The sequence below is a fragment of the Zingiber officinale genome, chromosome 3B (genome assembly GCF_018446385.1).
Source record: "Zingiber officinale cultivar Zhangliang chromosome 3B, Zo_v1.1, whole genome shotgun sequence".
Lineage (NCBI taxonomy): Eukaryota > Viridiplantae > Streptophyta > Magnoliopsida > Zingiberales > Zingiberaceae > Zingiber > Zingiber officinale.
The window spans coordinates 98,385,640-98,457,728 of NC_055991.1; the positions used below are offsets into that span (position 1 = coordinate 98,385,640).

General features: G+C 40.0%; 3 protein-coding genes, 1 long non-coding RNA gene and 1 pseudogene across 5 annotated transcripts in view; 2 read left to right on the forward strand and 3 right to left on the reverse strand.

Moving 5' to 3' along the window:
• Nucleotides 1-11,638: 11,638 nt before the first annotated feature.
• Nucleotides 11,639-12,336, reverse strand: LOC121968462. The gene is made up of 2 exons (XR_006108157.1): nt 12,217-12,336; nt 11,639-12,125 (listed from the first exon to the last, which is right to left on the reverse strand). It is a non-coding gene; the product is annotated as an uncharacterized LOC121968462 (long non-coding RNA).
• Nucleotides 12,337-31,774: 19,438 nt separating this feature from the next.
• On the forward strand, nt 31,775-38,312 carry LOC121967162 (DNA repair protein RAD5B-like). Its single transcript, XM_042517213.1, has 19 exons — nt 31,775-32,054; nt 32,130-32,816; nt 32,952-33,085; nt 33,189-33,324; nt 33,413-33,466; nt 33,619-33,762; nt 33,855-34,006; nt 34,107-34,191; nt 34,382-34,552; nt 34,675-34,824; nt 34,924-35,079; nt 35,363-35,430; nt 36,209-36,331; nt 36,421-36,520; nt 36,750-36,862; nt 36,954-37,509; nt 37,589-37,660; nt 37,736-37,834; nt 37,916-38,312. The coding sequence occupies exons 1-19, from the start codon at nt 31,857-31,859 to the stop codon at nt 38,036-38,038; spliced, it is 3,321 nt and encodes a 1,106-aa protein (XP_042373147.1). The 5' UTR covers nt 31,775-31,856; the 3' UTR covers nt 38,039-38,312.
• Nucleotides 38,313-60,565: 22,253 nt separating this feature from the next.
• LOC122055054 lies at nt 60,566-60,896 on the reverse strand (annotated as a pseudogene).
• A 1,610-nt stretch (nt 60,897-62,506) lies between these two features.
• On the forward strand, nt 62,507-63,310 carry LOC122055055 (zinc finger protein ZAT5-like). The gene has a single exon (XM_042616454.1). It carries the CDS (start codon nt 62,507-62,509, stop codon nt 63,308-63,310), a length of 804 nt encoding a protein of 267 aa, XP_042472388.1.
• A 5,391-nt stretch (nt 63,311-68,701) lies between these two features.
• The window catches only part of LOC121967163, a 10,893-nt gene continuing 7,505 nt past the window's right edge, over nt 68,702-72,089 (reverse strand). For both annotated transcript variants that reach the window (XM_042517215.1, XM_042517214.1), the window contains exons 6-7: nt 69,314-69,383; nt 68,702-68,937 (exon numbers count right to left, since the gene is read on the reverse strand). In XM_042517215.1, coding sequence (XP_042373149.1) covers nt 68,861-68,937; nt 69,314-69,383 — 147 coding nt within the window. In that variant the 3' untranslated portion in view covers nt 68,702-68,860. The remainder of the gene's footprint in view (nt 68,938-69,313; nt 69,384-72,089) is intronic.

Genomic DNA, 72,089 nt, shown 5'->3' on the forward strand with positions numbered 1-72,089 from the left:
GACTTGGGAAGATTGTCGGTGCAACCTTAGGTCAAGGTTGACCTAGTTGTGTTGCATGTTGATGTTTGACACTCGTGAGAGAGTTCTATTCTTGATATGGGACAAGAATAGATGTTTGGGAGATTATTGGTGCAACCGTAGGTCAAGGTTGACCTGGTTGACCTGATTCGGGAAAAAGTCCAAGTATGGAGACTTGGCAACGGAAAAGTCCAAGCAGGGGGCTTTGCACTGTAAAAGTCCAAGGATGGAGACGTGGCGCTGGAAAAGTCCAAGCAGGGAGCTTGGCACGCGAAAAGTCCAAGTATGGAGACTTGGCACTGGAAAAGTCCAAGCAGGGAGCTTGGCACGGGAAAAGTCCAAGTATGGAGACTTGGCACGGGAAAAGTCCAAGTATGAAGACTTGGCACGGAGAAGTCCTGGTGAGTGAGGCGGATGGAAAGTCCTAACTGGATGTTAGGCGGTTGGAAAGTCACGTGAGTGAAGCCAAGGGAAAGTCCTAACGGGATGTTAGGCGGTTGGGAAGTCCTGGTGAGTGAAGCTGGCAAGGGAAAGTCCTGGTGAGTGAAGCCAGCAGAAGGAGAAAGTCCCGTGAGTGAAGCCAGAAATCTGGTGAGTGAAGCGGTGAAAATCCTAGTGAGTGAAGCTAGGTGAATGAGAAAGTCCTAATCGGGATGTTAGGCGGTGTGAAATCCTGGTGAAGCGGTGGAAAGTCCGTGAGTGAAGCCAAGCGAGGAAAATCCAGATGGATCAAGGGTGATCGGACATCCGTGTTGAGAAGTCCAAGTGAGTGAAGCTTGGCATATGGAGTCGAGAGGGCTCGGTAGCTCGTTCTCCGAACTAGGTTAGAGAGGCACTCTAAAGGAGTTGGATCGGTCCGTGACCGATCCGGATATCTGCGTTTGCCACGATCGGTCCGGTGACCGATCGTAATCGATGGCTCATGGTTATCTAATCGGTCCGGAGACCGATCAGGAACCTCGCGAGAAGAAAACCGTGGATCGGTTCGCCGACCGATCCAGAGACCTCTACCGCGTCAGGATCAAGCTGGATCGATCACGTGATCGATCCGACAGACCGATCGATCTGTGGATCGATCGAGAGCCTGATTTCAACCACTGGGGACCGATCAGGTGACAAACAGAAGCCTCATGCGCTTAGGCTGATCGGTCTGTAGACCGATCAGGGTTCTAGCCGTTGCGACACAACGGTTAGTTTCTTCGCTGTTTCTTCTTCGCAGGTATAAAGGATCGAGGCATCTTCTGTGCGAATAGATCTCCTTCTTCCTTCTTGCTGTTCTAAGTGCTGCTGTGCTTGAGCTTTGTTGAGCTCCTCCAAAGCTTCGCGTGAGCTTCCGGCTGGGTTCCTGCTGTTGTAGGCGTCGCGTGAAGTTGCTGCTTCACCTCCAGTCGACAAGAAAGCAAGCAATTGGTAGAGTGCGATTGTATTCATATTGTATTGCTTTTCTTACTGCTCTTGTACTCTTTGTTTGCTGTTGCAAACGTTGTGGCGAGGTTTCTCCACCCACAAGGAGTATATTGTATTAGCCGGTTCTCCGGGGACTCATCCACCGACGGATTGACCGGACTCGTCCACCTTACGGACACGCCGAGGAGTAGGAGCCCTAATCTCCGAACCTCGTTACATCCTCGTGTTAAGGTTTGGTTTTCTTCTCTTTCGTTTCTTTGTATTTTCCGCTGCGACTAACCTAATTGTAGGAAGAAACGAGAGCGATTTGGGGCGGCTATTCACACCCCCCTCTCTAGCCGTACGAAAGATCCTAACAATAGGGTTAATGTAGGAGATAACCCTAGGAGACCTATTCATGCTAAATCTAGTAAGAGTAGAACTAATAAGACCCAAACCACTTTGCCAAAGGGAAGGAAAGTAGGTGAAAACCTAAGCATTAATCCCTAGAAAGGGAGACATATGCCTAGGAAGGTAGGTAGGTCTAGGGATGTCCAAGGTGGACATGTTGACTTTAGGGTTAGAACTCTAGAATTGGAAAATCAAGCCTTGAAGGCAAAGCTTGAGAATATAGAGAAAGTCCAAGAGAGGTTCATTATTGGACCTAAAGGATTTGACATGTATTTGGGTGGTCAAAGATCCAAAAATGTCAAATTGGATCCTTCCAAGACCAAAAGGAGGTCAAGTGCTAAGGTGACACATGACATTGGTAAGGGAAGAGTGACCAAGGATAAGGGAAAGTCATCCAATGCCAATAAGAAGGAATATGCTAGGGTGGCATATAATTATGGCAAGGATGAGGTGTCCAAGGTGAAGGACAAGAAGAAACTAACCGAAGATAAGGTGTCTAAGGTTAAGAAGGTGAGTTTTGTTGGCCAAGTGTCACCCGAGGTGCACCGAAGTGGCCTAGCCATAGTAAATGAGTCACCTAGGGAGGTGGCTAAGATTAAGAGCTCAAGGGGGAGCTCAAAGAGTCTTTGGGGCATATGGTAAATGATCTCAAGTGAACCAAGATGTGCCAAAGGGATTAGAGATGGATTTGAGTCTCTATTGTAGTTGGTTGGCACAATTAGGTTAAGTTTCATGCATGAAAATATGACATTGGGGTCATATTACATGAAAATTAGTTTTTGATGTATAGATGTCATATAAACCAATGCTAGAGATGCATTATGGTTTAGTATGGGCAGATACATCAAGAGGAAGCCAAAACTTGGACTTTAGGTCAAGGTTCGATTGAACCATTTAGCTAGTTTTAAATTTTATATCAATCTTGGGATCTGTGATAAATATATTTTTTATATATATTTTTTCCAAGTAGACATGGATAAAATACACCTCTCCGCAAAATTTGGGATATTTTGGAGGTCTGTGGAATTTTTGGCGCATTTCTGAAAGTGGGTCAAAAAGGTTGATTTTTGCCAACATAGAGTACCAGTCGACTGGTAACAGTAATTTTGAGCATAGAAGACCTCTGTAAGCTCATTTTGACGATGGCAGACGACTGGGGTTTATACCAGTCGATTGATAACACTGTTCATGAGCACAGAATGTCTCTGTAAACTCATTTTGACAATGGCAGTTGACTGGGACTTATAGAAGTCGACTGATACGGTCTAAAAATATTTTTTTAGCATTAGAAAATGACCAAAAAGAGTGGTGAACATGTATGCAATCTCATGGGTGATTAATACATGATGTTTATGGTCATTAAAGGTCAAAGAGTCCAATAATTGGGATATTGTTGGAGCTCTTTTTGATGTATGGCAAAGGGGGAGAAATTTAGGTTGAAGTGGGAAACCTACACACCTTTGAAAGAAATCATAGCTCAAGGGGGAGCTTAGGTGAAGGGGGAGCTATTGCTCACTTATTAGCAAAGGAGGAGAAGTTTACCTTTGCAAGAAATCCTAGCTCAAGGGGGAGCTTAGGTGAAGGGGGAGCCTAGGATTAGGTCCCATGATTTATGCATGTGTAGATTGCATGTTTATTTACATTATTATTGCTATATTGTTTCCCTAACTTAAACGGGTTGCCAAACATCAAAAAGTGGGAGATTGTTGGAGCAATCTGGATACCCTAGATTTTGATATTTGTGTAAAGGTTTAAGTTAGGTTTATTGTTGTATTTGATATGCATTGTGAGTGTGCAGGATACAGGTACAATAAGGAAAGTCCAAGTGTGATCTTGGCAAAGGAGGAAAGTCCAAGGATGAGTCTTGGCGGTGTAAGTCCAAGAATGTAGTCTTGGCAACGTAAGTCCAAGTGTGACTTGACAATGGATGAAGTCCCGGAGGCGCGATCTCTTGGCAAAGGAAGACCCGACAATAATGACAATGACGATAGAAGCTCCAGAAGGCAAGACGTGAAGGATGGGGAGACATCCGAGGGACGTAAGGTTGATGGAGGAGGCTAGAAGGCTAGGTCTAGGTTGATCGAACGAGGACAAGTGCTGAGTGAATGTACTCGGGGGCTAAATCTTAGGATTAGGGGGTACTGTAGCAGCACTGTAGCAGTACTGTAGCATTACTGTAACGTTACTGTAGCAGTCGACTGATGGTTTCATCAATCGACTGGTGCAGTCGACTGGGAGCGAACAAAGGGCTGGTATCGAGCCGTTGAGATGCAACGGTCGAATTTCCACAGAGGGCAGTCTATTGATGGTTTTAGCAGTCGACTGGTAGGCGGAATTTTCCAACCCGTGGCCTATATAACCAAGACTTGGGAGCTTGGTTGAGGTTGACGAAATAGAGGTGGTTAACCCCTATTAGTAGTCTACCTGTGCCCTAGCATCTCAAGTGTTCTTGTGAGAGTTGTGGTGAGGTTTCTCCACCCACAAGGAGCTACTTGAGCTAGCCGGAGTTTGTCGGGGAATCATCCACCGATGGATCGGGATCGTCCGCCTTACGGGCAGCCGTGGAGTAGGAGCCCTAATCTCCGAACCACGTTACATAAATGTGTTAGAGGTTTGATTGTCTTGGATATTGCCTCTAGGTTTAGCTTTCTATTTGTTAGATTTATTTTGTATTTCCGTTGTGCACTAACAAGCGTAGGAAGCGACGATTTGGGTGAGACGCTATTCCCCCCCCCCTCTAGCGGACGTCAAGATCCCAACACTAGCTACGGTTAGGCAAGTGGAAAACCCTAGGGGGCGGTAACCCTATGCGGAAAGCCTTGGCGGGTCAAGATCTTCGGGCAAAAATCCTAGGGGGCGGTAACCCTAGGTTAAAATCCTGGTGTCGCGAACTGGGTAGAAAACTGGACGGGTCGTGGACCGGACGTCCAGCATGAAAACCGGAAGACTCAAGCGCCGAGCAAAAGTCCAGTCGGTCTAGAGGATCGAACTAGCATCAGGTATGATCTCTTGAGTGGAGTAGGTGAGGATGCGTTCCTCGGAAGAGGGAACAGTAGGCGTTAGTTCGACCTAGGGTTTCTGGTACGAAATCCGAAGTCGGAACCGGACAGTCTGGAGACTGTCGAACAATTCATTTAATAAATTTATATGTGCTAACTTTGTTTTGCATGACATGTTTGTGTTTTGGGGCTAACATGTCTTGCAGGTACAAAAGAACAAGGTTTTCCCTCGGATGAACAGTATCTGAGGCGCCTCCATAGAGCTTGGAGGCGCCTCGGGTGCAAAGGGGTAAGCAGGCTGTGAAGTGGAGCTGGAGGCGCCTCAAGGGAGTTTGAGGTGCCTTGGACACTGCCTTTGAGGCGCCTCAGATGATTGATTGAGGCGCCTCCAGGCTGAATAAGTAGCAGGTAGTGAAGGTTTATCACAACGCAGGAAGAGGGATAGACTTCTGTGTTTGAGGCGCCTCCATGGGGCATTGGAGGTGCCTCCAACAGCCTATTTAAGGCTTCTTCGACCAACAACTAGGATTATTACCTGAACAAGCAATCCTTCTGCATCCAGCTGCTAACGAAAAAATTCTGACAAAGCTACAACAAGTTCCCGACAACCCGACACTCCGATTTCGCCAATTTTCTTGTCGTTAGTATATTTTATTATAGTTAATTGTGCACTTAATTTTAATCCTCTATTGTATCAAATTTGCGATATTATAGTTGTTGCCCACCGAAAGCGATCAACGATCGCGGACCTTGGAGTAGGAGTCGCCCTAGGCTCCGAACCAAGTAACTCCTTGTGTCTTTCTGTATTGCATTTATTTTTCCGCTGTGTTACTCATTGTTTTGCGAATCCGAAACACGTGAAAGTCACGAGCGCTATTCACCTCCCCCTTTAGTGCGGTCTCGATCCAACACTGCCGACACCGGACATGGATAGCCAGAATATCGTACGGCCGAATCTTCCACTGTTACTTCAGAGATATGCTCGGCCCATTAAGGTATTGTGTCAGGGACACTTTACTAACAAGTCTTTTCAAGGAAAACTTTGAGAAACGTGTTTGCCTTGGGAAGCGTGCACATGCGCTACTGGAGTTCTATATAAAGGGGGGTCCAAGCATCGGCGGAAGTATGTGAGTTGTTGTTATTGTTCATTGTTCTTGTTGCTCTGCCTTCTACTTCATCGTCGGTGACTGACTTGAGCGTCGGAGGGCCAACGCCGAGGATCCCTTCCCTGGCTCGGCACTGACGTAGTTTGTGTTGTAGATCGGAGCGAAGTCCACAAGAGGTCAGCGAGAGCACCACATCTCTAGCTTACCATCTCATCGACTTTTGGATAGGATCATATACTATCAACTCAACCCACTTTGATACCAATTTGTAGAATTTGTTTTACGCTAAGGGGTTGAATGGCGTATATGAATTTTAAGAGTTGATAGATAAAAATTCTAATCCAATACATAGAGTATGCATCGAAAAAATTCAAGTAAAATAAATTCTAACTGGATTAAATAGAATCAATACACAAAACTAATTAAATTATAAAGTAAGCATGAAATATCTAGCAGAACACGTAACAAGATTATTATGCAAATTTAATGACACGTAACACAATTGTCATATGTAAGGTCTAAAACAAGACTAAGAACGATTAATATGCACAGTCTAATTAAATAAAAATTAGGATTCTTATTAATTAAATCTCTCCTTTCTATAAAGATTTTGAAGATGCAGAAAACCTTTAACAAATATCACAACGTAAAGCCCAAAAATAAATAATGTGCAACAACAAAAAGAGAAAGAAGTTACAAGCCCAGTCGTCATTTGAATTTTGAAGATCACAAGCGCAGCGTGCCACAGAAGCAAGATTACTTTAGAAGAGAATGACAGAATTTTGAGTATGGAAACAAGCGTCTGAAGCCTCCGTTTATAGAACCCAAGTCGAACGTTGAATTCGGTTGCTCAGACCTCTTTCGATGCCTGGAGCTTGGTCAAATGTCTATCTTGACTTTCTCATCTGGATCACGCCTACCTTGGTCGCTTGGAAGCTGCTTTAGTTGCTCAGACCATCGAGGTCGCCCGCACCTCACCCTGGTTGCCTGAAAGTTCTTGACTCTGTCAGTCAAAATTTATCTCCATCCAATTGCCCTGATCTCATCCAGCCGCTTGGAATCATCAAGTAGCTCCCTGCAACAAAGAGATAATAAGAAATAGTAGTAGTATTCTAAGTAGATTTTGAATAACGCTCATTGCTAGAAACCTTACTTACCTTTGCTTGATACCTCCAAGACATAAATCTTTGTCAGATGTTCAACTCATAACTGGCCCATCTGAATTTCCATTATCAAGATCTCACCTCTGAGCTGACTTTCTTGGACTTCTATCTAATTCCTAACTATATGTTTGTCTAATTCTCAACTAGGTCTTTCATCACATGGTCTCCAACTAGGTCTTCCGCTGCTACCTAGTTCCACTAGGACTTTGTCATTTCCTAGTTCCCAATCAAGTCTTTGCATCCTGTCAAGTTACTTACACCTATAAATTAACTTGACAATTTTGTTAGATCATAATTAAATCTAATTTTAAATTTAACCATACTTCAAAATATATGTTCAATGTGGTGCTCCCAACACCAACAATTATAAGACTACTGAACTCATCATGAATACCCTCTAAGAGGTTTCTCCACCTCCAATGCCTAATCCTGAAGAATAAAGTATAAAAGATTATGGAAGTGATCCACCAAAAAAATCATTGGGTATGTAATAGGAACCTAATGGCTATTGAATCACATAAACTCTTGTGTTTGCATCATGGTATATTTGTGTTTGCTTCATAAATTATTTTTGCTACTAACATTGTTTGTGATTTTGTTAAAATTGGAGCAAGAATAGTAGTTTTACATTCACATGCATGAATGTTATTCACTCCACTCCCTCCTCTACCGCTCATCCTTTTGAACCATGTTCTCCAACCCAAAATTTATCTAGACTTGCTATTGAAATTGCATGAAATAAGTTATTGTATGTCATTATTGTCTGTATTATGAGTTAAATTTTTCTATATGAGTTTCTAATAAAATTGCATTTCGTATTTGCTGCTAAAACACTTGGTACAAAGAAACCTCGGTGTAGCATGAATATGATATATATAACCGATGGAATAATATTGAGCCTTTTCACTTTTCTAACATTTTTGAAAATTATAATGATTTTCTATAAAAAATAATTTTATCCATTGATTTTGATTTTAAAAATATATGTTTGTAAAATTTGACAATTTTTTAAACTTTCTATGTTTTTCTATGTAAATTTTCATGCCTAGACAACTAAAATTACATGATCGAGTCAACTAGAATCAAAATAGAAACTAAAAAATCTTTCTTTGCGCCATCTTTGTTAATATACTTCTTTTCAAATTTAAATGATTTCATGCAAATTATTATATGCAGAACATGCTTAGACTTATTCTCATGATTGCATAGCATGATTAAACTTCACTATGTAGATGTTTGCTTGAAATGCATACTTTGTGGATACGTGTTTTATGGCCATGCCTACAGATCCGGTGATAAGGGTCCATCCTTCATAAGGTTGTTATCACGATGAAAGTTAAAATCTAGGCAGTCAACGTCCCTGTATCGTTGGTTGGTCGGACAACCCACTTGTCCGACCGGGGTGAAAGATAGCCAGACTGATATCAACCCAATATTACCACAGCTCGGTCGCATACCGAGCTTTCGACGCTCAGAAAATTATGTGTCGGCGAGGCATACGCCGAGCGGCCAGCTCACTCGGACTTACATTAAACCTCGAAACGGGAGCGCAGCTGAGCAGTCACACTCAGATATAGCTCGGCACAACAACGGAGCTCGAACAGTGGAATGTTAGTTGAGCGGCCACTCCACTGGCCCCAAGGGCCAAATCGTCCGGACTGTTGAGGGATGGCTGAGCGGTCATCCCGCTCAGCCTACTAACAGACAAAAGGAGGATCAGCTGATATCCTTGTGGGAACTCGTGCCACCGACAGACGGCATGATTAGCGGCATGACAGGTAGAGGATCGTACGACGGAAGCTTCCACTGTCATGCATGTCAGAGTTATGCTCCGGTCATTGAGGTATGGTGTAAGAGACGCTTTCCTGGCATGTCTTTTTAGAGAAAGCTTTGAGAAGCGTGCACGCCTCGAAAAGCATGCACGCACGCTCCCGATAGCCCTATATAAGGAGCATCAAGTTTTAACAGAGGTATGCTAAGATTACTGTAGCTACTGTTACGCTGTTTCTTTCGATCCGCTTCTTTCTCTGCTCCCATATCGTCGGTAACTGACTTGAGCATCGGAGGGTTATTGCCGGGGAATCCCTCCCTGGCTTGACAATGATGTTGTTGTGGTTGCAGGTTCGCCTTATTCGGAGTCCATGCACGGTCAACAAGAGCGTCACGTTCTCCCAGTGTCCATCGCCTCGGCTCTCGGACGGGATCACCTACTTTTCTATTTATGTAGTAATTGCATGTGTTTACTAATTTTAAACCTAATCGTTTGTTATGTGTGTTAGAGGGGAAGAAAGGGCAGATTTAAGTTAGTAAACTTCATCCTCTAAGAATGAGTGAAATCTTAGCTCAAACGTGAGCTTGGGTAGAAGGGGAGGGGAGCCACATAATTTCAATATTTATTTATTTTATCCTAACATAAATGGATTATCAAGTATCATAAGAGAAAGACTCTTGCTGCAAAAATGCTCCCAAGTTATTTGGAGGAGATTGTTGGCACAACAATGCTCGTAACTAGTTGGGTTCAATAGTATTGTTGCTCTATAGATATTTGGATGTGTTTACAAGGATTTAAGTCAGGTTTCCTTTGTTATTGATATGTGTGCATCAAGTTTGCAGGGCCTTAATAGGTTTCACATAGAGTTTGTGTCTCAATGAGATCAATATGAGATGGTTAATTTTCTACATCCAAACTGTTATGATTTGGCTCAATGACTCAAGTTGGCAAAAGACGACTGCGCGTCCTCAGCGCCTTCGCCAATCTATTCTAGAACAAACACGGAGGAGGTAAATCACAGATAACTACTAACCCTTGGAATAGTGACTAGCACATGAGAGAGACATTTACCTTGGTTATTCCAAGATTCAATGACTCAAGTTGACAAAAGGTGAATGACCTTGCCCTCAACGCCCCTCATCAATCCGTCTCAGGGTCAACACGGAGAAGATAAATCACGGATGACTACAAGCTCTTTGGAATAATGACTGATGTATGAGAGAGATATTTATCTCGACTGTACCGAGATTCAATAACCCAAGGCTTAGTACAAGATGGACTCAAAGGTGATCAATGAAAGATGGTGTGAGGCATACGAGAGATTGAGAAAATCCTAGTGAGGTGGACTTTAGGATGAGGAGAATGAAGCGATTGATGGTTTGATTGATTTGAAAACCTAGAACAAGAGAGCCCCATAGGTGACTTAGAGAAGGATGACATGTGGGAGATCTTGATGCATCCAAGGGATTAGGTTTTGACAATAGTTAAAATCTAGAGTAGCTTTTTAAGAGTAGACTGTATAGGGGCTCTAGTGAAGGATGGTGGGTGGAGCAAACTTGTAATGCTTAACGCATTCAAAGGATTAAAGACCTAGTGATAGGTGGATTTGTAATTGTGGCCAACATAAAGTTGCGATAAATGAAGATCTATAAGATGATGAGATGTGAGAGATTGTGTGTGAATTATAATCTTTGGTTCACATCTTTAGGCAAAATTATCAGGGGAAGAAATTAAATGGGTAAACTGCGTAAGGACTACCTGGCTTGTACAAAGCCTTCGATTAGGGAACAACAAATTCATTCTTGTATTCTACATTCAAACTCTATCCCAAAGTTTTTTTTGTTGCTTAAGGGTATAAATCAAGTAAAGTACTCAAAACCCGCAAGCAAAGCCAAATGATTGGCAGTAAGGCGAGTCAATTGAAGTGTTGGTCGAGTTACGAACTCTCTATTTGTGAACAACATATTTTATATTGGGATTTTTTTTTTTAGTCAATTGACTTGTTGACCATTGGTTCACAAAAGATAGTTGATTAATGTACGATTTCAGTCAAGTGAATCTATTTGAAAACTAGCCAATGACTAACCATTGGAAGCCACTGTGTAAATATCAATTGTTTGTTTTGTCTTAGAAAACTGTATTTAAATTTGCTCCACATATTCTTTAAACACTAACCAAGGTCTTTTAGAAGGTTAGTTTCATCTACAAACCACTAGAAATTTAATGTCTTCTATCATGCTTTAGTTTTACATATTTGCTAGAAGACACACTTATAAGTGGTTTCTCAATAGAAAATGAGATTTTTACTAGTAGGATTTTGAGATTGATCCAACATGCATATAGATTATCAAGTTGTGAAGTATTTTATTCAGTGCGTGTTTATTTTAATTTCACTATGATTTCAAATAAACACATGAACACCCCTGTCAACGGACTAACAAAGTTTAATTTGACCTAAAAGAGTGCCCAAAAGACAAATTTTATGGCACATTGCATAACATTGATTCTGTCAATTTTATTCCATAAGATTTTTTCTGATTTTGTAAGAAAATAACACATATATATTACTTTCGACTGTATAAAATCAATTTTCAAATAAAATATTATATTCTATACAAAATTGATCAATCAATACAAATATTTCCCTTAATATTTTGTCAGGAAAAAATTTATAACTAATGTTTCTCTAGATATTATGATAGAATGTAAAGGTTCCTTTAATTTGTATATGTTTAGTTACAGCAACTTCTTACTACTATATTACAGAAAATGAGAAGAGGGATATTTACATAAACTTTACTTTTATATATATATAGTCGCAACACATATGTATAAAACGTTGGCATGTATAATAGTGGCACACTATATATATATATACATGACTTTCATACATATGTGGGCAAGGGACATGGATCATACATGATGAAGCCTCATCCATTATTCCATTATATGTAAGCGTAAAGTAGTTAATAAAGCTTCAACTTGGTCATTTTATATAGATTTCGTGTTCACGGGGGGTTCGGGCAGGGATTTCTGGCGTTGCATTTAGATCCGATGGGGATCGAATCTATTAGAGCTGTATCAAGTAACCTGGAGTTCTCTAAGTTTTGCATCGTCCCATGGCCCAGAGGATTGGCCGCCTCATCCTGGTGGGCAGCCATGGCTACTTCCTCATATGGACCCTCTCTTGCAGCTGCCATCACAATTACTGACGAGCTCATTAGAAACATGACTACTATCAGAGAGGAGGTGATCACCATCAACTTCATTCCTACTCATGTAACACACCACACAAAGTTTAATTAAGCAATAAGACGATAATATAATCGACTATATATGTTAAGTATCTCTAGATAACCAACCTTCAGTTAATCTAAAGAAGCTCCGAGTATATGATATATCAACTCAAGCGAAATATAAAGGGGTATATATAGTCAGCTTCAGAAGAGTGGTGGAAGAACATGCATGACCGTTTATTCTTAGCTAATTAACAATTGATTAATGGACGAAGAAGAATGTGATGCACACTTATTGATTTCCTTTTTTTGTTATTATTGAGTTGAATTAAGTCAATTCTAATTAGTGCCGTAAAACAAGCCTAAGGGCAATATTTATCCGGCCACTTCCGGAATGGGTGACAGTGGTATTCAGCTGGCAGTACTATTAGATGTGATTCTCTGGAAGTAGAGGATAATGGAATAAATATTATTATAATATTCTGTGGAGAATATGCGTATTTAGAATGAATGAATGAATTTATAACGATTGTATTATTAGTTACAGTAAGATGCTTTCAATGGATAATCACAATATGGAGCATGCACTTGGATTCAATCCTTGAATTATTGAGCTTAAGGATGCACTTACAACAGAAAGAAGCGTGCCAGGAGTTTGAAGTGATCACTGGCTACGTCTAGGAATTGTAGTTAGAGCTAATAATTTGCTTTTTGAATTCAAAAAGAAAATTGGAAAGTTGATGTCTAATCATCCAAATACATGGTCATACTGTTATAGCAATGCTTGTCATATATTTCTAAGCGTACATTTTTGTAGGGATGCATAGCTAGGGTTTCCAAATTATCTTGATTACCCCTAACTACAAACAAATATAGTTACTAATCATATGGAATATGTAAACAACAAATCCTACCTATAATCAATATATGTTGCTTCTGAGGTAATGGTGCAGCAACGGACGTCTTCTTAATTTCTTAAGCAAATCTTAGTTTCAATTTCTTAAGCAAATCTTAATTTCAGTGAATTAAGGGATGAAGCATATTACATCATGGATGAACCATATTAAATAACATATATTTTAATATGTTTTATTCTATTTTCTTGTTATTCCCATGAAGGCATGTATATAATTTTTGTGATTAAAAAACTCATGCATTTGTAGAGATTTTTTCTCCGAATTAAATAGGACTCTCAATTCCAAGGGATGTTGGGCTTTGGGTCGTCCATCGTAAGTACTTTCTGATTTACTTAATAGTTAATCGAAAATTTTTATGGGACTGGATCAATCATCTCAAGTTCAATGTTATCTGACCTGATTAATTATTTTTTTAATTGTTGAAAAATAATTAAAAGTCAAAGTAAAAAAAAAGAAACGTATTGTAAGGGACTTTTTTTTTAAAAAAAAAACTTAACGAAGAAACATTGTTAAATGGAGTTATCGAAGCAAATTTTTTTTATATTTGAAAAAGAAAATCTTAAAAAAGAAGTTGGCAAATTCGTCAAGTTTTTGTTAGTGGGATAATAATACAAATAAGGAAAAGAATAATGCAATAAGGAAATAGTATTGTGGGAAAGAAAATAACTCTGAAGAAAATAAATTAAAAATAAAATTTAAATTGGTTCATCTACATTGAAGAAAGAAAAAAAAATATTCTTCGCACAAAATATTTAAAATTGATGCATCTATAATAAATTATAGATTTAATTTTTATTAATTGATTTTTTTATTTTTTTATATTTACTATTAAATTAATCCTATAAATTTAGAATTCTATATTTTAATTATCTTTGAATTAATTTTAATTTTTAATTTTATTTTGTTTTTCTATGTATAAATTATTTTCTTTCCCTTTATCTTAGGTGATCCGGTAGCAAAGGAGGGGTCCCGTACGAACAGAGGTTAATGACACGTGGAGATCAAGGTCGAGACGGTCAACGTAAAAGGTGAGCCGAGCGGGAGGCCACCTTGTCGATCGGCCGCGGCAGAAGGTCAGGTCGGCATGGAGACAACTCGGCCAAGGGTCGAGTTTCCGACGCTCAGGAATCCACATACGACAACTGATTGGACCGAGCGGCCCACTCGCTCGGTCCCGCTTGCGTCCCCCCCGGACGACTAGTACGGTCGAGCGTCTCTCCTACTCAGCCCGACCAGTAATATGGCCGAACATCTCTCCCGCTCGGCTCGATAAAAGACAGAAGGTGTAGAAGAGTACAAAGAGGACGGCCAGAGATATCTTTCTCGAGATATGTGTCGCCAACAGACAGTATGGTCGGCGGCCGGACCAGACAGAGAATCGTACGGTGGAAGTTTCCACTGTCATGTCAGAGATATGCTCGGACGGTTGTGGTATGGCGTCAAGCGTGCTTTTTTGACACATCCATTTTAAGGTATGTTTGGGGAAGCGTGCACACGTCGATGAGCGCGCACGCGCCTCCCCGGGAGCCTATATAAGGACCCCCAGGCTTCGACGGAGGTATGCAATCAACTATACTGTAGCTACAGTTCTCCTTATTTTGCTTCAGCTTTCTTCTCGCCTGACTTGAGCGTTGGAGGGTCGTCGCCGGGAACCCCTTTCCGGCCCGGCTTTGTTGCAGGTTCACCGAAGGTCCACCTCATCCCGGCGTCTACGCGGAGCCAGCAGAGAGTGCCACGTCCTCAGCTTTCATCAACTCACAGTTCGGACAAGATCAAATTGGCGTCGTCTGTGGGAACTCACCTGAATCCGAGCAGAGAAGATGGAAGGAACTGGACGACCACACACCGTGACACTCTCTCAGGAGGAGCTCGACGCTCTTATTGAGGCAAGAGCGGCAAAAATCGTGGAGCAGCAGCAGCAGAAGGCGCTAGCCGAGCGGTTAGCACAATAGGCAACTTCGGCATCAAGTGGCCGAGCGGCTGAGGAAGACCGACCGAAGCAATACTCCACATGGACGCAGAATAAAGGTCAGACCGGCACTCTATGGAATGCGTCGCCCGCCCCTATTCCGTTTCATCAGACATTATTCCAGACCCCATCCGAGCTGGCACAGGCCAATCAAGGGTCATCAGATGAAGCGCCCGTACGGGATGCTATAAAGGGGAAGGCGCCTCGGGCTGAGTCATCCCCCGAGCGGATCAATCGACAGTTTTCCGAGTCCATTCTTCGGGATCCACTGTCAAGGCACTACACACCTCCGACGATCGGAGAATACAACGGGACCACCGACCCGGATGACCATCTGGATAAGTTCGACAACATAACCACTTTACATCAAGATACAGATGGTGTAAAGTGTAGGGTATTTCTCACCACCCTTTCGGGATCGACTCAACGGTGGTTTTGGAGGCTACCGGACGGATCGATCACAAGCTTTAAAGAATTCCACACGACTTTCCTTCATCATTTCGTGAGCAGCAGGCGCTACCAAAAGACCGGTGTCAGCTTGTTCGCCATAAAACAAGACCCGAGAGAGACGCTCCGAGCTTACATCCAGCGCTTCAACCAGGTGGTCATGGATATTTTGATAGTCACCTCGGAGACCATAATGAATGCGTTCACACAAGGGCTTGTGGACGACGATTTCTTCCGCTCGCTCATCAGAAAGCCGCCTCGCAGCTACGACCATATGCTGCACAAAGCCAATGAATACATCAATGTGGAGGAAGCCCAGGCTGCAAGAACAAAAGAAGCATCGGCTGAGCCATTAGCACCCGCTGAGCGTAGGCAACCAACTAGCTATCAACCGCCAAGAGGACCTCGAGCCGAAGGAGTACGTCCACACCACGAGTCAAGACCGCAAGCTGTCCAGCATGTGGCGGCTGATCGGCCTAAGCAGAAGGGAAAGGTATGGACTCCCATGTTCTGTTCACTTCACCAGTCAGCCACCCACAACACCCGTGACAGTCGGAGCCTTCTGCAGATCGCTCACCCCGCGCCTAGGAGCTATCGCCGCCGATCCCCTTCACCTTATCGACGCCCCCGACACCAAGACACCGGACAACGTGGGGCCAGGGAGTCGGTCGAGTGGCAACATCATCATCCGCCGAGGGCCAACCCCCGAGCCTCACAGGAGCGAGCGAGGCCCTCAGCTCGGGAGGAGGAAAATCGAAGTAATACCGCTCGGGGCGAAATCAACATCATCGCCGGGGGCCCTACAGGAGGAGATTCCAACAGAGCCAGAAAGTTGTTAGTTAGAGCCCTAGAGCCAATCATTTGATGATTGTTGTATGGACTCGTTGTATCATATTCTTATATATATAAAAGCATTTGTTTATGGTTATTATGCTTACTTGTATTGGTGCCAAATAACTAAGTATAATAGCGTCCTTGAGTAGAATTTTCTTACCTATATCAATCGGTTAGTTGAATCGATAGTGAGATGATATAGGAAACACTACTCTTAATCATTCCTAGTCAAGTATTAGCATTCAGGGACAATGTTAATGTGACGAGACTAGCATGTAGGTCAACTCGATGACTTGATCTCACAAGTCATGGATATAGAGATATCAAGTTGACACATGGGTATACATTCATTGGAGAATGTATACTGAATGACCCGCCATGAGAAAGTATCATGGATCGTTATATGAGTGTCATATACTTTCTCATGTGGCTATTAGTATGACTATTAGTCCTTGGACCTGAAGTCACCATGGTTCCCTACATAAAGAGTTACATACTTTGGCTTCGTCAAACGTCACCCGTAACTGGGTGGACTATAAAGGCGATTACTGGGTATGTAACAAATTATGCGGAGGGATGTGAGTGATGTAGATGGAATCTATCCCTCATATATGACAGGAGAGACATCGATATTCTTGATAGAGTGAGACCACTAAGTGCATGGTCATGCCCAAATGAGTCAATATGAGATGTTGAGCTCATTTGATTAAGTGAGTCTACTTGGGATTCAAGATTTAGATTGATTAGAGGATGACACGATCTATGCCTCACATTGATCAATCTTGATGTCAAGGATAGAAGGACACTTGTCATATATTGTGAAGAGTCACAATTAGTAGTCACAAGGTGATGTTGGATCTCAACATTCTTATAACTTGGGTAGTAATGATGTGTTGCTAGATACCGCTCATTACTTATGCTTCTAAATGAGTTTAGGAGCATTGCTAATGTTATAAGAATCTATAGGGTCACACACAAAGGGCAATTAGATGGAGATTAAGTTCATTTGATGAACCTAAAGGATTAGGTCCATGTGATGAACCAAATTAGATTAAGAGTAATCCAAATTAGGCTAATTGAGTTGAACTCAATTTGGTTCATGTGTTAGATGAGTCTAATTTGGACTTAGACTCATTGAGTCAATTTAATTTAATGAATAGAGAGTCATTAAATTAAAATTAACTTGAACCAATGGTTAGATTTGATCAACCATGGGAGAGAAGTGGTCAAGTTTGACTTGACTTGAGAGGAAGATGAAGAGTCAAGTTTGACTTGACCATTTGCCACCTCGTTGGTGAGTTGGCAAATAGTGGACCAATGATGATGCTCCACATCATCATGGTTGCTTAAGTGGGATGCCACCTCATGGGAGTTACCAAGAGTTGTGACTCTTGGTATTCCATGGAGGTTATTAATCTCTTAATGTGGCCGGCCACAATTTATTCAAGAGAGGAGTTTTTCATTTTGTGTGTAACTCTCATCTTCTTCCTCAAGCTCTCTTCTCTCCCTCTCTTCCTCCATTGCTGAGAGCCACAAAGGGTGCTAGCACACTCTAGTGTCTTTTCTCCATCTCCTTGTTCGTGTGGATACACATAGAGAAGTGTTTACTTTGACATTCTCGAGATCCGGCATCATTTGGACGAGCGGGATTAAGCGAAGGGCATCACTTCAAAGGTATACCTTCTGATCTTGTAGATCTAATGTAGATCTAGGAATAGAGAAACTCGTACATGAAATTTTAAACTTTGCACAGATCAGGTGGCATGGGATTCGGGGTTTCTGCAACGCAAAAAGCGATTTTTGCGGCCCGAAAATACCTACAGTGGTATCAGAGTCACGTGCGAAGCGCGTACGTGTTTATTTTATGTTTTTATGAAAAACTTTCAGTTCTGTAACTTTCTGTGAATTTTCTAATTTTATGTGTTTTATGGGTAATTTTCTTGTAGAAGCGAAGCAACAAATGTTTCGACACTTGTAGGCTTCGACTACTGAGAAAACCTTTCCGAAACGGCAAGGTTTCGCCCAATTCATTTTGGGACAGCGGACTAAGGCGATGTAGGATCACTTAGGAACACTCACGATGGTTATATCGCGGGTAGGGGTGCTACCTCTAATCCCGCAAGGGGATTCGTTCCGCGATTGCGCCCGAAAATCGCTAAACGGGACCGCCGAAAATTTTTACTCATAAAATTATAAAAATTGTGGGAAAATTTACAGAAATTTATAGAAATTACATAATTTAAAATTATGTATCATTTTGTGATGATCATGGCCCAAGACCCCAATTTGATTGAAAAAAAATTTGTGTTGTAATTTATATTATGGTCTGCGTGTCATTTTCTGTGATGTGCGTGTTGTATATGATACACGACTTGCACGTCGTGCCTTTCCTATTTTATTTCCTGTTGTAAAATAGTTTAGACTCGAATGTAACTCGAGTTTCACCTTTGTAATGTACAAAATAAAGTGGTGGAAGGTCCACTCGAGACGGAGTTACGAGGAGGGTGCGAGCAACACAAGGTGGTCACCGGAAGGAGCTTGAGAAGCTGTTGACCTTAGGTTGATCATCCGAACTTCTCATTGGCTTGAGAAGATTGAAGTAGGGTCATGACTAATCACAAAAAGCTTAATTAATTGCTTGTGTGTGTATATATGATGCATGCTAGATTAATAATTAATTAGTGTCTTAACGATTAGATTAGATCTAAGTCGCGCACATGATGCACCTCCACGATTAGATTAGATCTATATCGAGTATATGATACACATCGAAGATTAGATTAGATCTCAATCGCATCAACTCGAAATGCCTACCATGCCGTGATACCCATCACTACCTCGATCACATGTTGTTGTTGAATCTGCCAAAGCAGAGCAACGCATATTATCTTGGTAGGGTGCGGAGGGACAATCTTGGTCCCGCCTATCAACGCATGGGTGAGTACAACTCAATTAAATTGAGTAACTAGTTAACTCAATTGGATCGAGTTTAACTATAGGCATTTTCCAATGGTTGGTAGATAGGTCAAAATCACGTTTATATTAACTCTTGGGCGTATTAGCCAAAGCTAACTCGAGTTTTAATATAAATGCGGATCTTGATCCTATAAACAAGAGTTGCATAGAGATGTAATTAGTAATTAGTTACCTACCGATCATACTAGGTCTTGGGCGATTTAGCCAAAGCTAACTCAAGGCATAGTATGATATGGATCTTGTCCCACTTGAATTATAGAATTCAGTGGGAGCATCATTTAATTAAATGCCTAATTAGATGATTAATTGGAATATGATATTTATTTTTCTACATTTTTCTGTTGTAGATTACCATGTCGTCAAACACAAACTCCTTCTCCCTGCGTTCTGTCCTCGATAAAGCTCAATGGAGCTAACTTCTTGGACTGGTACAGAAATCTGAGAATAGTTCTTACTCAGGAAAGAAAACTGTACGTCCTAAAGCAGCCCATTCCCGAGGCACCTCCTGCCACTGCCACGCGAGCTGATCGCGATGCTTACAAGAAGCATCAAGATGACGCATTAGGTGTGTCATGTCTTATGCTCACGACCATGAACTCTAAGCTTCAAAAGCAACACGAGTTGATGGGCGCTTATGATATGGTTGAACATTTTCGTTAACTATATAAAGGACAAGCGAGGCACGAGAGATTCGAGATCTCTAAGGCACTGTTTCAGTGCAAGATGGGACTCCCGTAGGCCCATATGTACTCAAAATGATTGGGTACATAGAAAACCTACAGAGGTTGGGATTCCCGCTTGGTTAAGAGCTAGCCACTGATCTGATCTTGCAATCCTTGTCAGATAGCTATAGTCAATTCGTTCTAAATTATAACATGAACGAAATTGACAAGCCACTGCCCGAGCTGCTTAGCATGTTAAGAACTGCTGAGCTCAACCTTAAGAAGGTTAAGCCCAACTCTATTCTGATGGTTCAGAAACACAAGGGCAAGGGCAAGCCCAAAGGTAAGGGAAAGTCCCAAGCCAAGGGCAAAGACAAGGCACTGAAACCCAAATGAGGGGTTTCCAAGGATGCTACCTGCTTCCACTGCGGTCAGACTAGGCATTGGAAGAGGAATTGCAAAGTGTACCTGGAAGATCTTAAGAAGAAGAGAAGTGAGACTTCCACTTCAGGTATATATGTTATAGAAGTCAATCTATCTATTTCTTCATCATGTGTATTAGATACCGGATGTGCTTCTCACATTTGTACTAATGTGCAGGCGCTGAAAAATAGCAGGGCATTGACGAAGGGCGAGGTGGACCTACGCGTAGGTAATGGAGCACGGGTTGCTGCTGTTGCTGTAGGAACTTATTCTCTATCTCTGCCCTCTGGGCTTGTACTAGAATTGGATGATTGTTGTTATGTGCCTGCTTTGACTAAGAACATTATATCAGTTTCTTGTTTAGACAAGAAAGGTTTTTCATTTATAATAAAGAACAAATGTTGTTCAATTTATTTAAATGATATGTTCTATTGTAATGTACATCTGATGAACGAACTCTATATTCTAGACCTTGAAAACCCTATCTATAACATAAGTACTAAGAGGTTCAAGTCAAATGACATGAACCAACCTATATCTGGCACTGTCGCTTAGGTCATATAAATGACAAACGTTTATCCTAGCTCCATAAGGATAGTTTGCTGGACTCATTTGATTTTGAATCTTATGAGACATGCGAGTTATGCCTACTGGGCAAGATGACCAAGACTCTCTTTAGTGGACACAGCGAGAGAGTGTCTGACTTGTTAGGATTTATACATAGTGATGTATGTGGCCCTTTCAATGTCGCTGTCAGAGGTGGTTATAGGTACTTCATTATATTTACTGATGACTTCAGTAGATATGGTTATGTATACCTGATGACATATAAGTCAGAATCCTTTGAAAAGTTCAAAGAATTCAAGAATGAAGTACAAAACCAGCTTGGCAAGAGTATTAAGATACTTCGATCAGATCGAGGTGGAGAATACCTTAGCTATGAGTTTCGTGACTATCTAGCTGAGTGTGAGATTCTATCCCAGCTCACTTCTCCTGAAACACCACAATGGAATGGTGTATCCGAAAGGAGGAATCATACCTTATTAGATATGGTACGGTCTATGATGAGTCACACAGATCTTCCCATGTATCTTTGGGGCTATGCTCTAGACACAGCAGCCTTCATTCTCAACCGAGTTCCATCTAAGGCTGTAATAAAGATACCATATATGATATGGACTGGGAGAGATGCCCAAGTGTCTTTTATGAGGATTTGGGGTTGTGAGGCTTACGTTAGACGTCAAGTCTCGGACAAATTGGGATCCAAATCCGATAAGTGATATTTTATTGGATATCCCAAGGAAACGAAGGGATATTATTTCTACATTCCCAGTCAACACAAGATAGTTGTGGCTAAGACTGGGGTATTTCTAGAAAGAGATTTTGTTTCTAGAAAGACTAGTGAGAGTACGTTCGATCTTGAAGAAGTTCAAGATATGGACCATAGCACTGAAGCCTCGATGGAAGTTGAACTGGAACCACAAAGTGTTGTGGATGATGTTGTTCCACAAAGAGTTGAGGAAACACAACCAGTTCAAGTAGACCTACCTCTTCGCAGATCTGATAAGGTACGTCGTCAGCCTGAGAGATACTCATTTCTCTTGTCTGACCATGATGACGTTGTGCTCATTGAGGATGAGCCTACCTCCTATCAGGAAACTGTGATAAGACCAGATTCCGAGAAATGGCTAGAGGTCATGAGATCCAAGATGGAATCCATGTACACTAACCAAGTATGGACTTTGGTTGATCCACCTGAAGGGGTCAAACCTATTGGCTGTAAGTGGGTCTTTAAGAGAAAGACTGACATGAATGGACTTATTTATAATGGTCGCTTGGTAGCTAAATGTTTCGAGCAAATTCATGGTATTGACTATGATGAAACATTTTATCTAGTAGCGATGTTTAAGTCCATTCGGATCATGCTTGCTATTGCAACGTACCACGATTATGAGATCTGGCAGATGGATGTCAAAACCACGTTTCTAAATGGAAACCTGCTCGAGGATGTGTACATGACACAACCTGAGGGTTTTGTAGATCCACAGCATACTGGCAGAGTATGCAAGCTGCATAGGTCAATTTATGGACTAAAGCAAGCTTCTCAGAGCTGGAATATTCGATTCGATGATGCGATCAAACAGTTTGGTTTCATCAAGAATGAAGATGAACCTTGTGTCTACAAGAAGGTTGTAGGGAATATAGTTGTCTTCCTCATATTGTATGTGGATGACATACTACTCATTAGGAAATATATCCTTTTGCTGCAGTCTATCAAGACTTGGCTAGGGACTTGTTTCTCAATGAAGAACTTAGGTGAAGCATCCTGCATTCTAGACATACAGATCTATAGAGATAGATCTAAGAGATTGCTTGGCCTAAGTCAGAGTACATACATTGACAAGGTACTACTACGGTTTGCCATGCAGAACTCCAAGAAAGGATTTCTGTCGATGTCATATGGTGTGAGTCTTTCGAAGACTCAAGGTCCCTCTTCTAGAGAGGAGAGAAACCGCATGGATCAGATCCTTTATGCTTCAGCCATAGGGTCTATCATGTACGTCATGCTATGTACTCGTCCTGATGTCTCGTATGCTTTGAGCATGACGAGCAAATACCAGTCAGATCCAGGTGAAAGTCACTGGATAGCCGTCAAGAATATTCTTAAGTACTTGAAAAGGACTAAAGAATATTTCTTGATATATGGAGGCGATGACGAGCTAGCTGTAAAGGGTTACAGTGATGTTAGCTTCCAAACTGACCAGGATGATTATCGATCGCAGTCGGGGTTCGTGTTTTGCATAAATGGTGGTGTTGTGAGCTGGAAGAGTTTGAAGCAGGACACAGTCACTGATTATACAACAGAGGCCGAGTATATTGCTGCATCAAAAGCAGCAAAGGAGGCAGTTTGGATTCGCAAGTTCATTACTGAGCTTGGGGTGGTTCCTAGCATAGCTGATCCCATAGAGCTCTATTGTGACAACAATGGAGCAATGGAACAGGCTAAGGAACCTCGCTCACACCAGCGGACCAAACACATACTACGGCGTTTCCATCTCATTCGAGAGATCATCGATAGAGGAGATGTAAAGATTTGCAGAGTACACACTGAGGCAAACATCATAGATCCCTTGACCAAGGCTTTAGCACAGAGAAAACATGATGATCACACTAGGTCTTTGGGCCTTAGAGTCTATACTGATTGGAACTAGTGCTAGTGGGAGATTGTTAGTTAGAGCCCTAGAGACAATCATTTGATGATTGTTGTATGGACTCGTTGTATCATATTCTTATATATATAAAAGCATTTGTTTATGGTTATTATGCTTACTTGTATTGGTGCCAAATAACTAAGTATAATAGCGTCCTTGAGTAGAAGGTTCTTACCTATATCAATCGATTAGTTGAATCGATAGTGAGATGATATAGGAATCACTACTCTTAATCATTCCTAGTCAAGTATTAGCATTCAGGGACAATGTTAATGCGACAAGACTATCATGTAGGTCAACTCGATGACTTAATCTCACAAGTCATGGATATAGAGATATCAAGTTGACACATGGGTATACATTCATTGGAGAATGTATACTGAATGACCCGTCATGAGAAAGTATCATGGATCGTTATATGAGTGTCATATACTTTCTCATGTGGCTATTAGTATGACTATTAGTCCTTGGACCTGAAGTCACCATGGTTCCCTACATAAAGAGTTACATACTTTGGCTTCGTCAAACGTCACCCGTAACTGGGTGGACTATAAAGGCGATTACTGGGTATGTAACAAATTATGCGGAGGGATGTGAGTGATGTAGATGGAATCTATCCCTCATATATAATAGGAGAGACATCGATATTCTTGATAGAGTGAGACCACTAAGTGCATGGTCATGCCCAAATGAGTCAATATGAGATGTTGAGCTCATTTGATTAAGTGAGTCTACTTGGGATTCAAGATTTAGATTGATTAGAGGATGACACGATCTATGTCTCACATTGATCAATCTTGATGTCAAGAATAGAAGGACACTTGTCATATATTGTGAAGAGTCACAATTAGTAGTCACAAGGTGATGTTGGATCTCAACATTCTTATAACTTGGGTAGTAATGATGTGTTGCTAGATACCGCTCATTACTTATGCTTCTAAATGAATTTAGGAGCATTGCCAATGTTATAAGAACCTATATGGTCACACACAAAGGACAATTAGATGGAGATTAAGTTTATTTGATGAACCTAAAGGATTAGGTCCATGTGATGAACCAAATTGGATTAAGAGTAATCCAAATTAGGCTAATTGAGTTGGATTCAATTTGGTTCATGTGTTAGATGAGTCTAATTTGGACTTAGACTCATTGAGTCAATTTAATTTAATGAATAGAGATTCATTAAATTAAAATTGACATTAACCAATGGTTAGATTTGATCAACCATGGGAGAGAAGTGGTCAAGTTTGACTTGACTTGAGAGGAAGATGAAGAGTCAAGTTTGACTTGACCATTTGCCACCTCATTGGTGAGTTGGCAAATAGTGGACCAATGATGATGCTCCACATCATCATGGTTGCTTAAGTGGGATGCCACCTCATGGGGGTTACCAAGAGTTGTGACTCTTGGTATTCCATGGAGGTTATTAATCTCTTAATGTGGCCGGCCACAATTTATTCAAGAGAGGAGTTTTTCATTTTGTGTGTAACTCTCATCTTCTTCCTCAAGCTCTCTTCTCTCCCTCCCTTCCTCCATTGCTGTGAGCCACAAAGGGTGCTAGCACACTCTAGTGCCTTTTCTCCATCTCCTTGTTCGTGTGGATACACATAGAGAAGTGTTTACTTTGACATTCTCGAGATCCGGCATCATTTGGACGAGCGGGATTAAGCGAAGGGCATCGCTTCAAAGGTATACCTTCTGATCTTGTAGATCTAATGTAGATATAGGAGTAGAGAAACTCGTACATGAATTTTTAAACTTCACACGGATCCAGTGGCATGGGATTCGGGGTTTTCGCAACGCAAAAGGCGGTTTTTGCGGCCCAAAAATCCCTACAATCCCGATAGTCACCTCGGAGACCATAATGAATGCGTTCACACAAGGGCTTGTGGATGGCGATTTCTTCCGCTCGCTCATCAGAAAGTCACCTCGTAGCTACGACCATATGTTGTACAAAGCCAATGAATACATCAATGTAGAGGAAGCCCAGGCGGCAAGAAGAAAAGAAGCACCGACCGAGCCGTTAGCACTCACTGAGCGTAGGCAACCAACCAGCTATCAACCGCCAAGAGGACCTCGAGCCGAAGGAGTACGTCCACACCACAAGTCAAGATCGCAAGTTGTCCAACATGTGGCGGTTGATCGGCCTAAGCAGAAAGGAAAGGTATGGACTCCCATGTTCTTTTCACTTCACCAGTCAGCCACCCACAACACCCGTGACTGTCGGAGCCTTCCGCCGATCGCTCACCCCACGCCTAGGAGCTATCGCCGCCGATCCCCTTCACCTGATCGGCGCCCCCAACACCAGGACACTGGACGGCGTGGGGCCAGGGAGTCGGTCGAGCGACAACATCATCATCTGCCGAGGGCCAACCCCCGAACTTCACAGGAGCGAGCAAGACCCTCTGCTCGGGAGGAGGAAAATCGAAGTAATACCGCTCGGGGCGAAATCAACATCATCGCCGGGGGCCCTACATGAGGAGATTCCAACAGGGCCAAAAAGTCACACGCTCGGCAGCTAAGGATTTATGTAGTAGGCTGCAGTCAAGAACGAGCACGAGGTTCTGAGATCAGCTTCAGGCCTAAGGACCTGGAAGGAGTCGAAGTGTCGCACGACGACGCACTCATCATCTGAGCGGTAATAGCAAATTACACTATTCACCGTATTTTTATTGATACAAGCAGCTCGGTCAACATTATCTTCAAAAAGACGTTCGACCAACTACAAATTGATCGTGCCGAGCTGCTCTCGATGACAACACCCTTGTATGGATTCACTGGCAGTGAGGTCTTGCCGATCGGCCAGACCAGGCTGGCTATATCGCTGGGTGAGGAGCCGCTGCGAAGAACGAGAACCACTAACTTCATAGTGGTCGATGCCCTCTCCGCTTACAATGTCATATTAGGGCGACCCGCACTCAACGAATTCTGAGCGGTTGTCTCCACTTTCTGCCAGAAGATCAAGTTCCCCGTGGAGGACCAAGTGGGCGAAGTCCGAGGAGATCAGCTGGCTGCCCGGCAATGCTATGTGGAAATGGTCTGAGCCGAGTCCAGGTCCGCGCGGAAAACACCGCGCCTCGAGGTAAATACCGTAACTGAAAAGCCTACAACTTTAGTTTACGAGGAAAAAGAGGAAGTGCATATCCAGCCCGACCGGCCAGAAGCCACAACATTCATAGCGTCTGACTTGGAGGGAGACCAGAGGGAGGAGCTGGTCGAGTGCCTACGACGTAACCATGATGTCTTCGCATGGTCGACCCACGAGTTGTCAGGCATTTCGCCAAGCGTAGCGCGGCATAAGCTCCATGTCCGACCGGACGCTCGGTCAGTGAAGCAAAGAAAGCGGGACTTCAGCGTAGAACAGAACGTCATCATCCGAGCGGAGGTTGAAAAGCTGCTGGAAGCTGGACACATACGGGAAGTGCAATTCCCAAGTTGGTTGGCAAATGTTGTGCTAGTCTCCAAGCCGGGTAACAAGTGGAGGGTCTGCATCGATTTTCGGGACCTTAATAGGCCGTGCCTGAAGGACTTCTACCCTCTACCCCGGATCGACCAAATGGTGGACTCAACCGCCAGATGCGAGTTAATATGCATGCTGGATGCATATCAGGGTTATCACCAGGTGCAGCTTGCCCGAGAATAGACCAAGAGAAAGTGAGTTTCATCACAGTGGACGACACCTACTGCTACAAGGTAAAGTCTTCAGGTAGCCGGCCCTTTTTCTTCAGATAATCAGCCGTTGCGGTGATAGCTAGCTCGAAAGCGTGGACGAGCCGAGCGCAGGCCTTCTCTACAAACTTCTCCGAGCGGATGTAATTCTGCTGCATGACAGCAAATCGACTCGGCTTAACATCCTGATATTCTTTGAAGGCAGCGCGAGAGGCATCCAACGCCTCTTGGAGTGTCTTCATGTCAGCTTGAAGGGTGACCACCTCCGCCGAACGGCTATTCTTCTCAGCAGCCAGCATGTCGGTTAATTTGTTGACTTTGACCTCAAGAGCCCGGGCTTCAGCATTCTTCGCCTCCAAGTCGGTGATGGCCTGATTCTTCCTGTTAGTGGTCAAAGTAATCTTCTTATCGTAGGTCTTGATCTGGGTCTCGAGCCGGTCTACCATGGTCTGCAAGCCCGAAGATTTATGTCGTTCGGCCTCGAGCAGCTTGTTGGTCTTCTCCAGATTGACCTTCAGCTCAGCATAGGAAGGACCTTGAAGAGAAGTCCCACTAGAGACCTTAAGCTTTTTGAATTCCTCCTCGAGGAAAGCTAAGCGGTGGCAGACTGCTATACTTTCCACCCAATGCTACAATTTGGTTAAGAACGTAAAGAATCATCAATACCGAACGGGGGATAAGAAGAAAAGGCTTGAGAGAGTTACCCCAGTAGTTTGTTGCAGATAACTGTTGCCGAGCAGCCCGGGTGGCATCACGCCCACTCGCGCTCGGGCATCCTCCCAAACCTTCGCGAGAGGCCCCCGGATTGTTATCAAGTGTTCGGGGCTCGACGGCTGGTCAGACTTCTGCAAGTAGTCTTCTGTTGGTAGGTGGAGCAAAGCCTTGATCGTCCTGTGCCGACCCGGAGTAGACTGAGCTGACGCAGATAGGGCAGAAGATTGTCCGATCGGCTCAGAGCGAATAAGAGATCGCTTGATTATACGGCGGGCTAGAGGAAGCGAGGTAAGGGGATGAGCCGCCACTGGGTCGGAAGGCCAGTCTCCTTGAGATAGGGTCTGGTCGGACGACAGCGCTTTCAAAGATGCAGGAGCTAGGGGATCGTCCATTTGTTCGGACACGTGAATGGCAGAGGTGGCCGAGCGGGTGGGGGTGCCTGTTCGGCGGCGTTTACGCCCAGTCAACGGAACTTCATCATCATCAGATCCGACTTCCTCGGGCCGAATGCCAGTGGCGCACTCGGTGGAGCGTCCTCCCCAGCCGCATCGGTGGTGACCGTCTGAGCGACAGACTCCTCGCCCCCCGTCCGTACCTCTTCACTCTCACCTTCGTGAGAGCCGATCGGGGTGAGGCCCAGTTTCTCCGCCCCTGCGGGACAGCCGCCTCTACATAGGCGGTCTTGCGTTTTAGCATAACGAATACCACCGACTTCATCATTGTCCTGGCTGCAAGAAAAAGAAAAGAAATTAGTTAGATGCCAAGAAAAGGAGAGAAGGTTATTCCTTACCCGGGCCATTCAGAAGCCGCGTTCGGATTGAGCTTAATCTGAATAGGTACATCATCCCTTCGGGCAGCAGCTTATGGATGTCCAGCTTTAGCCCGGCCATCAGATTAGCCGCGTGAAGAAAGGCAGGTTCGATCCGGTACCTTTTCAGATCGGGGGGAGCCGGCAACGAAGTTAACCATTGGGTTCGGAAGGGTGGCGGATCGGGAAAACTCAAAAAGAAGAAATGCTCTTTCCAGTGTTTATTAGAAGTAGACATTTTATCAAAGAAGACCAAGCCGATCTGCGATTGAAATAGGAAGGTGTCGATCTCGAATTGCTTGGGGGTAATAGAAGTAGTGAAAGATGTGAAGCTTGAGGGGAATGTCGTGCACCCGGAAAAGCATGACGACACCGCACAGCAGCCTAAAGGAATTAAGCATGAGCTGACCGAGCGGAATGCGAAAATAATTGCAAACTTCTAAGATGAATGGGTGGATCGGGAACCTAAGGTCACCTACAAATTGGTCGCGGAAGAAGGTAACAGTGCCGGTCGGTGGGTCATGAGGTCGGTCGGATGACTCGGCCAAAGTTATTTTATGGTCATCAGGGATGTCGTAGGTATTGATCAGTCCAAAGGCATCTCCCGAATCAAACCTACTTTCCATGGTTTGATACCAAAGGCCGGGAGAGGGGGCAGAGGAACTGGCCATTGCTGCCGGAAGGCAAAGCAAAGGAAAAACAGAAAAGGCAACGAAGGAGATGAACGGAACAATGCCTACAAAGCACAGACACCACCGGAATGCGAAGAAAAGCGCGAAGAAAACAAAAAAGGAACGAGCAGAGAGTTCTTACAGGAAAAAAGGATGGTTGGAGAAGAGAGCGAATGGTCGGAATGTCGAGAATCGGTTCGCTGGAGAACGAAGCAGGAACCTTCAAGAGCACGGGCGCGATAAAGCGGAAGCGGCGGAAGGGAAGGAAGCGGCCTTATAAAGGTTGGGCTCGAGCTGCAGGGACTGCCCGATCCAGGGCACGGGATCCGAGGACCGCATCCGCCCGTTGAATTCAAAGCGCCAGGGGTCACATCTAGCCTGACAGCTCGAGTAGGCGATGACGGCCGCCTGGCCACGTGGCATCACCCCATTGGGCGCATTTAATGACCCCATCACGCAGGCGAGGGCGCGTGCTCGGCCTTAATGGCAAGGATTTGCACGAATTCTAAGGAAATTCGGAGGACATCAGCGTTGACCGACGTTGGGTCGGCAAGACAACCACCGTCAAGTCGAACCCTCCAAGTATCGGTGGGTTCCATGCCGAGCGGCCTTCTTATTAGAAACGGAACGGCCGTCATGTCGCTAGGCCAATAGTCCAGTCAGTCGGACTTGCAGCCTCCTTCGACTAGACTTGAGGGGGAGGCACGTGATCCGGTAGCAAAGGAGGGGTCCCGTACGGACAGAGGTTAATGACACGTGGAGGTCAAGGTCGAGACGATCAACGTAAAAGGTGAGCCGAGTGGGAGGCCACCTTGTCGATCGGCCGCGGCAGAAGGTCAGGTCGGCATGGAGATAACTCGGCCAAGGGTCAAGTTTCCGACGCTCAGGAATCCACATACGACAGCTGATTGCGCCGAGTGGCCGCTCAGCTGGGTCGTTTGCGTCCCCCCGGACGACCAGTATGGGCGAGCATCTCTCCCGCTCGGCTCGATAAAAGACAGAAGGTGTAGAAGAGTACAAAGAGGACGGCTAGAGATATCCTTCTCGAGATATGTGCCGCTAATAGACAGCATGGTTGGCGGCCGGACCAGACAGAGAATCGTACGGTGGAAGTTTCCACTGTCATGTCAGAGATATGCTCGGACGGTTGCGGTATGGCGTCAGACGTGCTTTTCTGACACATCCATTTTGAGCTATGTTTGGGGAAACGTGCACGCGTCGATGAGCACGCACGTGCCTCTCCAGGGGCCTATATAAGGACCCCCAGGCTTTGACGGAAGTATGCAATCAATTATACTGTAGCTACTGTTCTCCTTATTTTGCTTCAGCTTTCTTCTCGCCTGACTTGAGCATCGGAGGGCCGTCGCCGGGAACCCCCTTCCCGGCCCGGCTTTGTTGCAGGTTCACCGAAGATCCACCTCATCCCCGCGTCTATGTGGAGCCAATAGAAAATGCCATGTCCCCAACTTTCATCAACTCACAGTTCGAATAGGATCATTAGGAATCCTAAGTGATTTAATGGTTTGATTTTCATGTTATGTGGGACGTTCGTTTATCATTAATTTACAATGTTAACCATTTTAATTACATGAATTTACAATGTTAACCATTTTAATTTTATAATGTAATTGGAGAAATTCTAACTCATTAGTCAAATGCATATTAATCCTAATCTTTTGTTATAAATATCACATTAATCATGCAACCCCTGATAAAGGGTCCAATTGCATAATTCTAATCTTTTGTTATAAGGATATCTATAGTCGTAAACCTCTTAAAGAAATTTATACTCTGTCACATCATTATTACATCAAAAATTAAAAATTTTACTTCTTTTAAAAGTCATTCTTTATTATTATAAAACCTCTCTCTTTTAAAAATATCATTTTCTTTTAAAATGCTCTCTTTATCATTTCTCCATTATTTTTTTATAAATCTGGTCTAAAATTTTCTATCATTTTTTTATAAATCTGGTCTAAAATTCTCTATCATTTCTCCATTATTTTTTTATAAATCTGGTCTAAAATTTTGATACATATTTATAAAAAAAAATTATAAATGCTCATAGAAGAACTGCAATACTAGACAACGTGTCTTGTTTTTCTCTCCATGGTTGTAGCTGTATTCCAAAATAAAAATGGAAACCCTAAAACTTAAATAGAGACCGCTTACCATTTTCACCCATAATAATTGGGAATTAATTTTTGAAAAAATGTTTTCCTTTTATATCATTTACCGCGAATATCACCCGCCAAGATTTTACTGAGCCGGCAATGAACTCCCACTCAACCGCGCCATTACCATCACCATCACCAATCACCCGCGAAACAAAAGCTAGTTCTTTTTTCTCCCGCCAAATTTCACCCAGTAGAAAGCAACAATAAGACCGCAACTCTCTCCTTCCTCCTGCCTCTTATCTCTTCTCCCATCTCCATCTTCTCCACTTTGTTTGCTCGTGTAGATCATGGACGTCGAAACGCCGGCACCCGAAATCCTACTCATGGAAGAGATTGCGGACATCCGATCATTCATGGGCTCTGAAATCTCAGATCGAGATATCCTCCGAGCCCTCTCGCTTGCCGGAAACAACACAAACCGCGCCATCAACATCCTCCTTGACGCGCTCCAGTCGTCAGATTCGGCAGACCTCGCACTCAATCCCGTATGTCCGAAATCTAATGATTATGCTTATGCTACTACTGCACAGGAACCAAATGCTACTGTTCTGAACTTGTAGGGAGATGGGAACGGTAAGGGACAAGAAACGGAAGTGAATGAAGAAAATAACAAGGAAAATCCTAAATCTAAAGTTAATTTGGTCTGTAGAATAAAAAATGATGTGGCATCTGAAGGTCGGAACAGAAGGGTGGACATTGATATAGACTCTGAAGAAGATGTGACTTCGAAGCCGAAGAGAAAGCGTGAAAGTGTGAAAGAATTGGATGAAAGGTTCAAGAGACAGCAGACCACCGAACAGTTAGAAGGCCATTCAAATACAAAGAAAGATGGGCACTTGACAAAGGAGTCTTTGGTCACGGTCACGACAACCGTAGAGGAGTCCGCAGTTGACAATTTCTCCAGCCTTGCGAGGGCTCGTTTGGCTCCGTATCTCAATCCACGTCCAATATCTGCTATCAGACCACCTGGTGTAGTCACTGATCGGAAGCTTCTGCTGTACTCCAATCCGAATGAGCCAGAGTTCGGAGAGTTTCCTGATGAGTACGATTGGTTACTTGTAGGGAAGGCTTCTGTCAATGGCCTCTCCACATGCAGAGGGAGAAAACACATCGATGATGGGGAAATTGTTCACTTCTCATTTCCATCCTCCGAGAAGAAACAATTGATTGGTAAGAAATTCCAGAGACCAAAAGCTGCAATGGCAGCTGCGGAGATTGTTCGCTTCTCAACCAAGCGGAGTGGCGAGGTCTGTTTGCATTATCGGCTACCAATGTGCTTCTAGATGTTGTTTCATTTTTATGGAGAAATAATTGTTCAACATGTGTTCATAAACATACATGATAATGAACGGATTAAAAATCATATTTTTGATGCTTGACAGATTGGAAAACTTCCACCAGAGTGGACTAGATGCCTCATTCCACTCGTAGCATCCTCAAAAGTGAAGATTCTGGGGAAGTCTCTAATTTCAGCGGTGCAGCTTAGCTTAATGCAAGAGATTATTTTGCATGTCAGGTGAAAAAGTGGTCCTTACTTTCCTGGTGGTTGCCATGAGCTTCTTTTTAAGAGTTTCTTTTTTGCCAGCTTAATTTCTAAGTTCATGTTTCTTCCATTCCAGCTTTTACATTCACAGATCAATCTTCACTGAAGGTTGCAATTTCACATTCAAGCTATCAGTTCCTTCAAACTCTGCTTCTAATGTCCATCCTCTTCTTAGTCTGTTCAAGCGTCTAAGAATGAAGCCAGTTCAAAGGGTTTCTACCTTAAACTCCAATAAGATTTTATATATTGTTTGGTTTTGTGGGAATGCAACTTGACCTTCTGAATTTCTTCAACTTATAGGCTGAATTTACTCCTGAAGAACTCGATACCCGAAAGAAGTCACTAAACCTAAACGTAAACTTTCAGACATTTGCCTCCTGAGTTTACTCCATCGTTTTCTATGTATATAATAGACATTCTTGATGCTGTTTTTGCAAAACGGAAGAAAGGTTATTAACCTGTCTTAGCGGTCTTAGTCTCGTGACGTATTCTATGAAATGTTTCAGGCTGGTGAGGGAGATGCATCCGTTGAAATGATAGTCCATGCAAAGCGAGTAACCGGGGACCCTGAGCAAAGCAGTGACGAGCAAGCAATCTCAGAGTCATCTTTGAATAAAATTGTTGGAACTTCTGATGAGTACGATTTAAAGGTAAAGCAAATGTGAACGTAATCAACAAAGAAGTAGCACACGAATCCTCTATGAGAATTAGCAGTTTCAATATTTTTGTCAAATTTCTATAGGAAGCAATGCCACCTTCTACGCTCTGCTGTGCTTTACATCCATACCAGAAGCAAGCCCTTTACTGGATGTGCGAATTAGAGAAAGGAACTGATTTTGATAAAGCAACCAAATCTCTTCATCCCTGTTGGGCTGCTTACAGAATTTATGACAAGTAAGCAAGTGAAGCTTTCTAGAGGAAAACAGTATCAGATTCAATGCTTAGTCAACAATGCTTGCTTATGCTTTTCTGATGACCATTTGGTTTGTATCAGGCGAGCCTCTGAAATCTATGTAAATGTTTTTACTGGGGAATCTACCACTCAGTTTCCAAGTGCTATGCAGATGGCAAGAGGCGGAGTAAGCATGCTTATTGCTTATATTCTTAAATACTGAAGGAACCCATCAAAAGCCTTAAAATGACATGTTATGTCCAGTAATGAGAAAATTTCATGTACATGAGACCATAATTTGTTGATAACCTGATTCTTAACAATATTTTTTTTAGTTGTATCAAACATCCATATTTATGTGGCAATTATTCTCGCAGATCTTGGCAGATTCAATGGGCCTAGGAAAGACTGTCATGACAATTGCTTTAATACTTGCAAGAATTAATGGAGAAAGGCCATATGATAATGGTTATTCCCATGAACATGGATCAAATACAAAGGGAGGCACCCTTATTGTATGCCCAATGGCATTGCTGGGTCAGTGGAAGGTGAGAATTTATATTATCATCTCTTAGTATTAGTGATTTTCAAAATATAATTAATTTAATGTCCTCAAATAGTTCAACTAGAATTGATCTGAACATAAGTACTAAAAAGAAAAACAATGCAGGATGAGCTTGAAACTCATTCAAAGCCGGGTTCATTTTCTGTTTATGTGTATTATGGTGGTTCAAGAATGAAGGCCAGTGATATTGAGATGCTTGCAAGATATGACGTGGTTTTGACAACATATGGAGTTCTATCATCTGCTTATAGACCTGTATGTATGCATTATTTGTCTTTTTTCTTCTTTTACTTGAAATATTCCCTCATTTTGATAGACTGTGGTGAAATACAATTTACAATTTTGGTTATGCAGGATTCCGTGAATGCTAGCATCTTCAACAATATAAATTGGTACAGAGTAGTACTAGATGAAGCTCATAACATCAAATGCTCAAAAACAAAAGTTGCTCAGTCAGCATTTGCCTTGAACGCTTACTGTAGGTGGTGTCTAACTGGTACCCCACTTCAGGTAACCAGGCTTCTTTCCCTATTCAACTTTTCGTCTTCTGCAGATAGATCAGATGTCTTAAATTTCATTCATTGATCACAGAATTTTGTAAATATTTGGTGTGCAATTCCCCTCTTTTTGTTGAACTTCTTTCAGGATTAGTCGTGTTGCCTCATGATTCAATCATTAAATATATTTTTGCACTTGGAATTTTAGAATTATCTTTGCCCACAGATTATTTCAATGATATGAATGTGAATTCTGGATTATGTTATACTAACACAATCGTCTTTTCATGTTGCAGAATAAGCTGGAAGATCTCTACAGTCTTCTTTGCTTCTTACATGTTGAACCATGGTGCAATTGGGTTTGGTATGTACTTCAGCATAAAAACCCAATGAAAATTACTTTATTGTAGGCCTAGGAATTCACAACCTTATCTAGGCTGGTACTGTTGGATTTTCACGGGGTTGATTCCTTCAGGCATTACTTGGAGCCAAAAAAAGTGTAACATCCAAATTAATTCTACGTAAAGAAATGTGAGCTGAAGGAAAAAAAGTATAAATTTAGATTTGTGGAGTAATAGTATATTGTGGATTAGTCATTCGGCTTAACAAACTGGATTTCTCTTGTAATAATTATATTTAAGTGGGCGAGTATCAGAAAAGAGAAGCCTTTATGAAGCTGAGCAACAATTGGAACTGAGATGTCTATTAGTTGTCATTTTGGAAATTAGATGAAAACATTAATCTAGTATAGGGGGTCGTTATGATGCCCTAGTTTAGTATGATACCTCAGATGAGCTAATTATGCTTATGAGTGAATTATTATTAATTTGAACTTACTTTTTTGTGAAGTGGTGACCTAATGAAGTTAATGAGCTATTCACACAAATAACATTAATCCATGCATGCACTAACTGAACTATAAAAAGAAACTTGTTTTAGAGAATAATTTTTCATATCACATGAAAAAGTAAACTCATGTTACATATCCTATATTATACATGATTCTTCTAAATGGTTAATTTAAATCACAATTTTGAGAGGATTATTGTCGTCTCTTATTCAGTTTAGGTTCGTATGTCGAGCATCTATAGAATTAATAAGCTTGGCTATTATAGAATTCCTACAAGTTTGATTTCCAACAGGTGGAACAGTCTGATTCAAACTCCGTATGATATGGGAGATGTAAGAGGGTTGAAATTGGTAAAAGCCATCCTACGCTCACTAATGCTAAGGAGAACGAAAGATACAAGAGACAAAGAGGGGAGGTTGGTTTATAGTCTTCTATTTTTTTTTTTTTTTTTTTGCATAATGATGCCTTGAGAAGATAAATGTCAATCTCATTTACATGATTCAGGCCTATTCTTGTTCTACCTCCAGCCCACATCCAAGTTGTGGAATGTGAACAATCTGAAGCTGAACGTGATTTTTATGAAGCCCTTTTCACGCGATCCAAGGTTTGTGACAAATCTGTTTCAGTTTCTTTTAGGCACAATTGCTTACTTTCATCTGAATCAGTATTTTTGTTTTAAGATATCACTTGTAAATATTTAGGCGATTGATCATTTACTGTGGTATGAAATCGGAAACAAACTACAGCTAATTGCATTTGTTGCAAGTTAATTCATTTTTGTTGCCTATATCACTTTGTTATAACTGATGGTAATTAATTGAAAACTAAAACAGGTCAAGTTTGATAAATTTGTTGAACAAGGTAAAGTTCTTCACAATTATGCCTCCATTTTAGAGCTTCTACTCCGTCTACGACAGTGTTGCAATCACCCTTATCTTGTTATGAGGTTAGTGAATAGTTGCATTTCATTACCATTCTCCTTCAAGACGAAACTCAAACATCACATGTATGCTTATTGTGCTTTATAATATCTTCAGTCGTGGACAGAATCAAGAGAATACTGATCTCAACAAGCTTGTCCACCGATTTCTTGGAGGTCCTCAGTCGAGCCAGGCCCCAACACGAGCCTACGTTGAGGAAGTTGTGGAGGGCCTTCGTAGAGGTGAGGTCACTGAGTGCCCAATCTGTCTTGAATCAGCATCTGATGATCCAGTGCTCACTCCATGTGCCCACCGGATGTGTCGTGAGTGCCTGCTCGCAAGCTGGTCTACTCCGGTCGGTGGGCCATGCCCAATCTGCCGGAGGGCCCTGACTAAAGAAGACTTGATAACATGCCCAAATGAGTGTCGGTTTCAGATCGATATTGAGAAGAATTGGACAGAATCATCCAAGGTGAAAAAACTGATGGAATGCCTTGAGAACATTAAGAGGACAGGGGAGAAGAGCATCATCTTCAGCCAGTGGACCGGCTTCTTGGATTTGCTGGAGATTGCTTTAAGGGACGAATTTGGTTTCCTCAGGTTTGATGGCAAACTAAATCAACAGAGGAGAGAATACATACTGAAGGAGTTCAATGAGAGCAAAGATAAGACGGTAAGCCCAGCACTGATTGCTAAGTTGCTCCAGTTTGTCAAAAGAAAGACGTTGATAACTGTTCCTGTCTATAATCCAGGTGCTACTCATGTCACTCAAGGCAGGAGGTGTAGGCTTGAATCTCACAGCAGCATCTAATGTTTTCATCATGGTAGTTATCTAAGATTGCTTTTCCTTATTTTCATTTCACCAAACAGTGAAACTGGTTTCTGTTTTTTCAAAATAGGATCCATGGTGGAATCCGGCAGTGGAGGAGCAAGCAATAATGAGGATTCATAGAATTGGACAGAAGAGGCAGGTTCGAGTAACACGTTTCATTGTGAAGGTAAAGATGAATTATCAATTAAAGTAAAACATACATAGGAGTGCATGGCATTGTAGTGGATGATGGCGATTGTTGTGGCAGGACACTGTGGAAGAGAGAATGCAACAAGTGCAGGCAAGGAAGCAGAGGATGATTTCTGGAGCCTTGACAGATGAGGAAGTTAGGAGTGCTCGCATCGAGGAGCTCAAGATGCTATTTCGATAGATGGTGAATGTTTCAATTTTTTGAAGGAAAGATGGCCGATGCTTCTCCCTTTTGTTTCACAAGTTTTTGTGCATGCTACTGATCCTTCACTCGTCTGAAAAGAAAAGTTTTTTGGGCATTCGTTTTGTAAATCGGCTTTAGAATGCCAATTCTGTAAGTCTGATGTGTATTCCAAGATCGAACCATAAACTAGCAACTTTTGTAGTTAGTCTTCTCATTATTGCATCTAAACTGAATCCTTGTAATTAGATGGTATTAATTCACAAGATATATTTCCTGCTGAATTGGTGAATGACTGTTGCGAGGAACAAAGGTTAGTTGTTGCTGTTTCAGTTTCAGTTTCAGTTTCTTATTATGAAATCTCCTATTTGGAGAAGAGATTTAGAAAATGCAAAGAAATTTATAAAATGTTGGTACCACATTAGTTATTCTATTTAAAGATTTTATTTTAAATTTTTAATAGGGTAGTTAAAAAATTTTTGAAGATGAGTTTTGACGTAACGGTAAAGTTATTATCGAATTTTGGAAATAACTTCTTGTAAAAAATAAAGTAAGGTTACATATAATGAATCTTTCCTTATCTTGCATGGCGGGAGTTTCGTGCATCGAGTTATTCTTTTTTAGATAAAATTTTTTTTGCATCAGTTATTTTATTTATTCTTTAAATTTATATGTGATAAATAATGATTTTAAAATTTTATTTTAAAAATAAAATAATATTTTTTAATCTCTCTTTTTTTATTCATTTTTTTAAATTTTTTTTTCCTTTCACTCATTTTACAAATATAATAATAAAAAAATAAAAGAAAGAGAAAAAATAATAAAAAAATTAAAAATAATAGAAATTTTAAGGTAGTTGATGTAGTGTGTAGTGAAAATTTTAAAGGAGTAAACTCTATATATTAGAAGTCCTAACGAGTTAAAAGTAATCAAAAACTAGCAAGTGAAAGTTCTAGTGAGTGAATGGATAATTTTCGCATTCGTTGAAAATATTGTTTCCAATCGATTGGTAATAGTACTAGTTGACTTAACATATAAGTTTTTTTCTAGTCTAAATTTAGTGCTAAGTTGATTTCCTAGTTAACTATAGCCACCAATTGAGTCGATTGATAATTGTTTCTATCAACATATATTTTAATTTCAGTCTCTCTAAGACTAAAATTTTCTTGTGCCAAGAAGCCTTATGCCTTAAGAACCTTTTCTTATGCCTAATACAAGTTGACCTTGATTTACTAAGACTTCATATTTTACTTGGATACCTATTCTTCAAAACTTTCCTTATCTAGAGATTCCTCGTCTATGAGAATTTGTCGATTGATAATATCTAATTGACTTATGTCTACTAAGACCTCCATTTGCATATCCTTAAGTCAACCTTTGACCTACTTATCTAATCCAAATATATTGCTAAACAATCAAATATATTATCAAACATTGAAACTCAATCTATACCATAGTTAACCTTAATTAGAGTTGATTTTCTAACAAAAATAAGCTCTCCTTGTAGTGATTTCTTACCAAAAAAACAAATCTTATCTTTGGAAAAGCCAACAAAAAACAAACTCTAAAGATACAATTTATTATAGGTCTAAGTATGCCGATGCGCGAGGGGGGGGGGGGGGGGGGTGGGGGTGGTAGCCCTGAAAAGAAAGTTAGAAAAATTTTCTTACTTTGAACTTTGCAATGGCACAATATTACAGCTCTGCCATATTAGAGGCGCCTTCAATATGGTTGGAGGTGCCTCAATACTGTTCATCTGAGGCCCCTCGGATCACATAAGGCACCCTCGTGCTTCGCAGATTGGAGGTGCTTCCAGTTGCCCTGAGGCACCTTGAGTCCTTTGCTCGGCAGCTTCAACAGATGGACATTCGAGGGGCCTCCAAACAACTGAGGCGCCTCGCGAGTCTTCAAGTCAACCTTTGAGTTGACCTCTTCTATGCTCTCGCTTGTTTAGGTGATATTCCAGTCGATCAGAGTTAAGCTCACCTGAACTCAACTCCATTCTTTTCCTCAAAGAGGCTTACTCTTGGCTTCTCATCTCTCGAACTCTCTGCTTGCCTCATTCTCGTTCACCGAGTGTACTCTTCCACGGCTTTTTATTCCTCAGATACACATAGCCTGTCAACTCGTTTTCTGTGTCATCCTTCTCGCTTGTCACATTTTTCGGTCGACTTCTTTTGTTCCCAAATTCTTGAACACTTAGACACAAGACATCAAAACGACACATGACCTAACTTAACTCGGTTGACCACATCAAAATCAATCTAAGGTACTTATAATCTCCCCATTTTTTATGTGTACCAACTTGAATTAAGGTTAGGGTTAAACAAACAAGTAAAAAATAATTATAACTCAAATATGGCAATTAAACAGAATTATTTAAATAATAATGAAATAAAACCTCTCCCTAAACTTAATGTCTAATTATTCTTCTATTTGATCACATCAAAAATTAAGAAAAAAATAAAACATGATAGCAGAAAAATACGAGAAAATATTTGAAGGTTTGGTTACAAAATATCTAAACTCCAATAATTTTACCAAAATATTTTTTCCAAAGAAAATAATTTTTAAGAGATATTTATTTTTTTCCAAAAATAATTTAAAATTTATTTTTATGTCGTGAAAAATTCTAAAATTTGTTGTCAATATTTCACAGAACCATTCGAATTTGAATAAATTTTTTAACAAAAATACAATTTTTTATTGCCAGAATAAATATTTAGAACCAAAATATGTATTTTTGAAACTTAATGATTAAAAATAGTTGTATGCTTCAAAAAATCTTGATAATTTTTATGACCATGTAAAATATAATATCTATCTACATAAAAATTAAAATTTTCAAAAATAATTTTTTGATAATTTTTAATTAAGAAATGATTTTTGATAAAAAAATTCATAATAATTAATACAATAGTCGAAAAAATTCAAAATTATTTTCTAGCAATAGAAAACATAATGTTTAATCACAGAAAACTTAAGACAATATTTGGTTTCATTATTTTCTATTTTTATTTTATAATAAAAGGAAAAATATTGTTTGGTTGGTAATTTCCATATTGATTTTCTAGAAAAGGAGATATCATTTTATGGGAAAATGGAGAATGTCTAAAAGCCATTTTCTATGAAAAAGGAAAACACGTTTTTAGAAAATGAAAATGAAATCAAATTCTCTCTAAGATTTTCAAAAATCAAATTTTAAAATAATTTTAATTTTAACACTAAAAAAATTCATAAAAAAAATATTTTCATAAAAAATAATAAAAAATAAAATAACTCTAAATTTTTTTAATTTTTTTTTCTATTAGCAAATAATAGCTTAATTTTTTATAAATAAATAGATAGAAAATATGAACAGAAGATATACAAATTTAATTTTTCTAAAAATGTTAATAAATCAAAACAATTAAATTTCTGGCATACACATGAAATTAATTTAATAATCTAGTATATATTTTGATATTCAAAATAAATTCCTACCTATTGAATTTATCAAGTATTTTCTAGGAATATTATTTCTAACAATTTTTATAATTTATCCCTTATGGTTTCTTAAATACCAATTAAGTTCTTTATAATCTCTAAAATTTGGGATTCAAAAAATATTAGAGCTTGAGCATGAAGAATTATTTACTTTCAATGTTTCCATTTCTTCTTTTAAAATTTTACTTTCAATTTTAATTTTATTAAAATCTTTTAACAAACATGCATAGTCTTTTTTTTTCGATTTTAAATATTTAGTCCCGTTTTTACAAAGAGATCTATATAGCATTGTAATACCATTATATAATTATTCGGGAGGTAAGTGAGGTACCTCACTTACTGTGTTAGACTCGTAGTTCGATGCTTCCCCTTCATCGTTGCTCTTGATGCTCATATTGGATGAACTTTCTTCGTCTTCATCGCTTACCATAAGTACAAGTCTGGTGTAGACCTCAATTTCAGACTCTGACGATGATTGGCCCCACGTGACTTTTAGATTCCTGTTCTTCGTACGTCTTAGCCCTTTGTTTTTTTTTCTCTTTTTTTTTCAGCTTTGGATAGTTGTCCTTGATGTATTCTTCTTCTTAACAGTTATAGCAATGAACCTTCCTTTTTCTTCATAGTAGCTTCGTTGTTTGTTTTTTATCAAAATTATTTGTTTTAAAAAACTTACTAAACTTTCTTACCATATAGATTTCTTCATTTTCATCGAGCGATGATTTTAACTCTGGCTCAATCTTCTTAGCTTTGAGTATTATGTTATGAGTCAACTTTTTTTCTTTATTTCTTAAACCTACACATCTCAACTCGTGTAATTCGAAAGTGGAATAGATTTTCAAAAGTATTTACATGAGGTCCTTGGATATGTAAAATGAGTCCACTATAAATGTCTACTAGGGAGTTCTCGGAAAATCATTTAAAGCATACCTTATCGAATCTTGATTTGTTACCATTTCTCTGAGTTCATGAGTCCAGTGATTAGCTCTTTGATTCTTGCGTGTAGATGTGCTACTGTCTCTTCCTTTTCCATTCGAAGGTTACTAAGTTAGTTCCGAAGTAGATCCCGTCTTGCGAGTTTAGTCTTCGAGGTCCATTCGTGTATCTCTAGGAATGTTGGGACCGAAAAGTAGCTAGAGGGGGGGGGTGAATAGCTCGTCGCGTGCTTCATGGTTGGCGTTGCTTGTTTCTTCAAAGATGTGCAGCGAAAATGTACAAGAAACAAAATACAACGCTAACAAATAGATTTTACTTGGTATCCACCTCATAAGAGGTGACTAATCCAAGGATCCACACACTCACGCACCCTCCACTATGAAACACACTCCTCTACGGTAACTACCGAAGGCGTAGAAGCCTTTACAAACTCTCAATACAAGAAGAAAGGAAAGGATATGAAATACAAGCAAAAGCTTACAATAAACCCTAACCCTAACTTCTCTTCTTGCTTTTGATCCGCCTCTTGACTTGGAAGAACCTCCAAGAATCTTCAAGAACCGGCGATCTGAACTTGAGAGAGAGCTGTGGAGTCACTGGTGAAGATCGGAGATGAATCGTGTAAGCCTTGCTGAAGGAAACGCTCGCCTGCAGCTAAATACGACGCCAACGGTCGGATCCCGATCGATTGGATTGCTCCCAATCGATCGGGGAGGCTTTGGATCAATCAACCGATCGATCCAAAGTGCCTCTGTGCTCTTTGGAATAGCCTGGATCGATCGGCTGATCGATCCAGGGCTTATCGCGCACAAACAACAGCTCCCAATCGATCCACTGATCGATTGGGACCTCTGGATCGATCCACGGATCGATCCAAAGGGGTTCTGTTTGTGGGGACTCACCCGATCGATCAGCTGATCGATTGGGCATGATCCAATCGATCGGCTGATCGATCCAGATCTGCTGGATCAATCGGTTGATCAATCCAGATCTTGGTTTTTGCCCAAAAGCAAGTCCAAAGCCCCCTAAACCAACATCCAGTCAACCATGACTTGTTGGTACATAAAACCTAGCATCTGGTCACCCTTGACCAGCTAGGACTCTCTCACCAAGTGTCTGGTCAATCCCTTTGACCCACTTAGACTTTTCTCCTCTTGCCAAGTATCCGGTCAATCCCTTTGACCTACTTGGACTTTCACCAGATGTCTGGTGAACCTTGACCCATCTGGATTTCCTCGTGCCTGGCTTCACTCACCAGGACTTCCCTTCTGCCTAGCTTCACTCACTAGAACTTTCACCTGGCTTCACTCACCAGGATTTCCCTTCTGCCTAGCTTCACTCACTAGGTCTTCTCATCTGCCTGGCTTCACTCACCAGTTCTTTCACCTAGCTTCACTCACTAGGGTTTCCTTCTGCCTGGCTTCACTCACCAGGACTTTCACCTAGTTTCACTCACTAGGATTTTCAGTCAAGTATCCAGTCAACCTTGACCTACTTGACTCTCCTTCACAATCTCCCCACATGAACAATTGCTCTTGCAATGTTCATGTGTTGTCTACAAGTATTGTCAAACATCGAAACCAAATCATCAAGACTCGAGCTTGACTCACTTCAAGCCCAGTCAAACAGGTCAACCTTGACCTAGGGAATATTGCACCAACAATCTCCCCGTTTTTTATGTTTAACAATACCACATGTTAAGTTAGGAAATTAGGCTAATCCCATAGCCTCAACTCCCTTCATACCAATATATGAATGATGGTTCCCTCCATTCTTCTCCTTTTCTAGCGGGCAAACTCCCCCTTTAGGTACTGGAGGCCTAACTTAACCATGCATTCTTCCCATATTGGCACACATCATAAACATGCCCCCATCTTTGGGCACACATCAACCACAACCTCTCCCCCTGAAGAGTTGCTTATCGTTGTTCACAACTTCACTCGTTGTGATCAACACGATAATAAAGATCTCATATCCTTCATTATCATCAATGCTCACCCTTGAGCATTAACCACTTGAATAACCCAAATGAATGTCTCATACCCTTCATTTTTTATCAAATGCTCATTCATGAGCAAACTCCACTTAAACAATGAGGATATCCACTCCCCATTAATTTCAATGCCCAACCTTGAGCATTTTCTCTAAAAGAAGGTTAACCACCTCCCAAGGTGTATGAAAAATAATTTTCATGTCCTTAAAGAGTAACTCCCCTTGAAGACATGGTTGTACCTTCTGTCATTGCACCAACAATGACTTGGAATCCCTAAACCTTTAGGAAATCCAAATTTAGAAGTTTTGAGGTTCAAACATTCAATATTGAAACCAAACCTCAACCTAAACTACAATTTAGTATTCCCCAACCAATCCATCTTTATTTTCAACATGAAAACACCCTTTTTATGTATACAAATGTATTTTGACGGGTTTGGAATGGTTACCTCGACTAAACCTGGTTTGGAATGCTGAAATCAGGCTTTCCCAGCCAAAATCAGCTTCCTCAATCGATTGGAGTTGGGTCCCAATCGATTGAACTGCTTTGAATCGATCCACTGATTCAGCCAGTCTGGATCGATCGACTGATCGATCCAGCGAGCTTCTACTCGTGAGAATAGCCTTCTCAATCGATCAGTCGATCGATTGAGACACTCCAATCGATCGGGTGATCGATTGGAGTTTTGATAGTTGCTGAAATTCCATTTCAGTCAACTTCAGAAACCCCTAGAAAAATTTACAAAAATCCAAAAATTGTGAAAATTTGTGTAGGCATTATTTAGGGCATATATTATCATGGAAAAATAATTTTATAAGAAAATACTTCATATTTTCCAAGATTGACACAAACTAGAGAACTTGTAAAAACTTTAGTGTTTTCTTCTAGTTTGTGCTCAACTATTCAATGATGATTACTATCAAAAGATAATCTTTATCAAGGTTTGCCAAAAGCATTTTAAAATGATTTTCAAAACCAATATCCCACCATGTTCCTTGGGCTTAATGCACATAACTTGTACATTAGCTTTCCCAATGATGGGAAAACACATACCTATGTGTTTTGATGAACTTAGAACTCAAAAGAATGCACTAAATCAACATCTTGAGTTTTGTTCATCATCCTAACATCTCACTTGTATCTAATGTGCACTAAACCACATACAAGTCACCTTATGGGTCTTTGTGAGATGTAAAGTTTGGTTTTGCCCTAATCTAGGGATCATGCATATCTATCTAGGCATTTTTGAATACTAAACATCCATCAAGGATGTTACTTGTTAATTAATACTATTAGTCCTTAATAAACAAGGAATTCAAATGATGTTATGACATACATAAAAAAGAAATAATTTTCAAAAGAAAATTTCTTATAACTATATGAAGTATGGATGACATGACATGGTATTTTTGTGTTTTTCATAATAAGGCATGAGTGCAAACACAAATAAATAAATATGATGTCATAGCATTTGATGGGCAAACAAAGCATGACAAGTTAGCATAGATAAAATACCTAGATTACCTACCTAAGTATTCTTAACCCCATAGCTAATTTTAAATCTAACCTAGATTGCCCAAAGTGCTTCAAGACAATGCCAAAGTCTAAATTGACATTTCTAATTCTCTTGATTAATTTATGCCAATTGAAATTAATCATATTCCTCAAGTGTTGGCATATTTCATTTTTCCACAAGAGTAGTACTTTAAATTAAGGTCCGGATTGCCTTTAATCTCTTAAGAACATACCAAACTCCCAACTTGGTAGTTCTTATGATTTTCCTAAATTGTGCTAATTAAGATTAAAATCACTATTTCTAAAATTTGGCACATTTTACTCTTCCAAGGAGTAAATGATATATCTATTTCATTTTCAAAGGTTAATAATAACCTTGAAAATGCTTCTTGAGCGTCAACTTCAACATGATTAGGTTAACTACCCTTTCACTTAGAGTTGACACTCTTTAACACATCTATGGGGTAGAGAAGATGCTCCTAGGAACCCAAAACCTATTGGTGCTCCTTGGATGCTCTAGGTACTCACTAGGGATAACTTCCCTAGATACCTTCCTAGTGACCTTGTTTGGCTTCTTAGAAGCTTTTGTCACATTTTCTAGGTCAACCCTAGGAATTGCTTCCCTTGTGACCTTATTTATGACTTTCTTGGACTTCTTAGAAGTCTTAGTCACATTTGTTGCAAAAATACTCTTAGGTATGACCTCCCTAGTATTCTTTACTTGACCACTAGACTTAGGATTTGTTCCATAACTATATGGAACTCTATGATAAGTAGGTACATCCTTTTTGGTTTTAGGTTTGTATCCCAAACCTCTATGACCCTTGGATGACCCTTGTTGTCCTAAACCTAGATTTTGACTCTTGGACCCTTGTGTCATATTTGTTATTTTTCAAAGAGTCCTATCTAATTTGTCAATTCTTGACCTCAAGACTTGATTTTCCTTCCATAATTCTTCACCCTTAGGTTTTTCACTAAAACCTTGATTTTTCTTCTTCTTAGGCAAATACCTAAAATCCTTAGGGTTCTTGCCTAAATTCCTATCTACCTTTCTAGGCCTAGGTTGAGAGGTTTTAGCATGATAAGCTACATGATTTTCCTTAATCTTATCATGCCTTCTATTTTCATGGTAAATAGCATTAAAATGATATAGATTAGAACTATCATGCTTTTTACCATTATTAAAGGGGGTAGGTTCAATGAACGATACCTTCCTTTTTACCTTGGAGGCTCCCCCTTGAATTGTGCTTCCTCCTTGAGCCTTGACCACCTTCTTCCCCTTAGGGCATTGACTTCGGTAATGCCCCTTTTGATTGCAAGAGAAGCACACAATGTGCTCCTTGCTCTTCTTTGTTCTAGGAGTGGTCTCCTTAGGCTTCTCCTTGCCCTTTTGTGCCACTTGGCCCTTCTTCTTGACCAATTTAGGGCATTTACTCTTATAATGCCCATGTTCCCTACATTCAAAGCATATGATATGATTTTTATTATTAAATGAACTATTTATACCTTCTTGTGTAGGGGTGGCTTCTTCTCCTTTGGATCCGGATGCGGAGACTTCCTCTTGATCCAATGATGATTCTCCTCCAATAGATATGTCTTGATTTGTGGAGGTGGAAGCTTCGTCATCCTCTTCTCTTCTTGACCCGGATGTGGAGACTTCTCCTTCTACTTGACCCGGTGTCACCAAAAGTTGCTCCCCCTCAATCCTAGAGGTGAAGATTTCTTCATCTTCATCTTGTACATGGAACAAGGAGTATGCTCCCTCCTTGCCCTCTTCATTGCATCCCTTTGAAGATGAAGCTTCTTCTTGGACTTCTTCTTCGGAAGTTGAGCATCTCTCAACTTCGGAGTCCTCCTCTTGGTCTTGATCCAATGAGTCGCCCTCTTTGGATTCCTCTTGATTCGGTACAGTGGAGGGGATCTCATGGATTGATGCCAATTTGCTCCAAAGCTTATTGGCATCCTTGAACTCTCCAATTTTTCCAAGAATGTGGCTAGACAATAGATTGACCAAAAGCTTGGTCACTTTATCATTGACCTCACATCTTTGGATTTGCTCTTGGCTCCAATTGCTTTTCTTGAGGACTTTGCCCTTTGAATTTCTTGGAGCCTCGAAGCCTTCCATTAGAGCAAACCATGTTGGTTGCTACTCGGAAAACCTAAAGGTTCCACTGTACAAAAATTTTGTACAAAGGTTTGAACCTTTTCCTAGCTACCATGTGTTATTTTAAATTAAATTTTGGATCGCCTGCGGAACTTAACACGTTTGATCCAAAACTTAATCTATTCGTTCTTTTAGGTTTTGACTTGGGTCTCTTGCGAAACTTAACACGTTCGACCCAAATCACCTTAAGTTATTAATTCCATTAAATATTAATTTCCATAATTGGTTCCCAGTACTGACGTGGCGAGGCACACGACCTTCTTGGATATGGGAGCAACCACCACCGACTAGACGAAACCTTTTATGGAAAGCTAATATTTAATTTCCTAAAATAACTTTAGGTTAACCGAAAAGAACAATCAAATCACAAGGATAAATAAAACAAAAGAACATAACATCGAAAAACATATTCGAAATACTAGAATCGTAAGCCTCTTGTATTTGGTATTATTTCCAAAAATAACTAGTATGATGCGGAAAGGAAAAATTACTAGTTATACCTTCTAGAAAGACCTCTTGATCTTCTACCGTATTCCTCTTCTAACCTTGGACGTTGTGTGGGCAACGATCTTCCGAGATGAGAAAACACCAACCACCTTCTTCTTCTCCTAGCTAGGTTCAGCCACAATAAGGAAGCTTTACCAAGGATGAAGAACAAAACACCAACCAAGCTCCAAGAGATGCAAGCTTTCTCTCCTTCTTCTTCTTCTTCTTCTCCAAGTAGTATCCGACCACCACAAGAGCTCCAAGGGAGATGAAGGATTCGGCCACCACAAGAGGAAGAGAGGGAGAGGATGATGGCCGGCCACAACACCAAGGAAAAGAGGAAGAGAACAATAGAAGTTGTAACCCATGAAGGCACCCCTACCCCTTCTTTTATATTCCTTGGCTTTGGCAAATAAGGAAATTTATTTATAATAAAATTTCCTTAACTTTCCTTGACAACAATTAACTAAGAAAAATTAAATAAATTTTCCTAATTAATTGTATGTGGCCGGCCACCTCATGTAGAGCAAATAGGATAATTTTAATCAACAATTAAAACTTCCTTATTTGTCTTTGGAAATTTTTAAAAAATAAAATTTCCTTTTAAAATCCCTTCATGGTTGATAAAAAGAAATTTCTATAATTTTAATTTTCAACATGTGAATAATTTTTCAAAGAGAAAAAATAAAATATCTTTCCAATCTACAAATAAGGAAAGAGATCTAATCTCTTTCTTTTAATCTTTTGTAGATCTTTTAAAGAGAGATATTTTAATTTTAATTCTCTGTAATAAATTATATCTTCCACATAATAAAAATTAAAATTAAAATTCTTTTTAATTTAATGGGGGCCGCCACCTAAGCTTGGGTTCAAGCTAGGGCCGGCCACCCATGAACCAAGGCTTGGCCGGCCCTAGCTTGAACCACAAGCTAGCTTGGCCGACCCCCTTCTCATGGGTATGAAGGTGGGTATAGGTGGGTATAGTAGTCTATAAATAAGAGACTATGATAGGGACCGAGAGGAGGAATTGGTTTTGGTCTCCCGATAAAATTAAGCATCCCGTGTTCGCCCCGAACACACAACTTAATTTTATCAATAATAATTCATTCCACTAGAGAACTATTATTGAACTACCGCACCAATCTCAAATTACATTTTTTGGGCTCCTTATTATGAGTGTATTAGTCTCCCTGTGTTTAAGATGTCGAATGTCCACTAATTAAGTGAGTTACTGACAACTCATTTAATCAATATCTTAATCCAAGAATAGTACCACTCAACCTTATCGTCATGTCGGACTAAGTCCACCTGCAGGGTTTAACATGACAATCTTTATGAGCTCATCTTGAGGACATTATCAACCTAGATTACTAGGACACAGTTTCCTTCTATAATCAACAACACACACTATAAGTAATATCATTTCCCAACTTATCGAGCTTATTGATTCATCGAACTAAATCTCACCCATTGATAAATTAAAGAAATAAATATCAAATATATGTGCTTGTTATTATATCAGGATTAAGAGCACACACTTCCATAATAACTGAGGTATTTGTTCATTTATAAAGTCAGTATAAAAGAAACGACCTCAAATGGTCCTACTCAATACACTCTAAGTGTACTAGTGTAATTATATAGTCAAGATAAACTAATTCCTAATTACACTATGACCTTCCAATGGTTTGTTCCTTTCCATTTTGGTCATGAGCTACTGTTTATAATTTATAAGGTATTGATAACATCATTATCTATAATATAAATTAATTGAACAACTACAACAAATGTAGATGATTTGACCAAAATGTGATTCTTTATTCGAAATAAATGCTTACAAAAGCTTAGGCTTTCAGTATACACTCTAACAATCTCCCACTTATACTAATGACTAAGCTGCCATATCTTCTGCCATACATCTGATTCCCATTCCCTCCATATGCCGATCGAAAGCTTTTACCGGAAGGGCCTTAGTGAAAGGATCTGCCAGGTTATCTGCTGATGCAATCTTGGCGATGACAACTTCTCCTCGCTTCACGATATCTCGTATCAGGTGGTACTTGCGCTCTATATGTTTACTTGCCTTATGGGCTCGTGGTTCCTTCGAGTTTGCAACTGCACCACTATAATCACAATAAATTGTGATGATTTTGGGCAAACCAGGAATCACATCTAAGTCCATTAGAAAGTTCCTGAGCCATACTGCTTCTTTAGCTGCCTCAGAGGCTGCTACATACTCAGCTTCCATGGTTGAGTCCGAAACGTATTTCTACTTAACACTCCTCCATGCAATGGCTCCACCTCCTAAAGTAAACACATAGCCTGATGTAGACTTACTGTTGTCCCTATTTGATTGGAAATCTGAATCCGTGTATCCCACAGGGAGCAAATCATCTGCTTGGTAAACTAGCATATAATCTCTAGTCCTTCTCAGGTACTTTAATATATGCTTTACCGCAGTCCAATGTCCTTGTCCAGGGTTACTCTGATATCTGCTAACCATGCCCACGGCAAAACAGATATCAGGTCTCGTACATAGCATTGCATACATTAGGCTTCCTACAGCCGAAGCATAAAGAACTGCTTTCATGTCCTCTATCTCCTTTGATGTCTTCGGAGACATCTCTTTAGATAGAGCTACTCCATGCCTAAAAGGTAAGAAACCTTTCTTGGAATCCTGCATGCTAAAACGAGCAAGGATTGTATCTATATATGAAGCTTGGGACAGCCACAACATTATTTTCTTGCGATCCCTTATAACTTTGATCCCAAGAATGTGTGCACAATCTCCTAAGTCCTTCATATCAAATTGTTTGGACAACCATACCCTTACGTCCGATAATACCTTGACATTGTTGCCAATTAACAAAATATCATCTACGTATAGTACAAGAAATACCACCACGTTTCCGTTACACTTCTTGTATACACAAGACTCATCTGGACACTGAATAAATTGATATGACTGGATTACTTCATTAAACCGGATGTTCCAAGACCTTGAAGCTTGCTTCAGTCCATAAATGGACCGATTGAGCTTGCACACTAGATGCTCTTTGCCTTTTTCAATAAACCCTTCTGGTTGCTTCATATGGATGTTCTCTTCAAGACTTCCATTAAGGAAAGCTGTCTTGACATCCATTTGCCAAATCTCATAATCCATATGAGCAGCAATGGATAAGAGTATCCGGATAGACTTAAGCATGACTACCAGTGAAAAGGTCTCCTCATAATCGATTCCCTCTTTCTGAGTGTACCCTTTCGCAACAAGCCTAGCTTTGAAGGTTTCTACCTTCCCGTCTGTCCCTCTTTTCCTTTTGTAGATCCACTTGCATCCAACGGCTTTTACACCATCAGGTGGTTCTACGAGCTCCCAGACCTTATTAGAGTACATAGACTCTATTTCAGAATTCATCGTCTTTTGCCAAGATGCTGCATCTATATCTTGGAGTGCTTCGTCATATGTCCGGGGATCAGGTTCATGTTTACTCGGAATCAAGTCCGAAGACTCTCCCAAAAACATGAATCTTTCAGGCTGCCTTACAACCCTCCCACTACGACGAGGCACTGTCTGTGGTTGTGTATCATGTGTGACACGTGTTGCAGTTTCTTGTGATACTTCATCTTGTACTGTTGGTATTAAAGTTGACTTGTCCTCTCTTAGTTCTTCTAAAACAACTTTACTACTGGACTTGTGATCCATTATATAGTCTTCTTCTAAAAACTGGCCATTGGTGCTAACAATGACCTTCTGGTCTTTAGGACTATAGAATAAACCACCTTTCGTTCCTTTAGGATACCCCACAAACACGCGAACTTCTGTACGAGATTCTAACTTATCAACATCTGGTTTCAGCACATGTGCTAGACTAACCCAAATCCGAATATGTCTTAGACTGGGTTTTCGCCCGTTCCACAATTCTGTGGGTGTAGAAGAAACTGATTTAGAAGGTACTAAGTTCAGAATGTACACTGCCGTTTCCAGAGCGTATCCCCAAAACGAATTTGGTAATTCTGAATAACTCATCATCGATCTAACCATCTCCATAAGAGTCCTATTCCTTCGTTCTGCCACACCATTCTGTTGGGGTGTACCAGGTGAGGATAGTTGGGATTGAATCCCGGCCTCTGATAAGTAATTCCTAAACTCTCCTAAGAGGTATTCGCCACCACGATCTGACCGTAGTGTCTTGATACTTTTACCTAGTCGTTTCTCCACATCAGCCTTGTACTCTTTGAACTTATCAAAGCACTCGGACTTATGGCGCATTAGGTAAATGTATCCATATCTTGAATAATCGTCTATGAAAGAGACAAAATATTCAAAACCTCCTCTTGCCTGGACAAACATAGGACCACACAGATCAGAGTGAACCAACTCTAACACTTCTTTGGCTCTATACCCCTTGGCCTTGAACGACCTCTTAGTCATTTTACCTTCCAAGCAGGATTCACAAGTTGGAAAATTTTCCAACTCTAATGAACCTAAAAGTCCATCGGCTATAAGCCTCTGAATCCTACTTAAGTTAATATGACCAAGCCTTAGATGCCAAAGATATGCTTGGTTCATTTCCGAAGGTTCTTTTCTCTTATTAGAGTTAGAAAATGAGTTATAAATTTCCATGTTTTGCTTTGTGGAAGAAATTGGATTTAAAGTATACAAATTGCCAACTAATGTACCAGAACAGATAATCACTTTATTTCTCTTAATAACTACATCGTTACTGAAAGAAACTGAATATCCATCTAAAAACAGTTTAGAAACTGAAATTAAATTCTTTCTAAAACTGGGTACATAAAGACAATTTCTTAAAACCAAAATTTTATTTCTACTAAAAGATAAGTAGACGTCTCCCACTGCAACAGCCGCCACCTTAGTAGCATTGCCCATGTAGACAATAATCTCTCCTTCAGATAGTCGTCGGGTTTCCTGGAACCTCTGCAAGGAATTGCAGACATGATTAGTGGCTCCCGTATCTACACACCAGGTGCTGGTAGATAACACCGCTAAACATGTTTCAACAACTAGAGCATGAGATATACCTTTGTTGTTCTGATTCCTACGAGGACAGTCCGCCTTCCAATGCCCTGACTGCTTGCAGATGAAGCACTTGCCCTTCGGCTTCTTCACTCCAGCTTTAGGTCCTGTACTCTGAGCTTTATTCACTTTCTTTGCTGAACCAACTTGTTTCTTCTTCTTCTTTCCTTTCGGCTTAGAAGTAGAACCATTTTCAACATAGTGAATATGAGAGTTGTGACGAAACAATCCTTCTGCTGCCTGAAGTTCTGTCAGTAGTTCCATTGTAATTCAGGCGGAATTGCTCAAAACTTCTAGGTAGTGTTTGGAGGATCATATCGATCTGGGTTTCCCCATCAATTTCTCCTCCAAGGATCTGTATCTCGTTCAGATAAGCCATCATCTTTAGGATATGATCCCTCACAGGAGTACCCTCTTGCATGGTGACTATCATTATCTTTCTCATGGCTTATTGTCTAGAAGCCCTATCCTGATGACCAAAGAGTTCCTTGAGATTGTTCATAATATCATAAGCTGTTGGTAAATCTTGATGCTGATGTTGCAATACATTTGACATTGAAGCCAAAATGTAACACCGCGCCATCTCATCTGCTTTTACCAATTTCTTATGATATTCAATCTCCTCTTGGGTAGATTCACCAGTAGGTGCTTCAGGGCAAGGCTCAGTCAGTACAAATTTATAGCTTTCAGCAGTAAGGACAATGTCCAGGTTCCTTTTCCAATCTATGTAATTAGGTCCAATAAGTCTATTCTGTTGAAGTATGATGGATAGTGGGTTGAAAGTCATCTTAAGAATCACAAATAACTTTTGGTCAGCACTCTAAATTTAGAATAATATTGATTCCTCAAACAATACTATTTTAAATTAACCAACACCTCAAACCACCGTGAATTTTGTATGCCACGATAGTGTGGACGTATACAAATTCAACATTTGTAAAAGGAGGGTTTTAACCCATTAATTTTATTATCTTGTCAACCTAACTTTTTGACAAATAAAATTAATAGTTGGTATCTTTTGGTCACACAAATAATAGCAGTGACTCCGATGGGGAGGATACTATTAGTTGTGCCTAAGTATATACCATTACTTGACACTAAGTCCATTAATAAGATTGTGCCCCTTCCGATGGGGAAGATCACACGCTCTTAATTAACTTCCTATAGTCATCCCAAATGGAAGTTTGTTCTAGTGATCCACAAACAAGCTCATCCGATATGGAGGAAGGCACTCAGAGCCAACACGCAAGCTTGTTTGCATCACTTACAAACCAGTAATGGAGACCATGGGTTTTATTTAAAAATCTCTCTCCCACTTAATTATTTATAAATGAGGAATTTTAACTATGCTAGCCTACTAAAACTGTATAGTAACACACACAACACAATATAAAAGCAATAAATAGAAAATCTAATTTTCAACTATTATGACTTTTATCTATGGTTGCCCTCCGTGTGTTGTCATCCCAAGCTGCTGCCATATTTGGCCACTGCCACCGGGTCTAGCTGTCGCATCCATCTTGCTCCTTGTTCCGCTGCGCCTCTGGTCCTCAGAAGGTTCCACGCTTTGCAAGATTCGATCCGCGACATAAATAGAATTTTACAATTTTGATCCTATATTCCATAAAAGGAATTTACATGTATCTAGATCAAAAATAAAATCCTAATAAAACTAAATACATCTCCTGCTGTATTTTATAATACAATCATGCACACACATATAAATGCCCTTGACATGTCCAAGGGTCCAATCACACACATAAAACTATAAGCCATAATAGTTGGATCCTGTATCCACAAAGTTAGCACATCCTACTACTATCCTGCCTAAATTATGTATGACATGTGCATAATTAAACTAATACCAAATACACAGAGGCAAAACCCTAGCTCTGATACCAATTGTTGGTTGCTACTCGGAAAACCTAGAGGTTCCACTGTACAAAAATTTTGTACAAAGGTCTGAACATTTTCCTAGCTACCATGTGTTCTTTTAAATTAAATTTTGGATCGCCTGCGGAACTTAACACGTTTGATCCAAAACTTAATCTATTCGTTCTTTTAGGTTTTGACTTGGGTCTCCTGCGGAACTTAACACGTTCGACCCAAATCACCTTAAGTTATTAATTCCATTAAATATTAATTTCCATAATTGGTTCCCAGTACTGACGTGGTGAGGCACACGACCTTCTTGGATATGGGAGCAACCACCACCGACTAGACAAAACCTTTTATGGAAAGCTAATATTTAATTTCCTAAAATAACTTTAGGTTAACCGAAAAGAACAATCAAATCACAAGGATAAATAAAACAAAAGAACATAACATCGAAAAACATATTCGAAATACTAGAATCGTAAGCCTCTTGTATTTGGTATTATTTCCAAAAATGACTAGTATGATGCGGAAAGGAAAAATTACTAGTTATACCTTCTAGAAAGACCTCTTGATCTTCTATCGTATTCTTCTTCTAACCTCGGACGTTGTGTGGGCAACGATCTTCCGAGATGAGAAAACACCAACCACCTTCTTCTCCTCCTAGCTAGGTTCGGCCACAATAAGGAAGCTTTACCAAGGATGAAGAACAAAACACCAACCAAGCTCCAAGAGATGCAAGCTTTCTCTCCTTCTTCTTCTTCTTCAAGTAGTATCCGACCACCACAAGAGCTCCAAGGGAGATGAAGGATTCGGCCACCACAAGAGGAAGAGAGGGAGAGGATGATGGCCGACCACAACACCAAGGAAAAGAGGAAGAGAACAATAGAAGTTGTAACCCATGAAGGCACCCCTACCCCTTCTTTTATATTCCTTGGCTTTGGCAAATAAGGAAATTTATTTATAATAAAATTTCCTTAACTTTCCTTGACAACAATTAACTAAGAAAAATTAAATAAATTTTCCTAATTAATTGTATGTGGCCGGCCACCTCATGTAGAGCAAATAGGATAATTTTAATCAACAATTAAAATTTCCTTATTTGTCTTCGAAAATTAAAAAAAATAAAATTTCTTTTAAAATCCCTTCATGGTTGATAAAAAGAAATTTCTATAATTTTAATTTTCAACATGTGAATAATTTTTCAAAGAGAAAAAATAAAATATCTTTCCAATCTACAAATAAGGAAAGAGATCTAATCTATTTCTTTTAATCTTTTGTAGATCTTTTAAAGAGAGATATTTTAATTTTAATTCTCTGTAATAAATTATATCTTCCACATAATAAAAATTAAAATTAAAATTCTTTTTAATTTAATGGGGGTCGGCCACCTAAGCTTGGGTTCAAGCTAGGGCCGGCCACCCATGAACCAAGGCTTGGTCGGCCCTAGCTTGAACCACAAGCTATCTTGGTCGGCCCCCTTCTCATGGGTATGAAGGTGGGTATAGGTGGGTATAGTACTCTATAAATAAGAGACTACGATAGGGACCGAGAGGAGGAATTGGTTTTGGTCTCCCGATAAAATTAAGCATCCCGTGTTCGCCCCGAACACACAACTTAATTTTATCAATAATAATTCATTCTACTAGAGAACTATTATTGAACTACCGCACCAATCCCAAATTACATTTTTTGGGCTCCTTCTTATTATAAGTGTATTAGTCTCCCTGTGTTTAAGATGTCGAATGTACACTAATTAAGTGAGTTACTGACAACTCATTTAATCAATATCTTAATCCAAGAATAGTACCACTCAACCTTATCGTCATGTCGGACTAAGTCCACCTGCAGGGTTTAACATGACAATCTTTATGAGCTCATCTTGAGAACATTATCAACCTAGATTATTAGGACACAGTTTCCTTCTATAATCAACAACACACACTATAAGTAATATCATTTTCCAACTTATCGAGCTTATTGATTCATCGAACTAAATCTCACCCATTGATAAATTAAAGAAATAAATATCAAATATATGTGCTTGTTATTATATCAGGATTAAGAGCACACACTTCCATAATAACTGAGGTATTTGTTCCTTTATAAAGTCAGTATAAAAGAAACGACCTCAAATGGTCCTACTCAATACACTCTAAGTGTACTAGTGTAATTATATAGTCAAGATAAACTAATTCCTAATTACACTATGACCTTCCAATGGTTTGTTCCTTTCCATTTTGATCATGAGCTACTGTTTATAATTTATAAGGTATTGATAACATCATCTTCTGTATGTGACACCACATACTATGTTATCTACAATATAAATTAATTGAACAACTACAACAAATGTAGATGATTTAACCAAAATGTGATTCTTTATTCGAAATAAATGTTTACAAAAGCTTAGGCTTTCAGTATACACTCTAACAAACCATTGCTCTATCTCCACCATTAAGAAGTTTTCGATCCTTGATTTCCAAAGATCGAAACTAGTAGATGTGTACAGTGGAGCCACCCTTGTGTCAAATCCAAGTCCATCTTGGAATTGCATCTTAAAGTTGAGCTTCTTGAATTCTTTGACTTTGATGAATTTGCTCCAACTTCTTCACCCTCTAGCTCTGCTTGTTTTGTTTGCCCCTTCCGGCGATGATTCCGGTGAAGAGCGGCCTCGCTCTGATACCACTTGTTGGGACCGAAAAGTAGCTAGAGGGGGGGGGGGGGGGTGAATAGCTCGTCGCGTGCTTCGTGGTTGGCGTTGCTTGTTTCTTCAAAGATGTGCAGCGGAAATGTACAAGAAACAAAATACAACGCTAACAAATAGATTTTACTTAGTATCCACCTCACAAGAGGTGACTAATCCAAGGATCTACACACTCACGCATCCTCCACTATGAAACACACTCCTCTACGGTAACTACAGAAGGCGGAGAAGCCTTTACAAACTCTCAATACAAGAAGAAAGGAAAGTATATGAAATACAAGCAAAAGCTTACAATAAACCCTAACCCTAACTTCTCTTCTTGCTTTTGATCCGCCTCTTGACTTGGAAGAACCTCCAAGAATCTTCAAGAACAGGCGATCTGAACTTGAGAGAGAGTTGTGGAGTCGCTGGTGAAGATCGGAGATGAATCGTGTAAGCCTTGCTGAAGGAAACGCTCGCCTGCAGCTAAATACGATGCTAATGGTCGGATCCTGATCGATTGGATTACTCCCAATCAATCAGGGAGGCTTTGGATCGATCAACTGATCGATCCAGAGTGCCTATGTGCTCTCTGGAATAGCCTGGATCGATCGGCTGATCGATCCAGGGCTTATCGCGCACAAACAGCAGCTCCCAATCGATCCACTGATCGATTGGGACCTTTGGATCGATCCACGGATCGATCCAAAGGGGTTCTGTTTGTGGGGACTCACCCGATCGATCAGCTGATCGATTGGGCATGATCCAATCGATCGGCTGATCGATCCAGATCTGCTGGATCAATCGGCTGATCAATCCAGATCTTGGTTTTTGCCCAAAAGCAAGTCCAAAGCCCCCTAAACCAACATCCATTCAACCATGACTTGTTGGTACATAAAACCTAGCATCTGGTCACCCTTGACCAGCTTGGACTCTCTCACCAAGTGTCTGGTCAATCCTTTGACCCACTAAGACTTTTCTCCTCTTGCCAAGTATCCGGTCAATCCCTTTGACCTATTTGGACTTTCACCAGATGTCTGGTGAACCTTGACCCATTTGGATTTCCTCGTGCCTGGCTTCACTCACCAGGACTTCCCTTCTGCCTAGCTTCACTCACTAGGACTTTCACCTGGCTTCACTCACCAGGATTTCCCTTCTGCCTAGCTTCACTCACTAGGTCTTCTCATCTGCCTGGCTTCACTCACCAGTTCTTTCACCTAGCTTCACTCACTAGGGTTTCCTTCTGCCTGGCTTCACTCACCAGGACTTTCACCTAGCTTCACTCACTAGGATTTTCAGTCAAGTATCCAGTCAACCTTGACATACTTGACTCTCCTTCACAATCTCCCCACATGAACAATTGCTCTTGCAATGTTCATGTGTTGTCTACAAGTATTGTCAAACATCGAAACCAAATCATCAAGACTCGAGCTTGACTCACTTCAAGCCCAGTCAAACAGGTCAACCTTGACCTAGGGAATATTGCACCAACAAGGAACTCCTCCCAAAGTTCTTTAACTGAGTCATAACTGCCAATTCGATTGTCTTCTTGGGGCAGAAGAACACTCAGTAGACGGAACTCTACTTTGCCGTTTGTCATGAAGTCATTCTGCTCATTTTTGCTCCAAAGATGTTCTTCGAGTTCTTCTCCATTCTTGTTTATGTTTTTATTTGTTTAAAATTAATGTGTGTTCCTTGCTAAGTTTGGTAGCAAGAGATTCGAATTTGTAACATGTAGGCTATTCACCCCTCTCTAGCGTGCCTCTCTGGACCTACAATTGATATCAAAGTTAGACTATTTTAGAAGGACTAACCGTATGCTAAAGTAAGAAGATGATGGTTGAATCAAATATTCATCCACTAAAGTTCGAGGGGGAGTTCATACTTTAGAAGTGTTGTATGGAGGTATTCTACAAGACTAACTTTGAAATTCTCTTTACTGTCAAATATGATTTTGTAGCACTCAGAGATCAACACAAAGAGGAAAAAGTAGAACACACTTTGTACTTTCATTTACAAATTCTATTTTTACTATTTGTGCTTAACTGCTGTAAGATGTCACTCTGCCTTCACGAAGGAGTTCGTTTAGTGAGCTTTATATCGCCTTGGATCAGCAACCTCCTAGGTTGCAAACCAAGTAAAATCTTTTGTCTCTTCTCTATTTTGTTTATGTTTTTATTTATTTAAAATTAATGTACAGTATGTTCCTTGCTAAGTTTGGTAGCAAGAGATTCAAATTTCTAACTTACAGGTTATTCACTGCCCTTCTGGCCAACATACCTGGACCTACATTTGTAATATTCAATCTAGTGCTCTTCATCCTTGATCATCTTCGAGGTAGAGGATCATAGTTACTTTCCGGTAGTAGACCCATAATAAAAAAAGTTTTTGTGATTGTTCCAGAAGAAATGAAACAAAAGATAGGGTAGAACTATGACAGTTATTGTACGAGGTCTACCCATTGCTAGATGTAGAGGCGCATAATAGATCGATATGAACATCAAGAGCTGTCCCATAATAAAACCAGTTGTTGCTGCTACCTCCTCCTCGGTTCCTCCTTCCATAGCCCGAGCTCGAAGAAGGAAGAGATAAGAGGGCCGACCCTATGGAGAATGTAGTCAGAAATCCATAATAGAGTCCGACCAAAACGACCGAATTTATTATCTTTATGCATGAAGATAATAAATTCGCCGGGCAAGATAGTGATTATCCTGTGGGCTAACAACTGAGAGGGGAGATTGGATTAATAAAAGAGGGATTAATTTTTATACAACTATATATATATTTATATAAACTCTATACTCTCTAACCAAGAAAGAAAAAAATTATATATATGAACTTCAATTCTAATCTTGTAAAAAAGAAAAGAGATTTTTTTCAGAAAAGAAAATCTCTTGGAAGAAATCAAAATTAACAGAATAGGACGTTGATATATACAAATTAAGACCTATAAATACCAGAAATACTAAAATTACTCTAAATAATATAAAAATAGAAATTACTAAAAATAATAATAAAATCTTCAGAGGCTCAGTTGAGAGCATAAATGGTGGAATTTGGATCTGAAAATTGGTAGTTATGGCTTCCAGTAATAAATATAGATTTTATAATTCTATACGCCTGAGATTCGACAAAATCTGATTCTAAATTTTGAGTCAAAAGTTATGTCCCTTTAAAATTTAGATAGATCCTACATCTGTCACTCGCAAAGCTTATCTGCATCTGTCACTCGCAGAGCTTATCATCTCCAATAATCTGCACAATTAATGAGTAACCTTCACAAGCAAGCCATTCATTAGAAACATCTAATTTAATCAATTTGTATAAAACCCTATGATTATATTAATCCTAATCATAAGAGGGAACTAATTTCCCAACAATAATTACTCTCGGTGGTGTTTCCCATAGGCCTTTTTTTCACATTCATCGGATTTGAGAATTGAGGAAACTTAATCTTGATGGTGGAGGTCAGCCAATGGTAAAGATCTCTCCGGTTCGATTTAATTATCATGAAATGAGTTTTTTGGGGAAAAAAACACTATAGAAATAAATATTAAAGGGTTCGCGGCTTTTGTACGTTAAAAAGCGTATAAATAAATATTTTTGTACAGAATTATATTATATTAAATCCTGCTATTTGTTAGCCTCAATGGAAATGTACCATTACAAGCATGCATTAATCAGCTAAATATAATAAACGAGGTGATATATTAGTTTAATTAGTTTCCTAGCTAGCCTAATCATGAGCGTTAGATGTTCTATCTCTATCAGACTATCACCATTAAACTTGTTTGCAACATCTGTATATCTTTTAAACGATAAACAACGAAAGGTGGTGGTGTAACGTAGATAGAAACTATGTTCATTAGCTCAACTGTCCAATTAAGTAACTCAAATTGACAAATTAAACCATGCATGCAGTTAATTCCCGCGTCTCCAGCCTTGCCACATAAAGAGAGTCTAATTATAAAAGATGGTGTTAGTGAAATATTAAGAAGGTCCACTCCAGGATTAGCCATTTTTGTTGGACTCGTATACTCCGTCCTCTCTGTCCTTTGCTCTTGTTCCTCCCTTCACTCCACACCTCTGCCTCTGCATCACCACCAAATTAATCCTAATTAATCCCCTACGTGATACCGTTGCATTCACTCCTTTTAATTGCATATATACATCCTCACTTCCGTGTAATTACTAGTAATTAATTAATTAATTAATTAATCTTCTTAATTAATTGTTTAACCTTTTTTACGACTCCATCTTCTCCTCCGATGGAGATCATGGAGATGGAAATAATGGAAACCCCAGATGAAGCGGCCTCCGACCCCGCTGACATCGCCGCCGCATTGGTCAAGGGCAAGCGCACCAGGCGCCAAAGGCTCCCTACGCCAGCTGCCGACTCCTCCGCCTCGTCCGCGGCCTCTGCCTCCGTCGTCGACGTCGTCACCGAGGAGGACGAGGACGTAGCCAACTGCCTCATTCTGCTCGCGCATGGCCCCGCCTTCGAGGTCTGCCCCAAAAGAACTCCGAGCGCCGCCGCGCCCAACAAGTTCACCAGTAAGCGGTTGGCCGAGGCTACCTCCGCGGCCGACGGCGGCCGCGCCGGGTACTGCGTTTACGAATGCAAGACGTGCGGAAAGTGCTTCTCCTCGTTCCAGGCGCTCGGCGGCCACCGCACCAGCCACAAGAAGCCCAAGTCCACGCCGGCGCTAGAGAAATCCACGGCGGAGGAAGAGGCTGCTGCGGCGGCGGATCATCATATGCTGCGGATGGGCGTGAATAATTATGCTTTCGCGAAGCCGAAGGCGCCCGTGAAGGTCCATGAGTGTGCCATCTGCGGGACCGAGTTCAGCTCCGGACAGGCGCTGGGCGGTCACATGAGGCGGCACCGGCCGCTGCCGCCGACCGGCGACGTCAAGAAGGAGAAGAGCTTTATTAACCTTTCGTTGGATCTAAACCTCCCGGCGCCCGAAGACGAGATGCAGAGACCACAGGTTCCCCCAGCAACGACGTCGTTCTCCTATGCGGCCGGAAAGGGACCTCTAGTGTTGCCGGGGACAGCACCGGCATCGGCATTGGCGGTCGACTGCCATTACTAACATCATGTGGCTCGGCGTCGTTGATTTATTCTTGGTCAAAATTTAATTGATTCCTTGGGTCTAATTTTCATTTGATTATTTAATGTTGGGTAGCTACATTTGTTTGATTAATTGATGGTCATTGTAAGTGTGATGATATGTTTTCTTCATTGCATCTTTAATATATATACTTCATATGTGGGGTGAGGAGAGATAACAAAGATCAAACAAGGAATGAATGAATTCTGCTTTATTATTCTAATTTATCTTAACCGTAATCACGTAGCATACATCAAAAATAATCACAGTTCATGAGAATTTTCAAGACTGTAATGTATGGCCTACAGAGAGCTACACTCAATGAGAAGCAAAAGCTAAACTATATATATATAGAACTATAAATGTTGAAAAAAAAAAAAAGAAGAGTAAAACCTTTTATAATATTGCATGCCGCTCCTATCATCAGCAGGCCGAAAGAAGTTAGTTAATATTTTTTTTCAAGTGTCAATAATGTGCTATTTATCATAAATAGATCCTAAAACTCACAAATGTAATGTTAATTAGAAGAAAGCAAAATGGACCACTGGACATATATATAGAGACGTTGAATAGAGTAAGGTTGTTGATGTGGAAGAAAGGAACAATGCAGGTGAAGGTGGATGTAACATATCAACAGATAGTTTCAGGGAAAAAAAATCCCTCTCATCTCTGAGTTAATTTGACGGTCAACTATAAATTGACTTTACAATTTATCTCTCATCCTATAATTTGAGGACAGATTATGAAGATTATGAAGGACGTCTATAATGAGCATGAATACACCAGAGAGGCTGAAGAGACAAACACAAGCAACAATTTTGTGAAGTCATGAAAGGGGAAAGTCATGCTAAGAGGAATGTCGATGTGGAAGGTACAACAAGTGGTTAATGTCCATTGAAGGAGATGAGAAGACATTGGCAGGGACAAATTGCCAAGGTAGGGTGGATGATGGAGATGAATCAATTCATCATTGAGACATAGAATGACGAAGTGAGGATAAAAAGAGATGCACACTACAAAAATATTCTGGACTAATGGAATTTTCTGTCGGAATTCTATCAATATATTCAGTTACTGATAAAGTTCCGACGGAAACTCATTTGTCCAGAGATGATTCGTTGGAAATGATTTTCTGATGGAATTTACGTTTTCGTCATAAAAATTTCCGACAGAATACATATTTCGTCGATAAATTTCTCAAATATTTGCTGACGGAAATAGTGTCTCCAACGGTACACACGGCTAGAAATACTGTTTGGACAACTAGCATGTTTCAACAAAAATACTATTTCTGTCGGTAATTACCGATTGAAATAGAGCTTTCCGTCGGTAATTACTGATGGAAACAATGTTTTCGTTAGTACTTAATAAATGGAATTATTGACAGAAATCACTATTCCATCGGTAATTACCGACGGAAAGAATAGTTTTCGTCGAAAAATATCAATAAATAGTAACAATACGGAATAGGGAATCCCAACAGAAATAGTGTTTCTGTCGATAAAAAAATTAAAAATAAAAATGTTGCATTCGCGATATACACAAGCGATAACATTTCATACATACAAACATCACATTTTACAAATCCATACATGTAATCACATTTTACACATCCTAACAATCCATACATACAAACAAACATAATTCTAACAAATCATATATCACAAACACAAATAAACTTATATAGACACAAATAAATTCGTACAAACAAATAATCTTGTGGATAAAAACAAATATGATATAAACAATACACAAACACAATAATAGAAAGAAAACACAAACATAATAAGCCTTGTATGCCCGACCGACATTAGGGTTGTTTAAATTTATCTCATATATCTTGATATCAAGTGGAGTGATAAGTTCTCCCAGTCTGGCTAGTCCTTGGGGTTGATCGACCGTATACAGAGAGACTTGTACCCAAAGAATGGGGAACTATAAGTTCCTAAAGTCCGATCGACTACTAGGCCGACCGACTTTATGCTGAGAGCCATAGTGCTGAGTGAGGAGTTGAGTCTTGGTGAGAATAACCCGTTCAGATGCATATATTTTGACTTTTACTGTTATCTTGACTTTGACCACCATCTCACTTTGACTTTAACTGACACATCATCTCTAGGTGCACTTACAACATACCTTATCGCCCCCACGGGTTGGATCAGCTGGAAGGGTGTCTGATGCTGGCAACGGAGGTTCAGGGGTCGAGGGTTGCCAGTTGCACACGGGCGTAAAATCTCGGTCTGCTGCGCTTTAAATTCCACTCGACCCCCAGTCACCCCTCCTGCCCAGCTTAACCGTGATTTACCCCATCTGGATATATGTGGGGTTGGACCCAGGGGGCCGCTAAGGTGGCGGTTTCACCTTTTTGCAACTTACAACGTACCTTATCACTAGCCTCCTTTTAAAGTCTAGTCGAAGGAGGCTAATGTCCAACTGATTGGATCTGAGTCTAATTATTGCCTGATCACCCGATTTACTAGGCCGATAGGATGACCATGCTTCAGCTCGCCTTTAAACGCTGTAGTCAACTTTATTTTTATCTAAAAAAATGCATATTAGATGCTTGACATGTTAGGAAATGCACCGATGATACGCGGGAAAACGCTTTTAGCGAAATGATTTGAGTTGTCTTGTCCATCATAAATGTCCATTGATAGATAAGCGTCATGTGCCGCATTATCTCATTTTTTGAAGCAACAATTGACGCATGCCTTTTCGTAAGACTAATAGTGCTTCCTCCTTTCTAATCGCACGACTAACAATGATCAAACTATTTCGATCCAATGGTCGAGATTGGAAAATCTTTTATGATTTATGTTTAAAAACCCTAAGCGTCATGTAAACATACTACCTACACTTCGTCTTCTTCGATCTTCTCTTCAAGTGATTTTCGCCAATGACCTCCCTCTCTTGCGACCTGCAGTAGTAAGTTCTTTATCCGATCTTCCTTTGTTTCTCTTCATCCATCCATGGCTCAAGAAATATTTGCTTCCTAGTACACCTTTACCCGTTTTGACTTTGACAACTATGGCTTAGAAATTTTTCATCTTGCTTTAGAAATCCCAAAAAACTTTAGTATTCACATTCCAACCTCTCAATAATTTAGGGATGGACTGTGAGAGATGTATAGAATGTAATTATTTTTTACTACAATAATGTATGAATGCGCAAGGGAGGCTGAAGAGACCGACACAAGCAACAATTTTGTGAAGTCATGCTAAAAGGAATGTCGATGTGGAAAGGACAACAAGTGGTTAATGTCCATGGAAGGAGAGGAGAAGACATTGGCAGAGACAAATTGCTAAGGTAGGGTGGATGATGGAGACGAATCAATTGATCATAATGACGAAAGTGAGGATGAAAAGAGACGCAAGTCACATTTATGCAACTTTTTTGGAATTAACAAAATTATTGAATGATCTATTGTGCAATTAGTATTTGATAATATATAATACATATTTAACTAATTTAATTGGTGTACATGACATGGGAAACAATGTCTTCTTCTGGTTGTATACAACTTTTTATATATATTTTGATAATATGATTTAAGTTAGATTTTATTTTATTTTTGGATACGTGCATCAAGTGTACACTTACTTAAAATAATGCATGTGGAGTGTATGGATCTTATTGACTCAAAGGGATTGATTTGGGTTTTGCTCAACAGCTCAACAGCTTAGAACGAATAATGGAGTTTCGGAGGAACTAGTGAACTCTAGACCATTGAGCATTGATTGGTTATCATTGCAATCATGGAGATTATTTACTTAATGGTTCAATAACTTAGGAAGTCTAACTCTAGGGCATGGAGCATTTAGTGGTGGGCTCGTACACATTGAGGATCAAATGACATGGACCAAACATTTAGGGTGTGTTTGATTTAGGATCATCATGGATAATCTTGATTATCTGTTTAGTTTGAGGTTACCATGTTTTGCCGACTTAGGAGTAGCTTTAGGAATGCATGTGAATATGATGAAGTCAACTCTTTTTATAGCAGATAATGAGTCTCGAGATGGAATATATTCATATGCTTTCTCAGGTTCTGAGGGCTATTCTACTATTCTAATATCTAAGTATGCCTCTAGCTGTGACAGCTCGGAGTTATAAACTATGCTATGTTTATTAATACTTCGACCATATCATAAAGGCCAGAGTGGAGCTGATTTAAGTTGTTCTTCAAGGAGATGAATGCATATGGTTAATCATTTTTCTAATTCCAACATTGCTTCTAGTTAAAATTATTAAGTTATGCAGGCTTATACCTGAGGGTCTAATAGAGTTGGAACCAAGCCCTCTTGACAAAGATCTTGTGGGACATACATGTTAAGGCTAATTCACTATGGGCCAAGTGGATAAATGAAGTATATCTTAGGAATCAATTTGCATGGAAGTGGCAATCAAGAAAGGAAGACTCACCAATTCACCATTATAGGATCATGTTGGTATTGTATTTGGATGTTCAAGTGCCGTTTCAACAATGGATACTTGGCGAGACCATAGATTGATTGGTTTGAGTGTATTTTAGTATGTTTATTCGCTTGCTTGATTATTAAATGTGATTCTTCATTGTTATTGTATCATAGTAGTCCATTACTGTAGTCACTCTTATTATTACATCATTGTCGATGATCACTAGTTTTATAAATCTCTAGGGTTATCAACTAGGTAAAAAGTTTCCCAATATTTTACCAAAAGCATAAGCATCTAGCATTTTTGCTTGTATAACATTAGATTAATTATATGTTTTAAAGGGATCATATATACTATCCTCAAAACTACAACTTAAATGATTTTAAATGATTTCAATTCATGCAAATTGATTCTCCATGGTTTATGAATGTTAAAATAATGAATCATTAAAGAGTTTTTTTTAAACATTGCTTGATCTAGCTTAATTCATGATCATACTCTTGTGCCATCATTCTTTCTAGTTTCCATTTTGTTATATGCTAAGATTAAGATCACAAAACTATTGGATTTCAACCAAAACTTTTAATGCTCAATCTATGTCATTATCAAAGAAAGGAGCTATTAAAAGAGCCGTCACTAAATTCTATGGTAAAGCCATGAGAAAATATCTCAAACTAGTAAGATATAATAAGATACAGTGAGTCTTACATTATTCATGAGATTCATCTATAAACTTGCAGCCAAATTAAAGAGTTTGTATTCATTAATATATTTTTAACTTGCCATTAAAAATAAAGATTATACCATATTTTATTAATCACGTATAAATTTTTTTGTTAAAAATAAGACTCGATACTTCTGATTCTATTATTACATATATCCTTTACTAGTCTTTTCATTGTATATTCCATGAATCAATAGTTTTTTCTCAAACATAAAAAAATTTCCAACAAAACATAAAAAACAAATAAGCCTTAAGTCATCAAATATGGAACATTGTTTAATTGCATAAGCCAGATACACCCCAACAAAATCTTCTTACTCTGGAAGGCGCAACACACGCCTAGTGTCGTAATGCAACATCTACGAGCAGTCAATTGTTATTCAGATTCATAGTTAGGAGACTGTCTGGGGAGACATGTTGTGCACCAGCGTAATACTTGTACTTAGAGCAAATATCTGCAGGCAAACACCTGGCACCACAAAGTGTTAAGCAAATTAATCAATATAAAATATCACAATTTCGGTACGTAGCAGGGTGATCCTTTTGCATTTATTTGGATAAATCAGATAAATCAAAAAGTACTGATTAAAATTTCATTTCAGATGCAAAATATATTAAGTTTGACTTGATTTTGATGAACCAAAACAATAGTTTTAAGCTTTGGAAATAGATCTACAAATAGTTTTGATTCAGGGTTAAAATCATCAACAAACAAACTCGTATTCAAGTTCTTCAGTGGATTTTTCAAATATTGGAAATGTATTTCAGTAACAGACCGTTCTATTCTGCTCAAATTGAAAGGACACCCTGCAACTAAAATCTAGAGAACAAACTTCAGGTCTTACCAATCACAGTGCGTACTAACACAAGAAGATCATATATCAGCAGGTCTGTGAAGCTTTGGAGATTGCTAACCTACAAATCAAATACAATTGTCAGCCAAAAGCATCAGATGATGAAAAGCCAACAGCTGTGCATATGTATTTTATTGCTTCAATCAAGATAAGCAAACAAGAACAACTAGAATGGCAAGTCAACAAAGCCCGTTAAACAAAGCCAAGCCAGCCAAGCCAGCCAAGCCTGTTAAACAATGCTGAGGCACGAACACCCGATAAACCACAAGACAAGGTGGGCAACCAGTAGTTGTTGATGTTGTCTGTATAACCGATAAACCACTAGTCCTGATAAAAAGTATAAGGATACGAGAAAGTTGGATCTGAAATACGACAAAGTTATCATGAATGGATCTGATGGGATCAAACTTTGATGCTCAAATTAAATATCTAATCAAGAGAAAGAAATGGTAAGTTTCAAAATCAAAGCACCTATGGTTTTTTTATGAGTTTCTGAAGACGTCCTAAAGATTTGGCAACTTAATAGAGTTATTACGAGTCTACTTGCATGCTTAGTTATCTGAACCTCATCAAATGTGCATAGATAACTGCACAACAGGCTAATACCATTTGATATGGACGAAAAAATAACACTGAAAACCAGCTACTTTAGATGCTAATCCGTTCATGTGTGAGCGAGCAGTGATCCACAGCATCGCAACTGATCCAACCAGAAAATGGCACCTGACCCAAAGACATTAATAAGCACTTACTCTCAAAGAGTTTTGACAGACCCTCCTTGTGCCTCTTCCATGACAAAATCAACATGCAAAAACGGAGGTTAGAATGTCTCCTAGTAGTTTAGTATTCTCTGTTATCTGAAAATTGATCTGACGTTTACTAATTTAGCAAGTTAACATAAAATTTAGCTTTTCTCACACTAATTGGCGCAAATTAGTGTCATGAATCCTTTTGGAGACTTATTATTGGGTACTTTAGGTTCATGTATGCAAGAAACTAATCTATCATATTACTAGCTACAATATAGTAATTACAATTTATTTACTGATGCTGGCATGTGTCTTTTCAAAGGTAGAGTTCTTATTTTGATAAAAAAAAAAACTAACATTATCAAATAATGAGCTGTGGTCTCTTGAATCACTATAAATGCATACAAATTAGAATCATAATTGATTTGTCATTTTTAAAATGGAATTTTGACATTGTTATCTCATTATACTTGCTTTGTTCAATTTCCTCTTTTAATCTTTTGGGATAGTATGAGGTCACTTGAAGGGCTAACACTAGCATATCAAACATTCTTTGAAATGGACAAATTGACAAAAGGTACATCAACAAGATTCTCCAAGGTGTTATATGTTGGTGCATTTGTGCCCAAAGTGGTCTGTGGTCCATGGTCCGATGTGGATGTTTGGGCCTAGACTTTAAGTTGGGTCTTTGCGTGAGTATTCGATGTGTGTTTGAGTGATCAGGCACTTGCAAGAACACACATAGAGCATTAAAATACTAAGTGCTCAACATAGTCGAGTAATGATAAATGTTGGCTTGGCATGACTAAGGTGACACACCCAGTAGCATGGAGGTTCAAAGAGATCAGAGAAGAATAGTATAGGACATTTGAGAGACTGCACAACAAAGAGCACTTGGATAAGGAACCATTCGTCGAATAGAAATTTTCAAACATTAAATAGATGCAGCAATGCAAGATCACAATCAAATAAGTTTAGTCATAACCTCACAGTTAAAAAAGCTTATTTCGAGCCAATTTTCAAATGAAAATATCAATAGGAACTCAACTATATAAGAAAATTAACATGGATAAAGGAATTCATCATGTAAGTGAATGTGCTTTTATTTAAGACGTCCATTTTTGTTGAATACTTCTAAAGATTCCCTTGATTATAGGGATTATGATTGATTTAGATTCCCTTGATTATTGGGATTGAGATTGATTTTGATTGTATTCCTTAGACTGTAGGGATTGAGATTGATCTTTCTTTTCTCACCTTATGTATATAAATACCTACATGTAAACATATTAATGATAAGATAGAAAATTTTTCTCTTTTCCATATGGTATCAGAGCGAGGTTGAAAGACAAATCCTATTTTTTTTCTCTCCGCCGCCATTCCTTGCGTTGCAGCATCGCCCAACGCTGCCACCCTCCTCTCCTATTCGCAAACTGACACCAGCGTTTTTCTGGGTCGTGAGCACACCGTCCTTCGTCCAGACGACGAAGAGAAGCTCGGGAGATCAGCAGTTTGGAGATAGTAGGGATTATTCTTCCAGTTCCACCATCCTCACCTATCTTCCTGCATCGCTTGAGTCTTTCTTCGTTGTGTGCCCTCTTTTAATGAGCTGATCAATGACTTTCTCCATCACTCCAAAACCAGATATTTCAATCTTTACCAACCACATACTGCACCACTCTCTTCCAAGTAGTTGGATGGTAAGAACTACTCTTCTTGGACCTCTCACATTGAGCTTTGGCTTATTGGATAGGGTTATGAGACACATCTCACTCACACCGAAGAGGATGTCCAAGTCACCGATCGTCCTCTATAGAAAAAGGTTGACGCCCAGTTGTGTTGCATTATCCAAGCCACCATCCATCCATCTCTTAGGGATATCTTCCGTACTCACAAAACCTGTAACTCTGTTTGGACACAGGCTTAACAACTCTTTACAAACGTCTCTCGACAACTCTATCAGGTTTGTGAAGATCTCATGACCATCATCAGTGCCCATCAGATTAAGGATTCAATGT

Coding starts and splice junctions, on each gene's coding strand:
- LOC122055055 (XM_042616454.1), top strand. CDS start 62,507: ATGGAAACCCCAGATGAAGCGGCCTCCGACCCCGCTGACATCGCCGCC.
- LOC121967162 (XM_042517213.1), top strand. CDS start 31,857: ATGGACGTCGAAACGCCGGCACCCGAAATCCTACTCATGGAAGAGATT. Junction 33,763..33,854: donor CTGATGAGTACGATTTAAAG/GTAAAGCAAATG, acceptor AAATTTCTATAG/GAAGCAATGCCACCTTCTAC. Junction 36,863..36,953: donor CACCCTTATCTTGTTATGAG/GTTAGTGAATAG, acceptor TAATATCTTCAG/TCGTGGACAGAATCAAGAGA.